Below are 72089 nucleotides of genomic sequence, written 5' to 3'. Positions count from 1 at the left end.
TTGAGATGATCATGTGATTTTGTTTTAAATTTCACTTATGTGGTGTATTTATTGACTTGCAGATGTTGAAACATCTTGGTCATGGTGGCTAATCTTTTTGATACAGGTATCTGAATTTTGTTTATAGGTATTTTATTGAGCATTTTTGAGTGCATGTTTATTAGGGATATCGGCCTGTAGTTTTCTTTTTTGTTGTCCCTTCCTGGTTTTGGTATTGAAGTGACACTGGCTTTGAAGAAAGAGTTTGGGAGTGCTCCTTCTCTCTCTCTTTTTTTTTTTTTTGAGTAGTTTAAAAAGGACTGGTTGTAGATCTTCTTTGAATGTCTGATAGAATTCTGCTGTACATCTGCCTGGTTCTGGACATCTTTTTAAAATTATTTTTTATTTAAAGTAAAAATCAGTCTTCTTTTACATACCAATCCCAGTTCTCTTTCCCTCCCTTCCTCACGTTCTCCACATCATCCCCTCACCTCACCCCTGTCTATTCCTCAGGGAGGCTGAGGCCTCCCATGGGGAATCATCAAAGTCTGTCACACCATCTGGGGCATAATCTAGGCCCTCTTCTGTGTATCTAGGCTGATATCCTTCCATTGGGAATGGGCTTCCAAAGCCCATTCTTGCACTAGGGATAAATAGTGCCAGAGCCCCATAGACTGCCCAAGCCCCTCCCCTCCCCCCACAACTGACACCATCCATGTTCAGGGGTCCTCGTTCTGTGTTATGTTGGTTTCCCAGCTGCCAGTCTGTGAGTTTTGCCAGCATGGTTTTGACTCCTTTATTCATCACTCCTCCCTCTCTACAACTGGATTCCAGGAGTTTGGATCAGTGCTCAACTGTGGGTGTCTGCTTCTGCTTCCATCAGCTACTAGGATGGCATTTAAGGTAGTCATCAATCTAATTATAGGAGAAGGGCATTTTTTTTTTTTTTTACACCTGAAAGACTTTTTTTTTACTATTCTTTCAGTCTTCTCGCTTGTTATGGGTCTGTTTAGTTTCTTCACTTATTCTTGGTTTAATTTGGTGGTTTGGCTGAGTCTGGAAATTCTTCCATTTTTTTAAGGTTTTCTGCTTGATAGATGACAGGCTTTTAAAACATCCCCTGATACTAGCCTCAATTTCTTTCCTGTTTGTTTTAATGTTTCCTGTTTATTCTGATTTTGTTAATTTGGGCCATTTTTCTTTGTTTAGTTGGGCCAAGGGTCTGTCAGTCTTGTTATCTTCTCAAGGAAATAGGTCTTAGATTCCTTGATTCTGTGTATGGTTTTCTTTGTTTCTATTTCATTTATTTATGCCCTGATTTTTCATTATTCTTTTGTTATTGGCTGGGTTTGGATTTGGTTTGTTCTTGTTTTTCCAAATTTTTGAGCTGCATCATTAAGTCATTTATTTGTGCTTTTTCTTCTTTTTTTTTTTTAAATGTGGCACTTAAGAGGTATAAATTTCCCTAGTAGGACTGCTTTCAATGTGTCCCAGAGGTTTTGTTGTGTTGTGCTGTGTTTTTATTTTCATTTAGTTTCAGGACATTTTTTAAATTTTTTTTCTTGATTTCCTATTTGACCCATTATTCATTCAGTAGTGAGTTATTTAATCTCCAAGAGTTTGTGTAACTATTAGAGATTTGTTTGCTGTCAATTTTAAGTTTTATTGCATTGTGGTCAGATAGAATACAAAGAGTGATTTAAATGTTTTTGAATTTTTAAAGATTTGTTTTATGTCCCAGGATGTGGTCTATTTTAGAAAATCTTGTGTGTACTGCTGAGTAGAATTTGTATTCTCTAGTGTTTGGGCGGGATATTTTATAGGTATGTCTGATATTAATTATTTCTGATGTTATTCTGTTTATTTCTTGTACAGATGACTTGTCTCCTGGAGAAAGTTGATTATTGAAATTACTTTCTACTATTGGATTCTTGTTTATTTGTATCTTTAAATCTAGCAGTACATTTTTAATGAAATTGGGTGCACCAGAGTTTGGTGCATATATATTTAAGATAGTAATGTCTTCTTGGTTATTTGTTTTCTTGATTAGAATGAGTAGTCTTTTTTATCCCTTCTTATTAATTTTAATTTAAAGTCTATTTTGTCAGATATTATGATAGTGAAGTCTGCTTGCTTCCTGGTCCCATTTGATTGGAGTACTTTTATCCATCCTTTTAAGTGGTGTCTATAGATAAAATGTATTTTTTGGAGTCAACAAATAGATGGATTTGTTTCTTGATCCATATGAACAGTCTGTATCTTTTGATTGGAGAATTGAGGCCATTGATGTTTTTATTGAAATGTTTGTATTAATTGCAGTCATCATGTTATTGATTCTTGGTGTCATTGTATTCTCAGAGGTACTTGATAATTACAGTTTCATATTTTCTTCCACAGTCTCTATGCTATGCTCATTCTTCTCATAGTCCAAAATATTGCTTCCTGTATTTTCTTTAGGTTTGGCTTATTGCATATAATTTTTAATGGTTATTTATATTATGAAAATTTTTCTTTCTCATTCAATAATGGCTGGTAGTTTAACTGGGAATATTAGTATAGGCTATATGGCATAGTCTTTTAGGCCTTGGAATGCCTTGTTTCAGGCTCTTTCGGCTTTTGAAGTTTTCATTGAGAAATTAACTGTTATTCTGGTGGGTTTTTAATATGTGAGTGATTTTCTCTTGAAACTTTCAACATACTTTTTATTGTTTATATTTTTTATTTTAGCTATGATGTGCCATAGGGATTTTCTTTTATGTTCTTGCCTCTTGGGTGTTCTATACACTTCTTGTATCTGTATGGGTGTGTCTTTCTTTAGTTTGGGGAAATTTTCTTCTATGATCTTGTTAAAGATCTGTGCCATTGAATTGGGAATCTTCTCCCTCATCTATGCTTACATTTCTACAGCTCTGGTAGGTTTTGGAGAGAAGATTATAGTTTGATCTTTCATACTGTTTATATTTTTGTAATGAGATCTGGGCGTGAGAACTTCTTTTGATAGTTCTACGTCTGATATGGACAGAGAAGGTTGGGACAGAAAAGAGGATGTGTGGGTGGCTTGGGCCTAGGGGTTGAAACTAGCTTGGATGGAATGGAGTCAGGTGGACTTAGGAGACTGGGCTGGTGTATAGGATGTGCCTTCTAGTCTAAGCCTTGAGTGTAGGGGTGGATCTATATGGGTGGAATGTTTGGATGTGGTGTGGGAGAGACCTTTGGATTGGGGCTTAGGTAGGGCAAGTCCTGGCAGAGTAGTAGAGACTGGTCATGGCACAGGTAAGGGTGGCCAGACTCATTCAGACTACTGTATGTGGGATTCAAGCTATGTCTGGTGGGTTGGGGAAAGTACATGGATGGGAAGTGTCAGGTAGAGTCACTAGGTTAGATTCTGGAGAAAGATGTGGGCGATCTGGCTGGGGAGAGAGGTTGGAGAGGGGTGCTGCATTTTAATGCTTTTGGCTGGGTTCCATAAAGATAGATGGGTATTATGAATAAGTACATGTTCTAAATTTGAAGAGAGCTGAGAGGGATAGCATTGCTTTACTATATTATTCCCTAGAGAGGGGCCCGTGCTGACAGCACAAGACTCCAGAGTCTATGCAGCCTCTTTTGGCATTGTATTTGAGATCAATACCTGACTTTTTGTTTTATCATCTACAAAGATTGTTTTAAACCATATTCAAACAAGGGTTACCAGCAAAGGCAGAAAACAAATCTCTTCAACAACTGTAATCTCAGAATATGTTTCCAAAGAACCTGGGTAGGCTGGGAGAATGTTGGGAAGTATTTGGGAATGGTGTGTGAATACATGCTCTGTGTGTCCAGTTAGCTCTGGTCTAACTGTCTTCACTTCAAAACACATTTATCCATATTTTGAACCTCAAGGAGCTCATTATAAATGGCATCAATGCTTCTCCACATTTTTATTAGTAAAAAGTAGCACTATTTATTAGCCAAAATAATGCTTAGTGCTTACCCCCAATGCTTTTGTCTCTTCATGTAAGATATAAATGTTTCGTGATTTACGTCTTCCACACATTTTATTTTGTGGAATTTTGAATTAGATGTGACATAAAAATTATAGAAGACGAATGGGCTCCTTTCCTGTAAAGAAATACAGAGAGAAAAGTAACACTAATTATTTTTGAAGAAGGCATTTAAAATGGAAGTCCCTGTTGGACTACCATAAAATTACTTGAGAATAGCTTTACTTTTAAAAAACATAAATCAAGTGACATTGGTTTCTATTATGTTGTTAATTATTTTCTGGAAAAAAAAAAACCAAGAGCAACCTCTCATATTATTCCTTCACCATAGCCTTTAATGAGATAGAGCAGATACTTCAAAAATGAAAAAAAAATTCTACAGATTCAATTGTAATCACCATCAAAATTCCAACACAAGGAAATTCTTCAAAGAACTTGAAAAGACAGTTTTCAACTTCATATGGCAACACAAAATACCCAGGATAGCTAAAATAATGCTGAATAATAAAAATACAGCTGGAGCTGTCACAATCCCTTATCTCAAATTGTGTTACAGAGCTATAGGAACAAGAACAGCATGCCATTGGAGCAAAAACAGACATACTGATCAATGGAATGAAATCAAAGATCCAGAAATAAGTCCACACACTGATAGACACCTGATTTTTTTTTTTGATAAAGAAACCAGAAATACACAATGGTAAAAAAGACCGAATCTTCAACAAATGGTGGCTGGTTATACTGGATGGCTGCACGTAAAAGAATGCAAATAGATCCATACTTATCACCATGCACAAAACTTAACTCCAAATGCATCAAAGACTTCAACATAAAATGAGATACACTTTTTACTAATAGAATAGTAAAAAGTGGGGAATAGTGTTGAATGCATTCACATAGACTTTCTGAACATTGATAGTACAGGCACTTAAATCAACAATTAATAAATTAGACTTAATGGGAGTAAAAGCCTCTATAAAACAAAGGACAAAAGCCACAGCCCACAAAATGGGAAAATATTTTTTTTTTACCAACTGCATATCTGATAGAAGACTAATACCCAAAATACATAAAAAAACTAAAAATCAAACAAACAAAAAACTGGATATGAAGAAAACAAATATCCCAACAAAAAGTGGGGTACAGATCTAAATAGAGAATTCTCAAAAGAGGAAACTCAAATGACTGAGAAAGATATGTTCAGTGTCTTTACTCAGCAGTGAAATGCAAATCAAAACTAAGATGGCTAAGGTCAATAAAACAAATAATAAACAGCTCATGTTGCCGAGGATGTGGAGTAAGAGGAGCACTCATACATTGCTGGTGGGAGTGCAAACTTATCTAGCCACTATGGAATATCGGTGTGGCAGTTCCTCAGAAAGATGGAAATCAATCTACCTCAGCTATACCATTTGGGTATATTTCTAAAGGAGGCTTCATTCTACTACACCTGCTTAATTCATTGATGCTCTACTCATAATAGCCAGAAATAACCTATATGCCTTTCAATGGATGACTAGATAAAGGAAATGTGATACATTTATATAATGAATATTACTCAACTGTTAAAAATGAAATAATGAAATTCATAGGTAAATGGATAGAACTAGGAAAAAACAGTCATCCTGTGTGAGGTAACCCAGACCCCAGAAAGACAAATATGTATCTATCTGTTTATATGTGGATATTTGCTCTTAAGTCTTTGTTAAACAAGCTATTGTCCATATAACCACAGAGGTTTGGCATACAGAAGGGACTGGGGGGAGATACGGGTCTTCCTAGGAAGGGGAAACAAAATAGATAATTTTGATGATTGGGGAAGACTGGAATGGAATTATCAAACAGGGAGGGAGATGGAAAAAGGTTGTGGGGGATGGAATATGGGAAGGGACAGCTAAAACTAACAGCCATTTGAGGGATGGTATATAAGTCTAACACAGTAGAGGCTTCCTAAAACACACACACACACACACACACATATATATATATGCAATTTAAATGAAATTGCCAAATAATGGGGGAGACAGATCCCAATTAGACATCTCTCATCACCAAATGAAGCTTCCAGTACTGGGAATGGGTTACATCTAAATTGAGTTGTTGGCCAAAGGGATCCTATGGGAACCACCAAATAACCAAGGCCATTGGTTGCTCTCTACATACTGACATACAATAAGACCCTATTGCTGAAGACAACACCTACACAACTATTGAAATTGCAGAAGTCAAGCTGGTACCTACCTATAGTCTTCAGCCGTACATGTTAGTTAGTGCCTTTGGTACAGTAATGTAGTGTGTACTCTACCAAAGAAGAAAGGTAAACACCAACCCAGTTACAAACTCTTCAATCCTCAATGGTGACCTTCCTGTAAGTTATGTTTGTTCAATAGTGATACAAAGCTTTTGGAGTTACCAACCAATATCTGATTTGATTCAAGGCCCACTCTATGACGATGATGAGATGAAACCCATTCAAGATTCTTCTTGAGTGGCCAAGAACCTGAGGTTAGATAGGTCAGGGGCTTATGGGAAAACCGAATACTAAAATACTACTGTTCCACAACAAAAACAGAAACAAAAACAAAACTATACAAAACAAAACAATAGCAAGAAAGTGACTCCTAAAGACATTTTGCTGTACTCATAGGTCAGTACCTCACTTAGTCATCATCAGAGAAGTTTCCTCCTGCCCCTGATGGAAACAAATACAGAGACTCACAGCCAGACAATAAGCAGAGAGTAAGAGACTCTGGAATACTCATCCCTAAATTGAAAATCCCTCCCTTCAGGGTTTAGAGAATCCTGCAGAAGAGGAGGCTGAAAGTGTGTAAGAGCCAAAGGGGAAGGAGGAATCCAGGCCTTTTAGATATAACAGGGCTGACACAAATATGAACTCATAGAGACTGTGGCAGCATGTATAGGGATTCTATGGGTCTGCAGCAGGTGGGGTCCTAGAGCTGAGAGTAGATGTGGGCACATGCACCTACATGTAGACTACAGAGCAAGTTCCAGGACATCCAGGGCTGTTACATGGAGAACAGCCTGTCTTGAAAAACAAAGCAAAACAAGAGTGGTTTGTTTCCTCACGGAGACTTCCTTGGAGAAAACAAATTCGCATTTGTAAATGGAGATTGCTTCTGGATTAAGAATAGGTGCATGTGCTTAGTCAGGGAAGCAAACCATGGAAGGCAGAAAGTTGAAGAAGCTGTAATTAAATGAGGGGCCATCAGCCACACTAAGCAACAGAACTTGGTAGCTTTGGCCACATGTTTCTGGAGTTAAGGATAAAAAGACTATGCTATGGAATTTGTTTCCATGACTAAGGAAAGCTGCTGAGGTCAGGTGTGTGCTAGGGGTGTCCTTGAATGGAGGCTTAGAGAGGCATTGTGTGAAACTGTGAAGTCGATGCCTGGTTTGCCTTGGAGACCCCCAGATATTAGAGATGCCAGAGTCATGGGATACCTGCCAACGAAAGTTGCTAACGGGAAGTGGAACAAGCCCAAGAGAAAGAAGTATGTTCCAGTCAACAAAGCTGAAATGAGCTGGAGCTCTGAAGAGCATTTTGACATCAGGTATGAAGATGCAGAGCTTGGGGTTTGCCCAACTGATATTTGGTTTTGCTTTGGTCTACTATTTCCTCACTATGCTCCCTTCCCTACATTTTGGAATGGTAACGTATATCCTGTGCCATTCTATTTTGGAAGTATGTGATCTGTTCTTTGATTTTGATTTTATAGGAGACTACAGTTAAGAGACTGCATGAATCTCAGGAGAGACTTTGAGTTTTGGACTTTTAAACATTGTTGAGACTGTGGTAGACAATAAGGGCTTTTGAAGTTGGACTAAATGCATTTTCATTATGGTATTGTTATAAACTTTTGAGGGCTAGAGAGTGGAATATGGTAGTATGAATGTAATTGGCCCCCAATAAACTCATAGGGAATGGTACTGGCTTTGTTGGAATAAGTATAGCCTTGTAGGAAGAAGTGTGTCATTGTGGAGGTGGGCTTTGAGGTCTCATATATGCTCAAGTCATTCCCAGTACTGCAGACTCTGTGTTGTCTGTGCAAGATATAGAACCTCAGCTACCCCTTCAGCACCATGTCTGCCTGCACGCTGCCATATCCTCACTTGATAATGGACTAAACCTCTGAAACTGTAAGCCACCCAATTAAATGTTTTCTTTTATAAGAGTTGTCATGATCATGGTGTCTCTTCACAACAATTGAAACCTTAACTTAGACAACATCATCTTTCAAATTGATGGACTCATTTTTCATTAAGAATTGTTCCATGCATATATGTATATGTTATTATTACTAATATATAATATATTCCATAAAATATATATATATATATATATATATATATATTCCTAAGTATGACCTGCTCAGTCTTTGTGCTACTTGCATGCATACTTTCAGGGCTGACCAGTTGGTATTAGATAACCAATTGCTGTGGTATTCCCTGGGGAAGACTATTTCTCTCACTCTCAGGATTCTTCAGTTGCCTGAGCACTTCATGTAGGGTTGAGGGCTTGTGGGCTTTTCTCTATCCATTTTGGAATGTCTACTGCTATTGCTCTTGTTCAGTTCCTGTTTAGTCAGTCATGTTCATGAGACTTTATGAGTGAGGGCACCATCTTCAAAGAAGGTATTGTGTATTTTGCCTGCTTGACACAAACCTACACATACGGGGAGAAAGAAGCTCAGTTGAGGGTTTGCCTTCATTAGATTGGCCTGTGGGCATGTCTGTGGGGGAATTTTCTTAATTTCTAACTGATGTAGGAGGGCTTAGCCTACTGTGGTGTTATCCCTGGGTAGGTAATCATGCATTATATAATGGAGGTAGTGAAACAAGCCAGGGGAGCTCTATGGCTTCTGTATCAAGTTCCTGCCCTGACTTCTTCAAAGATGAACTGGAACCTGTTAGATGAAATAAACTCCTTTGTAATCATGTAACCATCTTGATTTTCATCAGTGTTTTATCACAGCAACAAGAAACCAAACTAGTAGAAAGGAAAGGCTGCTGCCAAAATATCAAAGATTATTTGAAAAAGATAAAGAAGCCAGAAGTCAGGTCAATTAGACTCCCGGTGACTAAATTATTTTGACAATAGTAACAACAAAAATAAAAGAAAAATCATGATTGTTGAAAGTGACTTGTTATCTTTGCTACTGCAAAGAGACACTGTGATCTTGGTACCTTTATAAAAGAGTTTATTTATGGCTTACAGTTTCTGAGGTTTAGATTCCATCACCATCATGGAGGGCATAGCATCAGGCAGGCCAACATGATGCTAGATCAGAAGCTTAGAGCTCAGATCTGTGACACAAGCACAATAAAGAGAGACAACTGTGGATGGCAGGAGTCTTTTGAAACCCCAAAGCCCACCCCTAGTGTCACATTTCCAACAAGGCCAGATCTCCTAATCCTTCACAAACAATACCAACAACTGGGACCAAGTATTCAAAATATTAAACTATGAACCAATGGAGAGCATTCTCACTCAAACCACCAAGCATGTTTGTGAATGGTCATAAGTACATTATGAGCCACAAAAGAGAAACTTCCAAGCTTCACTTGAAGTGACTGCCATATCTACAAGATGTGGACATGTTAGCATGAAGCTCGTTTTTCATTGCTTTAACCTGTTTGGTGAGGAAGTAAAATATGTCTATGCATATTTTGTTCCTGTAAGTGTTCATCCATTTTTGAAACACAAATAAATATGCAAAGATATAAGTATTTATGTGTTTAAACGTGAAAGGATAGAAGTTGTAAGAACAATATATGGTCCCCTAGAAGTTATTTCAAGAATAAGAGGCATCAAAGAGCTGGCTCTCATGATAGGTTTAATATGTTTTGGTTAGAAGGGTGAAGATTGGGGTAGTATGGAATGTCAGGTGTAAATAAATTACTGATTTAAGGATAGGTCTAATACAGGGTGATAAATTACCAAAATGTCCCATAGAACAGAATTTCTCTTTAATCCCAGCACTCGGGAGGCAGAGGCAGGCAGATCTCTGTGAATTTGAGGCCAGCCTGGTCTACAGAGTGAGTTCCAGGACAGGCAGCAATACACAGAGAAACCCTGTCTCGAAAAACCTAAATAAATAGATAAATTATTATTACATAATTATTTAAAAAAGAATAGAATTGCTCATACTTGGCCCGCAATTACTTAATTGATGCAAAATCTAGATGATGATTCTATATATTATACCAACGGTTTATGAGGCTATGATGTCTATGAGGTTATGATGTTCGGGGGAAACTAAAAGCCTTCATGACTCTGAATGGACACAGGGACCCCATTTTTGTGCAATTACCGGCATGTGGGTGGTTTGCGTGTATGTGGTGGATCCCATGCGGGTGTGCAGAGGTCAGACCAGGGTGCCAGCTGTCCTGCACTATCACTCTATTTTGACGTCCTCTGAGAGAGGGTCTCTTACTTACTTGGAGGTAGACTGATGGCCAACAAGCTCCTGCAGGGCGTCTCTGTCCCTTACAGCACTGAGCTTATGGGTATATGGGGACATTTTTATTTTTTCCTTTTTTATTGATTAAATTTGTCACTGACGATTTCATACATGTATAAACTGTATTCTTTTAACTTTCCCCTCTGTCCCACCTCTGCCATGCCTCTCTTCCTTATAGCCCCCTTCTCACATTCATGACTTTTTGGGTTGTTTTGTGATCCCAATTCTTTTCTAAAAATTTATTTATTTTACATCCTGACCAGAGCCCCATCCCTCCTCTCCTCCCGCTCCCTTCCACCTCAACCCGCCCCTCCTCTGTAGTCGCTCAGAAAGGGGCAGGCCTCCCTTGAGCTTCAGCAAAGCATAGCATATCAAGCTGCCATAAAACTAAGCACCTCCCCGTGTATTCAGGCTGAGCAAGGCAATCCAGCATAAGGAATAGGTTCCCAAGAGCCAGCCAAAGCACAGGGGACAGCCCTGCTCCCATTGCCAGGAGTCCCATAAAATAGACCAAGTTACACAACTGTCACATATATGCAGAGGGCCTAGGTTGGTCCCATGCAGGCTCCCTGGTTGTTGGTTCAGACTCTGTGTATTCCCACAAGTTAGGCTAGTGGTTTCTGTGGGTTTTAAATTAATTGAGAAATTTCAAAATGAGTGTGGTAGGTGACAATTAAAATACAGTGCAAATTAAGGTTGAAATTATACTGACATCCTTGTCACTAGCCATTATGTGATGGACCTTGACATCCTCAGTAAAAATGAGGAAAATTTAAATTCTTATAAATTCATGTAAATATGCCAAGTTAATAAATAACAAGAAGTAAAAAAAGATATTGTAAGGTAAAATGACACTGGAAATAATTATTTCCATGTTCAGGAAAAGTACTTCTAAGAAGGTCACATAGAAACAAAAACTTACATAACTGATAAATCAAACTCTAGCCACTTCCGATCAGTTTCTGGTCCACCAATATGTCATATTTTTTATGTGTTTGTGTCATATTCATCCTCGACACTGCAGAATTTAAGCACATTGCATGCGACACATCCCTGGAGCTCTATGGTGCATGATACCTAAGTTTCTTTGGGCTCCTGATGTTCGTAACAACCCAGCAGGACTGGCTTTTGGTTCAGGGTATCTGAGGGGGCAGGTCTTAGCACATGGCCTCCAGCCATTCATTGGCTTAACATTAACAAAGACAGGAATTAAAGAAGTGTTTTGTTCATAGAGGGAGGGTGGAGTAGATGGAGCCACTGTGGTGTTTGCTATTGTTCCTAAGAACAAGTTGGAACTTAGTAACTTTCATCCAATTTGGATAGTATGTATGGAATGGTAATGTTTAAAATCCAGGCTATATGAATATATGTATCTGGGGGTGGGGTGGGGAGATCACTTTAGGGACCCTGGTGATGCAGACTCCTAGGTTCATAAGGACGTTCTAGGGTTGTTGAATGGGTCAGGGGTGAGGATAAACAACAGTTTCGACCTAGAACTCAAGTCTGGTGGATCACATAACCTGGACGTCTTGGTTTGTGATAGTGTGCATCGAATATGGGTAACCTTCCCATTGGTGCTCACTTACTGAGAAGATTCTCCCAGGTGAAGCTGGACAAGCCACCTAGACGTCTGAATCTCGCCCAAATACATAGATGATGAGCTTGGATGTCTCAGATATTACCAGAAAAACATTCCTAGCGATGGAATAAGTCAGATGAGAGTCCAGGGGCTAGGGCCTCGCAACCCGTGCCTTCAGTGTGAGCTGTTTGAGTCTTAATGGCAGCTGAGCCAAGGCTACCACACTCACATCATGCGCTGAGCCCAGGGCCAGTGGTGTGGTCTGGTGGGCAGCGCCCTCTGTTGGGGGGCTCGTAGCCTCGCAGCCCACGGAGCGGAGCCCGATGGGCGCTGCTACCTGGGTGGTACCCCTTCATCCCCCACTCGCGAGGGTCTAAAGCTGCGGTTGTGGTCAAGAGCGTGGTTACCAAGGGCACTGCGCGAGAGTCCCACGTGGGCACCGGGGAGAGTGGCAGTGGCAGGCAGCAGCCCCACTGATCTCACAGTTCGTCTGCAGATAAAGGGAGCAGCGGCCAAACGCACAGCTTTCCTGACAGTGTCCTTGTTCCCATGCACAGCACAGCCCCGTTGGAGTGGGGTGGGGCTTCTGTGTTAGCCTCTATGGCTGAGGGGTGGTGACCCAGTGCTGGTCTGAGAACCCCCTCTTCGAAGAAGCACACACCTTATCATTACATTGGAGAAAATTGATTTCCCCTTGCAGCAAGTACCAACTGTAAATAGCTTTTTTGTTTGTTTGTTTTTGTTTTGTTTTTTGTTTTTTGTTAGGGGTGGAACTTTGCACCCACTTCCCCTCTGGGATTTTTGTCTGGTTTGAATTTGTGCATGCTTTAGTTGATTAACACAGAATGGACTCCATGTTTTCCTGTGTACGTGTTGTTACGGCTTGGTGGTTTTAGTCTTTTTTCTTTTTCATTTTTTCTTCTTTTGAGAGTGAAAAACAATATGAGAGGTTGGGTGGGTAGGGAGGTGGGGGAAGACTTCAGGGAGGGGAAAGGATGTGATCAAAATATAGTGTATGATAAGTGAAAAAAAGGAAAAAAGAGCATCGGGACAGAAGATCTGCAAGCAATGATGAGATTGGCCTTCCCGGGGAATGAGCCCCCTGATTGGTCACCCAATGCTAAGTGGTTAGCTCTAGAAACATACGTGTAGGCAACACTGAAGGAATTCAGCAGGCTGTATTTGTAAGTTTATTCATTTATATAGGAGGGTTCTGATGTGGGGGAGTGAGAAGGACATAGAAGGAGTAGGGAAATCATGGAATTGTATTTATTTCAGAAAACTCCCAGGCACCAAGAATCTGGATATGGTGAACCCAACCTTGAGAGTGTTCTCCATTTAACTTTTCTGTCCCTTAGTCTCTTCTTTGGCAGAATGGATACTTCACAAATTTGTGCTACAGCTGTTTGAAGATCAAAATTATTTTACAAACACATTCCCACCCTACCTATGGCCCTCACAGGGAGCTTCCTATTTAGTGCTCAGCCATATATGATAGGAACAAGTGATTCTTATTTCTAATAGACAATGACTTAAATGGATGGCAGTTGGCAATAATGTTTTTGGCATATTGGAAATTGATACATTTTTGAATAGTACTTTAAATTCATTATTTGAAAATTTCCTAACATGTACAGTGTATCTTTATTATATAGGTTCTCCCTCCCCTCTCCAACTCATTTGAGGGTCTTCAACATATCTTCCTCCAAACTTCATTATCCCTCCCCTGTATAACACTGAGCCCAATAAGTGCTGTCTAAGCTCATAAGTGTAGGACTATTCACTAGGGCAAGAACAACCTACCAGGGTCACATTCCCAAAGAAAAATGACTGTCCTCAGCTCCAGCCACCACCAACTGCCTATAGCTCCTCACCTAGGGGCAAGGCCCCAGGAAGGCCTCCAAACTCATGTTGGGATTTTAATAGGCTTCATCTTATACAGGCCTTATGCAGGTAACCATAGCTGTTGTGAGTTTGTGTAACAGCCATATCATGTCCATAAGATAGTATTTTAAAGTTTTTACCTCTACTCTCTGGCTTTTACATTCTTTCTGTCCTCTCTTCTGCTATGTTTTCTGAGTTTTAGATGGGGGAGGTTGATATGGATCAGCCATATACAGATGGACACTCACAGCCCCTTATTCTCAGCACTTAAATTAGCTATGGGTCTCTGCATTAACTTTTACTTACTGCAAAAAGAAGCTTCTCCAATCAAGGTTGAGAGCAGTACAGATCTATGGGTATAAATACAAATATTTAGAATGCAGTTTGACAACATGAGTATTTAGCAAAATAACAACAGTAGACTCTCTCTTATAGCCTAACAATTCAATGCATTTTCATTGAGGACTTGTATGTGCCAGATTCTGGTCTCAAACAACAGTGAAGAAAGCAAGTGGAATACATCTTTTGGGGACTTTATTATAGTGAAATCAATAATAAACAAGACCCACAAGAAAATGTTGTATCAAATTAGTGAACACTAAGGAGAAAATAAAGAAATCTCAGTAGAGAGATACACAGGGTGCGTGGTAATGGGAGGTGTACACAAGAGCCTCACTGAAAGAAGGATTTGTGATCAAAGGCATAAAGAAATCAACAGAAAGAAGCTTGGGGAAACCTGGGGCAAGCAGAGGGCAGGTATCAGGTCTCACAAGAGGCCAGTCTCCCAAGGTATTCCAGGAAGAGGCCCATGTGTGGAGTAAGGATAGGGAACCAGGAGATGATGAGGCAAGTTTGAAGCCTTGTTAGCATTTTGGATTTATATTGAGAGTTTGTGAACACACAGAAACATGTATGATGAATCTCATTTAACCATCCCACCTAATCTCAAAATTATAATTTGAAACTTTGTTTCATCACCTCTCCTCATCCTCCATTAAGTTTCCCCTGGACCAGGGAGTACATCATTTCCAGTGATACTTGACATAGGTTCTAACAGGTAAAAGAAGGGATCACTGAGAATGAGGAGACAGACAGAATGTAAAAACCAGGGGAGATGGATGGATGACTACAAGGAAAACATTATCTTTTGGGCATGGCAGGGCAGCCACACACATGAACTCACAGCATTTGTCATGGCATGTACAAAACTTGTGCAAGCCCCAAAGAGACCAAATTATAGCATGGTGGGGAGAGATTTACAATCCTACCCCTAGCCATGGAGCTACTGGCAATTGTTAGCTGCTGGCAGAGAGAAAGAAAGTTTTCTCTAAGAGTGTAACCCTTAGTAGGTTGATCACTCTCCAGTGGAAGACCACACATCCAAGAATGCATATTTGGGCATTATAAACTGGTCTTGAAGGATTAAAAATAAAGACAACACAAAATTGAGTGGGTAGGAAAGGGGTAAGTTGGGGGAGAGGTGGAAAAGAGGGTGAATATTATTAATACATATTGTATAAAAACTCTCAAATAACTAATAATAAAATAAAGGAAAACAACAACAACCAAGAAGTGGTAGGGGTAGGAAGGGCCCGGTGTGAGCTTCCTTTAAGCTGCAGGGCTCTCTGACAGGCAACTCAAGACTGAGGACCAAGAGTGGACAGTTGATAGCTGTCAAGCTGTCAGTGTAGAAGCAGTATCTGCAAAAGACACAAATCCCTGCCACATGAAAGCTCTGCTTGACAGCCAGAGTCCCAAGTATGAACAAGCTGGAAAGAGCAGGCAGAAGCTGACTGTAACCACTGGGAATACCCACAAGTTAGAGTTTGGTAACTCTTCCCTGGCAGGTCCTAAATCTTAACTTGCTGAGTATCCACGCTCAACCAATTAGGCCCAGCTGGTTTCTTAATACATTCTGGCATGCTCATAGTTTCAAGACACACTTTAGTCATGGAACTTGATGAAGAAGACACCAGACTTCAGAGCCCAGATGCCGACTCTGGATGTGGACTGTTCCTGGATGCTCAAGATTTGAGGAAGATGGAAACATGAAATGGACTCAGTTGTTTCTCATGCCTGAGGCTTCTGCCCAGAGCAGGAAGTTCCCACAGAACTCTCTTTGGCATACTGCAAACTTGCTTGGTCTGTAAGAGATTGCTCTAGGCTGGCACCTTAAGGCCTTTGGAGAGTGCGAACATGTAACACAAGCAATTTCTCTCCCCAAGCATATTGTGGAGTTAGAGCTGGAACATTGCCTCTTGGTTAGTGTCTCTTACCACCAAGGGTCTTGGAATTTTTTTCTTTCAAAATTGCTATTCCCTTCTTGCAAATAGTCACCTTTCTTTCTCCCTACTGTCTGCCCAATCCATTCTTGAAGGGCAGACAAGAGCTCAGTTGGAGACAGTCCACCCACCCACAGCTTCAGAAAGAATTACCAAACTAGTCTAGAAGGTTATTCTTTTGATAACAAAGGTGATAGCTCACACCTGTAATCCCAGAATTTAGGAGGCTGAAGCAGGACTATTGCTGCAAGGTTCCTTCCTGCTACAAATCAAATAGATCACAACATATTAGAGGCCTCCAAACTATAGAGCAATTTCTTAGATGAGCATAGTGGCATTTTTAAAAAATAAAATCATGCAAAGTGACTTCAATGACATATCAAGGGGGTAATTTGGTAAGAGCATGGACAAATCATGAAATGCATGTATGAAATGTTATGGTAAAACCCATTATTTTATACATTACAAATGAATAAAAATGTGAAAAAGGATGACTCATGTAATGGAAGCAAATATTCACAAGGATTGGGGCTAAACCCTTACAGAGTCTCCACTGCATCTCAGAAGGGATCTCAGCTGAGGATATATAAAGACCCTTTACAACCTGTAATGAGGCTAATAATGTAACTGTATTAAGCACTGACAAAAGAGTCTGTATGTTCAGAGATGATTTACAGTAGTCAATAAACCCATGAAAAGATATTGAACTGATTAAATGCAAGTTGAAGTCACACTAATATACCACATCAAGATACTATTTCGCATTCACTAGGGTGAATACAGCAGGGAAAGACAGACAAAAACAAGTGTTGGTGAATACACTGAGAGTTTGCTGGTAAACTGTGCAGAGACTTTAGAATAAGTAGACTTGAAATGTTAGATGTGCTTCTAAGGGCTGTCTGTGTTTTTCCTGTATCATTAGAGATTATTCCACTTGGTATATATCCACATACATTTTAAAACATAACCGCATAAAAACTTGTCCATAAATATTTGTAGTCACACTATTCATAACAGCATGTTTTAGTTTCTTTTTGTTTGCTTTGAGAAAGTGCCCAGACAAAAAGTAACTTAGGGGAAGGAAGTGTTTATTTTGGCTTACAATTCCAAAAGGATAGAATCCATCATGGTAGGGAAGGTAGAGTAGCAGAAGCCTAAAGTCGGGCTGAAAGTCAGGAGGCAAATAGAGAACAAGAAATGTGGCCATAAGAGCCTATGGGGGACATTTCACACCCAAACCACAACACAGCCTCAAATGGAAACAACTGAACAATTAGCAGGTAGGTTCTGGGAATGCTCTTGTCTCTCACCCAGGCTCCTCATATGAGAGGGGGCACGACAGACGTGTGAGCTGCCATGTCTGGCTTGATGTGTATTCTGGGGATTCAAACAAAGATCCTCATGCTTGTATGGCAAGCACTTTATCTATTGAGGTATCTTCTCACCCCTCCCCAATTTTTAGATGACTTTCTATTTGTTTGAAAGGCAAATCAAAGCCTTCACATTCTTCCATCATCTCTCTCCAGAATACGTATTCATACCTCTTGTTCACTAAGAATTACGAGTTCTATTTGCCAGTGTCTGCATTCCTACGTAATTTAGTTCATTTCCTGCCATGGCTTATGAACTTTATTTTGTCTAATAGTCCTTTATTGTCGAAGTATTCAAATCTTGTTCCTCATTCTGTATTTCTTGCAACATCTGTGTATTCCACTCTCTCTCAGAATTGTGGTTTCCAGTTCACCAGGAATAGAGTAGATGACTACTGACTGCTCATGTGAACTCCAGTTCTAAGCAATGGCAAAAAGAAAAAGGGAGTTGCCACACTGGAAGGCCAGAACCAATGGTTATGGGTATCAGCATCTGGGAAACTTTAAGAGACCAGGAGGATACAGAGTACATTGTAGAAAAGGTATGCAACATCAAGTAACCTGCAACAGAGGCATGCTCGAAATGGTGGCACTTCTTGCTCTCCTTAAGCAAATGGTGTGTGTGTGTGTGTGTGTGTGTGTGTGTGTGTGTGTGTGTGTGTGTGTGTATGCATATATGTTAGACACTCTGTTGAATAGTGAGTGCATGTCCCAGAGAAATTATTCAAGGGAAGAAAGTGTAACCTACATGTCCATTCCTGGAGGAAGGAATGTATAAATATGCTGACATTGATGCCACAAATTATCAGGCAGCATTTAAAGTCAACTGATATACAAATAGCAACATGAGTGGATTTTAAAAATATACTAATAGGAGTAGAAAAGTGTAATGATAACTCTTTATGCCAGCTGCCTGAGTTCCGCCACAATGTTAGGGCCCCAAAATAACACACAGAGACTTATAAGTACAATGCTGCTAGCCAATGACTAAGATTTCTTATATGTTAGCTCAGTCTTTTTTTATTCTTTAATTACAACTCATATTTACATATCCATCCCCCATTCCCTTGCCCTCTAATCCTGCCATGTTCCCCCAGCCCCTCTAACCTCCCACCCTTCCCCAGGGATAGAGAGGCCTCCCACCAGGGACCTTCAAAGTCTGTCAAATCATTCAGAGGAGGGCCTAGACCCTCCTTGCTGTATCTGGGCTACAGTAGTATCCCTCCATAGAGAATGGGCTCCCAAAGTCTATTGTGCTCTAGGGATAAAGACTGGCTTCACCATTAGAGGTCCCATAGACTGTCTTGGCCTCCTAGCTGGCACCCACATTCAGAGGGCTTGGTTTGGTCCAATGTTAGCTTAGTCTTAATTATCAACCATAACCATTAATCTATATATTTTATAAAGACTTACCTTATCGAGGACGCCGGCCTTATGCATCCTGTCTTCCTAGGGAATCACATGGTGACTTCTGTCTATACTACATTTCCCAGAATCCTCCTCAACTCCTAGTCCCACCTATCTTGCTTTCCTATTGGCCAACAGTGCTTTATTTATCAACCAGTAAGACAAACATATACGCAGAAGTACTTTCCCTATCAGAAAGGTACATGTACATGTGTGTATAGTCTATGTGAATTATAGCTATGACTATAATAAAATGCCACAGACCTTCTCTGGGGCCACTCACATATAAAACATGTATCTTTTGCACCATGGATCAGTTGTTTATGAAGACAGGGAGGTGGCAGCAGGATGTGGGGTTCAAAAAGTAGGAAGGAGGGAAGGGGTTTTGGTTTAGGTTTCAAGTGTTCTCCAGTGGTCCACATGCTAATGACTTGATTCCAACCTGTGGTGATTGTGAGGTGGTGACACTATGGTTGTTGCTGCTCTCTCTTCCTCTTCCTTTCTTCCTCCCCTCCCTCTCTCTCTCCCTCTCCCCATCTCTCTCCCCTTCCCTCCCTTTCTTCCCTTCTCCCCTCTTTTCTCTCCTTTCCTCTCCTCTCCCTCCTTCCCTCCCTCCCTCCTCTCCCCTGTACTCTTCTTTTCTCCCTCCCTTTCCTCTCTCCTTTGTTTCTATGAAGTAACCAGCTTTGTTCTGCCACACTCTCCTCATTATGGTGCTGTTTTACCACAACCCCCAAAGAAATAGATCCAGCCAAATGTGGATGCAGTCCTGGAAAGTGGGAGCCTAAACAAGCTTTTCTTTTTTAGAACTTGTTTTCCTCAGGCATTTTGTCACAGAAAATAGAAAGATGACCAGTGAAAAAGATATTCACAGACACAGAAGAATATTGCTGGGAAGATAGTTTACCTAAAACACATAAAATTTAAGTATGATGAATCAAAAGAGAAAAGCTGTCGGAAAAAGAATGAAATATTGCAGAAAATGGACTTCCTAGTAAAAGAATTCTGTGGACATTCATTTATGTGGTCTCAGTTACATAAAGATACATATAATAGTACTTACTATAAACTCCACATTTTAGATAAATTATGCATCATTTAACAATAGCTAGTTAGACATATGTTTAGAGCTAGTCTGCTTCACTGATGATGAGGTGGCTTATCTATCTTTTCATTGCTTTGAGTCAGCGTTACTTCACCTCATCATAAGGTGTAGATTCCATGTTAGGAAATCCATGCCTATTCACGAGATTTCTTGGGATTAGCAGCTAACTCAGGCTGACCAGATTCAAACCCAGATTAACTTATAACAATAAATTCATGCTGAATTTCCCACATAAAGACAAACATATCCATTGTCATCATTTCTTTTTAATTAATGAAATGGAGGAGAGGAAATGCCGAGGCAGACAATAAAGTTCCAGTTCTGAGCAGTCCCTTGAATTAAATGAAGTCCTCCATTCATCATTGCACTTTTCTTCTTGACTCAGGCCATGATACTGCTTTTAACATGTAGGAAAAGGGTTGTTTTCTTCTAGGAACCTGAGGTAATGTGGATGGTAGGAAATTACTAATTAATTCGATTTAAGAACTATACAATTTCAGTAGCACTTTAAAAGGAAATCTAAGGGGTAAATAGTCATATCGCTGAGAGTCTTAAATAAACAAGGTCATGAGCTGTACTTTTTTCTCTTTTGTATTGGTCCTGAAACCCATAGCCTTATACATGCTAGCGAGAGCTTCACCTGAGATACTTCTCAGACAAAACCATGCTGTTTTTTTAAAGTCCTTATTATTTTTTAAATCATTTTTCTCTCCTTTCCTCCTGCTATTTATTTCCCTTCCTACTTTTTCCTCTCCTATATATTCTGCTCCTCTCTATTTAAAATTTATTAGTACGAGTAGAAAACCATTTCAACTTATGTTCTTTCTCTTGTCCCTTTGTTCAGAGAATTTGAGTGTGTTTCACTTTTAAGTAAAGTCACATATATCTTTAAAAAAAGATTTATATATGTGTATGGGTGTTTTGCTTTCATGCATACCTGTGCACGATGCATGTTTCTGGTATCCACAGCAGTCAGAGGAGAGTTGTTGGATTCCCTGGAACTGGAATTATGGATGGTTGTAAGCCAACATGTGGGTTCTGGGAATAAAACCTGGATCATCTGCAAGAGCATTAAATGCTCTTAACCACTGAGCCATTACTTCAGTCTCAGCCATATGTTTTTAAAGTTTATGAGTGCTATGCATTTAGGTGAATTTCAACCCCATATTTCACCAAGTTATCCGAGGAAAATTTATTGAAAGGCAAACAGTGATTGAGATATAAGTACTCTCAGAGGTAGCTTCTGAGGCAAGATAAAGGGGAAAATCTAAGAAGAAATGCATCTGATAATGTCTTCTCCCTTTTTAATTTTATCACATTAATTTCAGACAGAGATTCCTTAAGGAATTCCATCTACAAATTAAGATAGTGCACTGAACAAGGTGTATTCACGGAGTAAGAATCAAGTGATGAAGCTGGGACACAGTGTTTGTGGGGGTGGATGGTGGGAACTACGGTCAATCAAGTAGTGCTGAATATAAAACCCGGCACCAGTGTTTCTATCACTGTCCTCTAACCCAAGTTACCCACCCGACTTCTTTTTAGTGCTGCTTCTAGGTATCAAACAGAGACTCTCACAAATCCTACCGAGTCCTCTACTGCTGAGCTATCTCCTCAGCTACGCTTACTTCAGATAGGGTAATTTATTTAGCTTCAATTATAGAAAGAGCTGTTTAGTCCTGCAAAACGTATTCACCTACTCTACCCACAGTTTAGAGATGACACTATTGATGCTTAATTCTTTCTAAGTTATTTGGACAGGATACCTCACAGAAGTTAGTAGCTTCTGTTCACTAAAGGAGAAATGATAGACTCACTATTTTATTCTTCTGTTTGTCTTGCTTTGTAGGTCCACTCAGTTACTATGGCTGCCATTAACAACTCCAGCATAGTGAACAGGAAGAGATATTGTGTAAGCATCCTAGCACTTCGCTGTATCCCAAAAGAAAACATACAGTTTTACTTAATCTTTTTACTTTTGAGAATTTCACACACACACACACACACACACACACACACACACACACACACACACAGAGAGAGAGAGAGAGAGAGAGAGAGAGAGAGAGAAAGATATATTATCTACTCCCATTTCTTCCTCCAACTCCTCTTGTGCCAACCTGTGATTCCCCTCCCCATTTCGTGGCTTTTTTTTGATAGCCCATGTATGTATATGTGTGGAGCCATCCACTGGACTTGTGGCCATATCCTTACAGAAGTATGATTCTTCTTCCCTTTGGCAATTCAATAGCTCCTTAAAAAAGGTTGGGGCCTGGTGTTCATCTACTCTGTCTATGCCAGAATTTTAGTTGGCTTGGTCTTGTATAGATACTGTGCAGGTAATCACAGATGCTCTGAGTTCTTTATGATAACCATATCATGTTCAGAACATGACACTTGACAGAATTCCTCCCCATCTTTTAACTCTCACATTCTATTTTTGGTTGTGAGCCTAGCCTTTAACAGCTGAGCCATCTCTCCAGCCCAACTTTTACATTCTAATTCTTAGGCAATGTTTCTTGCTACTCAGTGATGGTGAGATGTCAAACAGACCTAATGTCTACAGAACATTTCATCCAAACACTAAACAATATACATTTTTTTATTAACAGCCCATAGAACTTTCTAAAAATATATAACATATTATGAAACAAAATAAATTTCAACAAATATAAGAAAGTTGAGATAAAATCCTGTGTTCTATTTGACCATAAAGGGATAAAGCTAGGTATCAACAGAAAGAAGTATATCAACTCATGGAGATTAAACTATGTATTTTTAAATAATTGTGTCACTGAAGAAATCAAGAAGGAAGTAAAAACCATTCCTAGAATTGAATGAAAGTAAAAACATAATAGATAAAAGTCAATGGAACACGATGATGACAATCCTAAAAGGAAAGCTTACATACAGCACGTGGTGCCTACATTAAAAAATATTACCTCAAGTTAACAATTCGGTAATTCACTTTAAAGCCTTGGAAAAACAAGAAGAATACAAATTCCCAAACAGTAGCTAGGAATACCCCATATCAGGACTGAAATTAAGGAAATAATAAATAAACAAACAAGTAAAAAACTAATACAAAGAATCACTAAAGCAGAGAGTTGGTTCTTTAAAATAGATTGACAAACCCTTAGTCAAATTAAGCAAAAGAAAGATGGAGAATGCTTAATAAAACAGAAATTAAAAGACACATTAAAACACTTTGCAGCAAAATTCAAAACCATAAAAACATGCCTTAAGAACCTATATTTCGAAGCAACTCTGACTCTGCTGAGATCGCTGGGCTACTCCCACTCCCGACTCAGGGCAGAGGTGAGCTGCTTTGGCCTCTACCTTGGGCCCAACTTCCACCTGCCCACTCTGGGAACTCCTGGCCTGGGGTCTGCAGGCAGGTCGACTCGGCCCCTGAGGACCAAGCAACCCCAAGATGGCTGACATCTCTGTGCTAGTCCCACTCCCACCCATCTGGAGTGTCAGTGCCTCAGACCAGCCTGCACCCACCTTGAGACCTACCAGAGTATCAGACCCTCTTGCACCCACCAGAAGAGAACCTTGGACCTGTACATACCAGGAGAGGAAGACACCTGCACCCACTGGAAGAAGAGATGGGAAGATGACAATATAAGAACACATCCAACAAGAGAAAAACCAATATGATACCACCAGAGGCTAGGGACACAAGCAAGACCTGAACATCCCAACACAGATGAAGCAGAAGACAGCAACTTAAAAACAACTCCATGCAGATGATGGGGACCCTAAGAGGAAATGAGAAAATCCTTCAGAGAAATGGAAGAAAGGACAAACCAAAAATTGCTAGAAACAATTCAAACAGTGCAAGGTTTGAAAGCTGAGATAGAGTCAAAAAATAAACAAACAAACAAACAAAAACAAAACAAAAAACAAACAAACAAAACCAAAAGACCCCACAGACTGAGGGAATTCTGGAATTAGAAAAAAATGGGTAAACAATCAGGAACTACAGATGCAAGCATAACCAACAGAATACAAGAGATGGAAGAGAGAATCTCAGGTGTTGAATATACATTAGGAGAAATAGATTCATCAACCAAAGAAAATCTTAAGTCCAAAAAGTCCCTAACACAAAATATCGAGGAAATATGGGATACTGTGAAAAAGCCAAACCTAAGAATAATAGGTATAGAAGAAGGTGAAGAAATCCAACTCAAAGGCGCTGAAAACATATTCAACAAAATCATAGAAGAAAACTTTCCCAACCTAAAGAAAGACATACCAATGAAAATACAAGAAGCCTACAGAACGCCAAATAGAGCGGACCACAAAAGAAAGTCCCCTCGCCACATAATAATTAAAACACCAACCGTACATAATAAAGAAAAAAGTACAAGGAGTAGCAAAGGAAAAAAGCCAAGTAACATATAAAGGCAAACCTATCAGAATTACACCAGACTTCTCCATGGAAACTCTGAAAGCTAGAGGGACCTGGATAGATATTTTACAAACACTAAGAGATCACGGATGACAGCCCAGACTACTATATCCAGCAAAGCTTTCAATCACTATAGATGGAGAAAATAAGATATTCCACCACAAAACCAGATTTAAACAATACATAGCCACTAATCCAGTCCTACAGAAAGTACTGAAAGGAAAACTCCAACCTAAGGAAGTTTACACTCACAAAAACATGGGCAATAGATAATCCCACTTTACCAATAGTCAAAAGAAAAAGAAGGGTAAATCCACGCACAATACCATCTCCAACAACAAATCAAAAACAAACAAGAATAAGCATTCAATGGTCCTTAATGGTCTTAACTCGCCTATACACACACACACACACACACACACACACACACACACACACACACACACACACACACACACACACACACAGAATGAGAGAGAGGATCTGAACTCTGCAGTGGGATCCAAAACACCCGGACATTGCTGAGGCCCCAGTAACAGTTCTGCCTCCATGCACTGGCCCAGGTAAGCCAGAGGTGATTTCTGGTTCCAGTTCGGTGGCCCTGCTCAGAGACATCTGACACCAGGGGTCTGTTCACCAGATCTGAGCTCCAAAGCGGGATTTGGCACACCTGGACACTTCCAAGGCCCCGGTAACAGTGCCACCTCCATCCATGAGAAGAGGACAGACATCAGAGTATTGGATCTGTTTGCATCTACCAGAAGGGAACCTTAGTCCCCTACCCACCAGGAGAGGAAGAGACTCCTGCTACACCCAGCAGAAGAAAGGATGAGAAGAGGACAATGTAAAAGCACATTCAACAACAGAAAACCCAATATGACACCACCGGAGACTAGGAACCATACACCAGCAAGACCTGAACATCACAATGCAGATGAAGCAGAAGAGAATGACCTTAAAAACATCTTCATGAAAATGACAGAGGACCTCAAAGAGGACATGAGAAAATCCCTTTGGAAATGGAAGAAAAAACAAACCAAAAAAATACAAGATATCAACAAATCTCTCGAGGAAACAGTTCAAGACCTAAAAATTGAAATAGAGACTATAAAGAAAGGACAATCTGAGGGAATGCTGGAAACAGAAAAGCTGGGTAAATGATCAGGAACTACAGACACAAGCATAACCAACAGAATATAAGAGATGGAAGAGAGAATCTCAGGCGTTGAAGATACATTAGGAGAAATAGATTCATCGACCAAAGAAAATCTTAAGTCCAAAAAATCCCTAACACAAAATATCGAGGAAATATGGGATACTGTGAAAAGGCCAAACCTAAGAATACTAGTTATTGAAGAAGGTGAAGAAATCCAACTCAAGGGTGCCGAAAACATATTCAACAAAATCATAGAAGAAAACTTTCCCAACCTAAAGAAAGACATACCAATGAAAATTCAAGAAGCCTACAGAACACCAAATAGACTGAACCAAAAAAAGGTCTCCTCGTCACATAATAATCAGAACACCAAACATACAGAACAAAGAGAAAATATTAAGAGCAGCAAAGGTCACACCTGACTTTTCCATGGAAACTCTGAAAGCCAGAAGGTCCTGGATAGATATTCTACCTACTCTAAGAGACCATGAACTACTATACTCAGCAAAGCTTTCAATCAATACAGATGGAAAAAACAAGATATTCCATGACAAAACTAGATTCAAACAATACATATTCACAAATCCAGCCCTACAGAAAGTTCTGGAAGGAAAACTACAACCCAAGGAAGTTAACTACAATCAGAAAAATATAGGCAATAGATAATACCACTTTACCAACACCCAAAAGGAAAAAGGGATAGAATCCCACACATAATTTCCCCAACATCACCAAATCAAAAACAAACAAGAATGAACAATCAATGGTCATTAATATCCCTCAGCATTAATGGTCTTAACTCGCCTATAAAAAGACACAGGATAGCATAATGGATAAGAAGACAGCATCCATCCTTCTTCTGCATACAAGAAACCTCAATTTCAAAGACAGACAGTACCTAAGAATTAAAAGTTGGGAAAAGATTTTTTTCCATCAAATGGAACCAATAAAAAAGTGGGGTTAGCAATCCTAATATCCAACAAATTGGACTTTAAACTAAAATCAATCAAAAGAGATGAAGGAGGTCACTTCCTACTCATCACAGGAGAAATCCATCAAGAGGAAGTTTCAGTTCTGAACATTTATGCCCCAAATACAAAGGTATCCACATTTGTAAAAGAAACATTGCTAAGACTCAAATCACACATAAAATCGCACACACTTATAGTGGGAGACTTCAACACCCCACTCTCACCACTGGACAGGAACACCAGACAGAATCTTAACAAAGAAACAAAGGAACTAATAGAAGTTATGCACAATTGGACTTAACAGATATCTATAGAACATTTCATCCAAATACAAAACAATTCACATTCTTCTCAGCGCCACATACTTGGCAACATAGCAAACCTCAACAGGTACAAAAAAAAAATTGAAATAACCCCCTGTATCTTATCAGACCACCATGCTTTAAAGTTCGAATTCAACAACAACACGAACTGTAGAAAACCTACAAACTCATGGAAATTAAGTAACACCCAATTGCACAATTCCTGGGTCGAGAAAGAAATTAAAGATTTCCTAGAATTCAATGAGAATGCCGACACAACATACCCAAACCTATGGAACACTTTGAATTCAGTGCTAAAAGGAAAGTTCATAGCGCTAAGTGCCCACATGAAGAAACAAAATAATCACACTAGAGAAATAGCAGCACAACTGAAAGCTTTAGAACACAAAGAAGCCAATACACCCCGGAGGAGCAGACACCAGGAAATAATCAAATTGAGGACTGAAATCAATAAAATGGAAAATAGGAGAACAATATAAAGAATCAATGAAACAAAGAATTGGTTCTTCGAGAAAATCAACAAGTTAGACAAACCTTTATCCAGTCTTACCAAACAGCAGAGAGTGAACATGCAAATCAATAAAATCATGAATGAAACAGGGCACATAACATCAGACACAGAGGAAATCCAAAGAATCATCAGGTCATACTTCAAAAACCTATATTCCTCAACATCCTTAGCCATCAGGAAAATGCAAACCAAAACAACTCTGAGATACCATCTTACTCCTGTCAGAATGGCCAAAATAAAAAAACACCAATGACAGTTTATGCTGGAGAGGATGTGGAGAAAGGGGAACACTTTTCCACTGCTGGTGGGAATGCCAACTTGTACAGCCACTTTGGAAATCATTATGGCAACTCCTCAAGAAAATGGGAATGAGTCTACCACAAGATCCAGCAATTCCACTCTTAGGGCCTATACACAAAAGAAGCACATTCATACAATAAGGACATTTGTTCAAGGATGTTCATAGCAGCACTATTTGTAATAGCCAGAAACTGGAAGCAGCCCAGATGCCCCTCAACTGAAGAATGGATAGAGAAAATGTGGTACATTTACACAATGGAGTACTACTCAGTGGAAAAAAAACAATGGAGTCTTGAAATTTTCAGGAAAATGGATGGAACTAGAAGAAACCATTCTGAGTGAGGTAACCCAATCACAAAAAGACAAACATGGTATGTACTCACTCATATGTGGATTTTAGACATAGAGTAAAGGATTACCAGCCTACAATCCAACACTGCCAGAGAAGCTAGTAAACAAGGAGGACCCTAAGTGAGACATACATGGTCCCCTGGAGAAGGGGAAAGGGACAAGATCCCCTGAGCAAATTGAGAGCTTGGGAAGTGGGAGGAGGGAGCTAGGAGAATGAGAAGGGGAGAAGAAGATGCAGAGGACATGAGGGAGCAGAAAGGTTGAGTCAGGGGAAGAATAGAAGATAACGAGAATGGAGATACCATAATAGAGGGAGACATTTTAGGTTTACAGAGAAATCGGGCACTAGGGAAATGTCTGGAGATCTACAAAGATGACACCAGCTAACAATCTAACCAACAGAGGAGAGGCTGCCTTAAATACCCCTCCTGATAATGAGATTGATGACTGACTTACATGCCACTCGATAGCCCTCATCCAGCAGGTGGTGGAAGCAGACACACACAACTAATCACCGATCTGAACTGGAATCCAGATGCAGAGAAGGACGAGTGAAGACCACAGGGTTCCAGAACAGGCTGGTGAAACCCACAGAAACAACTGACCTGAACATCGGGGAACTCTTGCTCTGCAGACTGATAGCTGAGACACCAGCATGGGACTGATACAGATGCCAGGAACATGGGTTTCAGTGAGGAAACCTCGGAAATCTACGGGACCTCCTATAGTAGTTCAGAACTTATCCCTAGCATAGGTGTGGACTTTGGGACCCCATTCCACATTGAGGAATACTCCTTGAGCCAAGACACACGAGGGTGGGCCTAGGCCCTATCCCAAAGGATACGATAGACTCTGATGACACCCTATGGAAGGCCTCACCATCCAGGGGAAGCAGAAAGGATATGTGATAGGTAGGGTTTTAGTTGGGGGGGGTGGTAGGGAAGATGGGAGGGAGAAGGGAACTGGGATTGTCATGTAAAATAATCTTGTTTCTAATTCCAATTTTAAAAAAATCTGCAAAAAAAAAAAAACCAACACACACACACACACACACACACACACACACACACACAGGCTAACAGAATGGATACAAAGGCAGAATTCATCCTTCTGCTACATACAAGAAGCACACCTCAACTTCAAAGACAGACATTACCTCAGAGTAAAGGGTTGGGAGAAGATCGTCCAATCAAATGGACCCAAGAAACAAGCTGGGGTAGCTATTCTAGTATCTAACAAATTAGACTTCAAACTAAAATCAACCAAAAGAGATGAAGAAAGTCATTTTATATTAATCACAGGAAAAACCCATCAGGAAAAGTCTCAATTCTGAACATCTATGCCCCAAATACAAAGGCACCCATGTTGGTAAAAGAAACATTATTAAAACTCAAATCACACATAAGACCTCACACAGTTATAATGGGAGTCTTCAACACCCCACTCTCAACACTGGACAGGACCACCAGACAGAAACTTAACAAAGAGACAAAGGAACTAACAGAAGTAATAACCCAATTGGGATTAACAGACATCTATAGAACAGTCCATCCAAACACAAAAGAATATACCTTCTTTTCATCACCACAAGGAACCTTCTCTGAAATCGACCACATACTTGGCAACATAGCAAACATCAACAGGTACAAAAAATTGGAATAAGCCCCGTGTCTTAGCAGACCACCATGTTTTAAAGTTAGAATTCATCAACAACACAAATTGCAGAAAACCTACCAACTCATGGAAATTGGACAACACGCAATTGCACAATTCCTGGGCCAAGGAAGAAATAAGAAAGAAATTAAAGACTTCCTAGAATTCAATGAAAATGAAGACACAACATACCCAAACTTATGGGACACTTTGAAAACAGTAATAAGTGGAAATTTCATAGCTCTAAGTGCTCACATGAAGAAACTAAAGAATAGTCACACCAGGAAATTGACATCACTACTAAAAGCTCTAGAACAAATGGAAGGAAATCCACCCGGAGGATGCATATAAGTTAGTCTTCAATCTCATTATCAGGGGAGGGCATTTAAGTTAGCCACTCCATTGTTGCTTAGATGGTTAGTTGGTGTCATCCTTGTAGATCTCTGGACATTTCCCTAGTGCCTGATTAGAACATTTTATGAACTCCTTACTTTTTAATGCTAAAAATTATATAGCTACATTGTAGGCAGCAGAAAAATGAAAAGATAAATTGTTTACTGTATCCTATACCCTCAACAGCTGAAAATTTATGGATAAATTTGATCACATGATAACTAAGAGTTATTGAGGATGGTGAGTTGATACATTTCTGCAAAAAAGCATAATGGTAATCATTGTATTTTTTCTTTGTTGTTGTGGGTAGAACCAGCATATTTTCTTAAGGATAATGAGCCTCTGGAGAAGATAAAATTGTGGTACATTTTCTTTTGAGGTTTGGTGTAATAGGACTTATTTATTATTCAGTAAATGATAGTAACGGAGAACTGCATTTCCCTTATCAATAAAACGGTCTTCTCATATGCTACTGAATTGATTTCTGTTAAGACTCTATTTACTGTGGTGAGGTGACTTGGAATTTAGCCCTGTTCAGCATAAATGCTCTTTAGGTGACTAGACCCATGACTTTGAGCGAATAGCTGAACATTTCAAAGCTTGCTTCTCTATTGAGTCAGAGATACATAGGCTTCTTTCTATATTTGTATTTATTTATTTTAAAGTTTTGTTCGATGACACACAGAAATAAGAAAAAAGTAACAATGTATTACAAACCCTTATATACTTCGGAACTAGTCTATTTACCATAACTCTTGTATGTTGAAGTAAGGAGAGCTTTCTTAATTAGGTTAGAAAGTTAGATACAAGCAACATCTAATAACATCAATTTTTAAAATGTGGTTTCTAGGTATTGGTTTAAGGCCCATCTGTTTTGGCTGCTATAAAGCCCTGTCTATGTCCTTAGACAAACCTGGACATAGACAGTAGTCCATAGACAGGAATTCAATACCATGACTTCAAATTTTTACATAATTTGCTCAGAATTTCTTCCTTCTCTGTCCTCATCCTCTTTTCTCTTCACACCAACAAACCTAAGTGACTAAGTGTGCCTATGTTCATCGTCCCACCTACATGGGACCACAGATACACAAACACAAACAGCCTTAAATAATTCTGCATAGACCCTCTAACAGACAGATGCAAAATCACAAAAATGTTCACATGGCATTGTGCACATGGACCCTAGTATATGAGCCTTCCAAACATCTATTGTAGAAATAAGCTTCACTCTGTAGACTACACCACTGTCTTATTTTTTAATTTAATTAATGTTGCAACTTGACCATGTTTTACCTCCCTCTTATTCTTCTATTCCCTCCCCCAACTCCCCTCACTCCCCAGACCACTCCTCCTCTGTTTCTGAAAGTGGCAGGCCTCCCATGGCATATCAAGCTGTAAGGCTAAGCATATCCCCTTGTATTTAGTCTGGGCAGGGCAATCCAGTATGAGGAATGTGTTCCCAAGAGCCAGCCAAATCATTAGGTACAGACTCTGCTCCCATGGTTAGGGAGTACCACAAATAGACAACTGTCACATATATGTAGAGGGCCTAGGTTAGTCACATGCAGGCCCCCTAGTTGTTGGTTCAGACTCTGTTAGTTTCTATGAGCCTGGTTAGGTGTTTTGTGGGTTTTCTTGGGATGGCTTTGAACTGTAACATGTAGCTTGTATCACGCTAATTAGCAGGCAGGTATGCCTGAGAGTAAACCGAGAAGAGGACTCTTGGTGATCTGACTAATACTTGAATATTTTGATCCTCACTGAAGGCATTAATTCTAAAATCAGGAAGAAATTCCCTCAGAAACCCAGTACTTACATATTGCCACAGAGGAGTTTTTAACTTTGAAGTCAGGATCAGTTCAAATGATATTAGGAACACACCTATTAATGTTGCAAAGATGCTTAAGATGTTCATCGTCATAGTCCAGATCAGCTGGAACAGATTAAAAAGCATTGTCCAGTCATTGGAAATTATTCCACATTCATCTCTGGCAAGTGTATTCTTGTAGAAAAACTATAGAGACTCTAATCTTTCTGGAATAGTGAGATCACCAAAAAGGTTGTCAGAACTGCATATTGGTTAGGCTCCTATCAGGACCAAACTATTTGGGGGATAATAAAACTTTAAATATGATGCATATGTATTTATTTCTCTATTTGTGATAAAGCCTTTGATAGTATATGCATGTATTTATTTCTCTACAGATAACTGATTGAATGCCTATTCGGTGCTGAATTAATAAAGAGACTGAAAAGAACTGGGCTGTACATTAGATATTTTTTAGACTGTAGAAGAAAATCAAGTACATACTAACTGTAACTAGAATATAAAAAATATACCCATGGTATTGACAAATTCACAATACCACACATCTTTATATTACCAGAGATCTAATATTCTAGGAGACTGCTATGGTCTTGGACAGCAGGAAAGTAAAATTCGGCGAATTTTCTTGGGCATACAGGGGTGCTATCTAGCTCAATATGAAGGGATTTTCTTGATGATGTAGGGAGTTACTACTGTTGGAAGTCATTCCCCAGGCTACATGTAGGTATGATTGTCAGGCTACACACTTCAGGCAATTCATGCTTTATAACGTTGTTGAATAATTGTGTGTTATCCATATACGATGCCAGGGAGGTTATATATCATTTAATATTGGTATTAAAAAGGAACATTTTATACTTATTTCCTTCTCCATATTCACAATAATTTCTCTCCAGTTAATAAAGTTAGATAGCAAGTATGACAATTTGAACCATTGGGTTCTGAAACCTATCTCAAAGAGCAAATCATCTTCATGTAAACTGTTATATGTTGTTCAATGATGTCAGTTAGTTGATTTATTTATTCTGCACTCCCTTACAGAAAGAAAACCAATAAAGGCTATGAAGAATTCTGTCTCAGACATCCCAGGAAACTGTCTCTCTACAGACTGGCTTTCATATGCTGAATGGTGTTATGCACTATGCATTATGCAGCACAGATAATAATGGTCTTATTCAGCCCTGGACACTGCATTCTGTAGTACCAATATGCCAGGCACACTATGCTCACTGGAGCAATAGTGGTATGACTAGTACAGGAGTAGCCAACTGCTTTCTGATTAGTTTTGAGGCCTGTTCCATAGCATGGATTCCATGTCTGGTATTGTAAACCTCATCAGAAGTGTATGGCTGGTGATATCATAGGCCATAGTGGGGTACCTACTGATTTTTGTTTCTTTCATTAAACGGTTAGTTTGTCAAACTGCCTTCTAAATGTTCATGTTTATACCCATAGATTAATGCTGATTTCACCCTTGTTCAAAGAAGCTTTTTGTAGTGAGTAATGGTTAATGCAGAGACTCATAACTGGTAAAGCTGTTGAGACAAATGACTGTGAGTGCTCAGCTGTAGATGGATTGCCTTTATCAAGCTCTCCCTACCAAGGGCACTTAGGGGACATATTGGAAAAGGGAGCAGAAAGAATATAAGAGCTAGAGGATAAGGAGAGAAGAGAAATGATGTCTTCTGGACATGAATGTTGCATTTACCAACTTAGAGTACCGTGGTTGCCTATATAGAAACTACACTAGAAAAAGCAGTCATAACTCTAAAATTTGGAGAAGGGCTCCTAAGGTTTCACCCATAGCAGAGAACTACTGGCAGTGGGTGATTGCTGAGGGAGTGAGAGCACTTTTCTTTAGGGTTGTGGCTTCTGGCAGATTGCCCACACCTCAGTGGATGACTTCACATCTGTCTACACATGGTTAGTACTAATTGGATAACTGGATTCGGGTAGATAGTAATAATAATAATAATAATAATAATAATAATAATAATAAATAATAATAATAGAGGACATGAAGTTGGGGGGAAATGGGTTGAGAGGGGTGTCATGGGAGGAGTCAGAGAGGGGTCATGTTTGGGGGAGATATGATTAAAATATACTGTATGCATATATGAAAATTTCAAAGTATAACAAAAATATCACTAGACAAAAGGAAATGCAACCAAACTAAAACATTCATTAGTTTATTTTTACACCCTAAAAATCCAACATTATTGTTTGGTTAGTTGTAACTTAACATATTTCACTCCTTAAAGCTGAAATACGTGCTGAAAAGTGACAATTCCGGAACCATCATTTTTTATTAGAAAAAGAGGTTTAATAAGCAACTGTATTTTAAGATCCCTTGGAGAAGTGGTTTTTACACATAGAGTTTTTCTGGACAAAGTTATCTGAATACAACAAACAAGAACAGGCTTCTAGTCTGTTGAGTGGTGATTCAGAAATGCAATAGGCATAAATACTATGGGAAACAGTTTGGTAGTTTCTTTTAAAAATGATAAATATCTGTTATAAGAGGAACAAGAAATATGTCTGAAACAAGACTTGTGGAAGTGTTCGTAGTAGCTTTATTTGAAAGTGTTCAGTACTAGGAACAATGTGATTCCCTTAACAGGTAAGTGTACCAACAAATTACACAGACATCCAATTGTTTTTTTTTCCTATAGGCAACTTGTATTCTGCAACACTGATAATTTAGTTTACTAATTAATTCTAGATTTTAAGAGATTTCGTTGTGTGTTGTAGAATGTTTTAGCATGTTTCATATGTCTGCAGATGAAGCACATATCCTGAGTTTCTAATCTTGAAGGTCTTTATGTCTTTTTTTCCTTGACTTATTACACTATACAATACATGGCGTCATACACATATACATGGTTTCTGGCTGTTTTAGTTTGCTTTCTGTTGCTGTGATAAACACCACCACCAAAAGCAATTTGGGGAAAAAAGAGTTTGTATCATCTCACTGTCCATCACAGAGAGAAGCCAAGACTGGAACTCAAAGTAGAAACATTGAAGCAGGAACCATGGAGGAACACTGCTTACTGGATTGCTCCCTCTGGCTGGCTTAGCTAGCTTTCTTATACAGCCCAGTCTAAGTTGCCTAGGTATGGCATCACCCACAGTAGGCTGGGTGCTCTTACATCAATTAACAGTCAAGAAAATGGGCCAACACGTGGCCATGGGCTAACCTGATGGAACTCTTCAACTGAGGTTTCATCTTCCCATGGAACTCCAGGCTGTGTCAACTGACAATAAAATCTAACCTCAGAGGTAAGTGTTCAGTCTCACACTGCTATGTAGGAAAATAGATTTCTTTTTGCATGTCAACTTGCCAAGTTGAGGAAGCTCCCTTCCTAGATTTTTTTTTGTGAGAGTTTTGTACAAATAACACAAAATACATCTCTAAAATTATGTTTATATGCCACATTGCACTCTTTTAAAATTGAGGCTAAATTCTATGTCATTATAAATAATCTCCCTTGTACCTGTGGGGGACATGTATATTTGGCATTGTGCAAATATGGGGGTTAGAGGAAAATTTCAGGTGTCTGTCCTCATCTACTATGAACCAGAGCCTTTTGTTGTTGTTGTTGTTGTTTGTAATTACAGCCTGGGAGCTTCTGGGGATTCTATTGTCTCTGATTCCCATCTTGTAAATCATTGAAATTACAGATGTACTTTATCATGGGCAGCATTGATGTGGATTCTGGGGATCTGAACTCAGGTCGTTTTGCTTGCACATAACCCTGGCCCTCATTTCTTATTGTTTGGAGATTAGGTTTGTTAAGTATTAGGAAATACGGCCTTTACCACCATTTAACTTGTTTGAATAGTCATGTATAGCAATCATGCTATTTCGGTACTTTCATTGTCTGAGATAACATAACCACCCCGACTTTCTTTGGATGGATGTTATATTTCTCATACTTTAAATAACACCCCCCTCCCATGGCTTCTGGGTAGATACCTACTCACTCAGAGGCCATGCTGAGTCCTCACTGACTTTTTCTTTTTGAAGTTTTTATTTAGTCTTTTAAAATTTCATACTTTCACTGACAACAAAAGCTTTTCAGAGCTGCTCTGAGACTTACCATGTTATTTGAAGGCCTCCTCTGTAATACTATTGAAAAACTTCCTGATATGCTATACTGGAAGCAAAACCACATTTGTTAATACCCAGTCATTATGCCTATATGTGAGCTTCAAGATAATTCTAGAATTCTGTAACATGAGGGATATCATTTTAGTTCCTTAGTGGGGACTACTAAGAAAACAACTCAAGAAATAGTTCAAGATTTACATTTACAGAGGTGAAATCTATGAAAATTCTAAACACTAATGCTACAATTATAATAGGAATGGGATCCAGGGGCATCTTGAAATGACTTTAGCATCTCATTTGCATAGCTGATTTGAATCAAACAGATTTTGTCTTCCGTATACGCTTCTTGTGTTTATTATTATGGTTGCAAATGTATCAAATAGCTGTTTTAGAATGTAGACTCATATTATTATGAAAGAATATTATGGGTAAGAAACTAGGTTTTTACCGACCCAGACCCCCTGAACCTGGATGTCAGTTAGGAGGCCTGGGCAGTCTATGGGGCCTCTGGTAGTAGATCAGTATTTATCCCTAGTGTACCAATGGACTTTGGGATCCCATTCCACATAGAGGGATACTCTCTCAGCCTAGACACATGGTGGTGAGGGGGCGGCTAGGCCCTTCTCCAAAAGATGTGACAGACTTTGAAGATCTCCCATGGAAGGCCTTACCCTACACCCTCAGTAAGGAGCAGAAAGGATGAGATAGAGGGCCTGTGGGAGGCAGGGAATGAGGGGAGGGAAAAGGAATTAGGATTGACATGTAAAACAAGATTGTTTCTAATTTAAATTAAAACAAAATTTAAAAAAGAAACTAGTTTTTTTTTTGGTAATGCATCAAATGTCTCTTTAGCCATGCAGATTTTTATTATGAAGTAATATTACAGCTAAGAAAATAGTTTTTTCATAATGTACCAAATATTTAACAATGTAGAATATTATTATGGAAGAATATTTTAGGTAATAAACTAAAGGTTTTAAAAACATATTGTTACTGTCTTTTTTCAGATGTGGGGATGGTTTCACAAGGAACAGGGATTGTGTATTCTCTAGGACACATTGCTTGGATCAGGATCCATGAAATGTAAGGAATACATTAGTAGTTGCTATCAGAGATGATGTTACTCACAAGCAAAGAGGACCACAGTGAGTATCCTGAAGTTCCAATGACAGGGAAATACTCACTTCCTATTCCAAACACAAGACTTTGAGAGAAATATAGGAATGTCCAGTAGTATCCCAGGCTCTGTATGATCAGGCTAGTCATCAGTTGTATAGACTGAAAGAAAAGGATACCATTCTTAGTCATGGTTCCAGCTAACTTCTAAAAAGGAACAACCTCAAGACAGATGCCAGGATGAAGAAGAAAGGTGGTGCTCTACCATGATAGTGACAGTTTACAGAACTTTAGAATGAGGACATCAACTGTGCTATGATGCTCTGTCTATTGTTCTAGGCTGTTTTGTCATGTTTTATCAACCATAATCAAGTCACAGACCTATCCTGTCACTACAGAGATATCTCAAAATTCCACCTTTTCTTGTAACTTTCCCACTGACACCCGTAACTCCTGGTGATTATGCATCTGTTTCTCATAGCTTTTTAAATATTCATCTAATTTCTCAAAAGGTTGGGAGTCTATTAAGGCTCATTGTTTCTATTTCCACTTGATCTCTATTTGTTATTCTTCTGTGAAACTACCCATTGAGTTCTTTTATGAAAAACAAAAAACAAAACAAAACAACTTATGGTTCATACCTGCAATGGTCTTTGGTGGACTGAGGAAGCAGGATTAGTAGTTTGAGTCCCCCCTGTGCCACACAGACATCTTACCCAAAACACAAATAAACAATTCCTGTTCCCCAGATCAGTTGGCTGTATCTGTAGAGTCTAGTTTTGAAGTGTGTGTTTTGCTCTTATTTAAAAAAAAAAATCTTGACTGTAGGCAGACAGTATTTTAAAAATCAACTAGTGTGATTTCTACTACCTTGCTTTAGTTGTTTTTGTTTCTTCTCCTTACCACATAATCTTTGGTAATTTATAGTTATCTACGGGTCTTGTTAGGATTTTAATAGGAATTATGCCAAACCCATATGTCAATTTAAGGAGAACTAACATTTTTTACTATGTTGAGCTTTGTAATCCATGAATGTGTCTTTTTATTCATGTAACCTAATTTGAATTTTTCATTAGTATTTAGTCATTTTTAAAATACAAGTGTTATATATGGTTTCTTCAATATATGTATTTCTAGATCCCCTGTGCCCACGTGTGTGTGTGTGTGTGTGTGTGTGTGTGTGTGTGTGTGTGTGTGTGTTTGTGTGTCTGTGTGTCTTTGTATGCATGTATTGATTGTTTAGGATTTTTTTCACCTAATTTTTAATTCTTTGTGTTTAACTTTTAACCTGGCTCTTTCATTCAGCAGTATGAATGGGCAGTGCACAATTGCACAGCCAATGTGTGTGGTGGACCGGATTGCAAACAGTGGTGTGTCTGTGAGGTAATGTGAACAGCATAGCACCTTTGTAACCAGCCACTGTTCATAATTTGTAGTTTGCAGCTTCTTCGGGCAATTCGCTCATCTTGGGATTGAAATAACTGATAGATGGTTAAAAAAAAAAAGAATATTTTTTCTCCATGTCCAGACTCAGTATATGTTTTGATGCCATGTCACCATCAGAAGCCATTGTAACTGATTCGCCTCCTTTTGAAGAATTCACAGTAGATACAGAGGTGGTTCAGGTCTCCTACCTCATGTGTTAAGGAGTGGCAACCCTCTCACAGTTGACTTACTCACTCAAGCGGCCTTTTGTTCTTACCCCCAACAACCTCAGTTCCTTTTTTACCCATAGACGATTCTGTGGCATGTTCATCAGAGGGATATGAGGATATCTCCTATGAAAAATGTGGACAAAAATCAATATAAATTAAGTCAGTTAGCGATTATTCTTTTTCTCTTGAGTAAGATTCGTAAGGGGGAATTCCTGAGGGAGAATCCAGTTCATTTTTTAAAAGATACTTGATTGTTCCCTAACAAATGCTTTTGCACCAGACTAGTAGTATCTTGATAAAACTATTTTTTTTTGTCTCCCAGTAAGTTTTGCTCATGTATCAAATTTGAGTTAAGTTTGGTAAGTACCTAATGATAGCTGCTCCAATCACATCAGTCCATCTAGTACCCACTCATATGCTCGAGTTGCAGCATCAGGAAGTTTAGACTCTTGATAGCTTTGATTTAGTCTATTACTTACCATCGGTGCCATCTAAGTTCAAGTATATGTCAGGGGTACCTGAGTGGAAGGATCTGTGTCACACTAGGTGCAGAGAAGGCCTAGAATATTATAGGTAGGCTTCTTAAGTTAGTGAACAAGACAACCGTGGGCAGGGGTGTTCACTATGCAAGACAAGGATAACTCATCATTTCCAGCATTGATAGGGAGGGCAACTGTTCCTATTTTGTAGGAGTCACAGGCCCCAGAACCAGCTTCTGTATTTAATACCCATGACAATTGTTCTTTGATCCTAGCTGGTCTGAATAAAGGTGGATATCTAAGTCACTTAGTTGGGGGGGGGTCACAGGAAAAACTCTTTCTCTGATGATCTGGCAGAGTTTGATTGAGAAGATGTAAATGCTAGAAGCCATGGTGTTATTAGGTTGTACCCATTCTAAAGGACAGAACTGGCGTGGACAAAACTTTGGGCATCCAGAGAAAATCAGAGATGGAAAAAGAACAGAATAAATCACCTTTTGACCATCTTCAACCTCTTAATTTCATTATTTTGGAAGTCTGGCTGCATATATATTATATAAATACTCGTTTTAATTTTGTTAAAGGAAATAGGAGATAATGTTTTCTTTTCAGCCAAAAGATTAGTACATTTTTTGAGTGGCTTTCTAGTTAGACATGGCTTTGACAATCCTCCTCCCCATCCCTACCCCTTAACCCCCACAGCCATCCCAGTCTCTAATGTCTGACCAATCTTTTCCCTTTTCCTGCTACCACTGTGTATAGTCATATCTAAAATTCAGCATATTGTCTTTAGATCTTTCATTTACAAACTTTTCCTTCTCCTCAAATAAGCCACAAACTCTGGTTTCAGTTGCCATACTAATGTGCCATTGACATTTTACAAGGAGAAAATACACAAAGGCACAGCAAAAAGAATTTTAGAAGATGCTTGAGTTAAAAACTTACCCGTTACGAGGTGACCTTTTAAAAATGAAATGAACTCCATCAAAGTCTCTTATCAGCGACAAGAATCCCCTGTAGGGTTGTATTGGGGAGGAAAAAAGCTAGTACACAATTAAAACTCACCAGTAAGTAGTGTCCAACGCCAGTCATTAATGTGGTCTGTTCAAAGGTCATGGTTTCCCTACGCTGTCATGATCCTAAGGGTAGAAGGAGGCAATCCTTCAGGGGTTTCCTTTAGGTCTAGATCTTCCTGCTCTGGGATTCATGCAGACAACACCTGCCTCAGTGGCGATGCTATCTCCGTGTGTCCCTCATTACCTCTTGTGGATCCAACGCTGCTGGCTGCTGCGGTTGTGTCCCAGAGCAACCGCGAAAGGCTCCACGCGAGGAGGGCCACGCAGACGGGCATTCTGCCGGCCTGTGGAGGTTCCACCCAGCCTTCAAGGCCCACAGATAAAGATGGGGTTAGGGATGGGGCCAGCGGGAGGGAGTCTAGTGTGGACACTCTTTACTTCTCCGTGGTGAGCACACTCTAGCCTTTAACCTGCAGAATGCCTGAGCCCAACTCCTGGCCGATTCTCTGCTCTGTCCTTCCCTACCGAGCAAATGCCTCCTGCTCTTTTCCAGTAGACAGATAGAAGCAAGTCTTTCTATAGTGAGTCTCCTCAAAGTCTAGATTCTAGACTCTGGAAGGACACTATATTGCACGAATCTGTCATCCACCCTGGGACAAGAAACTCTAACTAAACTCAATGGGCAACACACACACACACACACACACACACACACACACAGAGAGAGAGAGAGAGAGAGAGAGAGAGAGAGAGAGAGAGAGAGAGAGAGAGAGAGAGAGAGAGAGAGAGAGACATGGAGATGGAGGCTGGAGGGGAACTCGTTGAGAAGGGATCCGGAGGAAGCTGAGAGGAATGGGGGGGGGATACAATGACTAAAATCCATTATAGATAATATGAAACTATCAACCAAACAAAAAATAAATTAACTATGGAAAAAGCTACTGCTGTAATCTAGTCCTAAATAATGCGTATTAGAGAATCCTAACTTGATAGTCATGTTTTTGAGGCCAAGTGTTATTTATGATATGGGTCCCCACCCACTGAATGTGTAGTGAAAGGGTACTATGTCTGGCACCCAGTAGAAGTAAGTAAATGAAAGGTCATTCACTCCAACTCAGACTATAGTGAGTCTCAAAAGCAAAGCCGATTTGCTTGCCTGCTAACTAAAGGAGTGTTCCTCACAGGCAATTTGTTGAGGCTTCTAGTATCAGGTATTTTGTGGATTATATAATTCATGGGACAAAGTACTTTTGAGGATACATATGAATGGCACTATTTACTGGGAGTAAGAAGTGGAATTTACTTGCTGAGATGAGACATGATCCCTTTTTATTTTTATTTTATTTTATTTTTTTATTTTTAGAGACAGGGTTTCTCTGTGTAGCTTTGTAGACCAGGCTGGCCTCCAATTCACAGAGATCTGCCTGCCTCTGCCTTCTGAGTGCTGGCATTAAAGGTGTGTGCCATTATGGCCTGAGTGAGAGATGATCCATTTTAATGTTAGGAGGTCAGACAAATAGAACCCAACTTAGGAGGTGAGGAGCAGGTTTAGGAAGTAAGGAGAGGGCTTAGGAGGTAAGGGGCAGGCTTAGGAGATAAGGAGAGGCCTTAGGAGGTAAGGGGCAGGCTTAGGAGGTAAGGAACATACAGAAAGAGGTCCCTGCAGATGCTAGAACTCTAGGAGAAAATGTAAAATGATGCCTAAATCTTCCGAGGATTGTATATTTGTTTGCTGGATTTTGCAATATGGAGGTGACTGCTGTCATTGAAACAGATACTCAAAGGACAGGTGGAGGCCAGACTCGACATAGAGTGGAATCAAGGGAAAACAAGAGGTGACAATTTGGAGATAATACATCCCGACCTCTGGAACTTTGGTTTTAATAATCATGTACAGAGGGAGTACTGTAGCATAGTAAATAAAAGACCCAGAGACAGATATCAGGGATCTAGCTGAAGATCAGAAAATCAAAGCAGTCATCCACTAGCTTTTACCTCTACCTCAGCTCAGACCAAAGGGGCAACCCTCAAACTGCTCCCTATTTCACTGCTCCTCAGATTCACCCAGACTGCTATGTGGCTAGAGACTGACTGTCAGACTGAATGGCTCTACCTTTTATAACTCTCAAATCCTGGGATTAAAGGTATGAGCTCTGATTCACTCTAGGTTAGAGTGAATCTTGGTCTTGGACTCAGAGATCTATCTGCCTTTCTCCTGAGTCCTGGGATTAAAGGTGTGTACCACCACTGCCTGATCTCTACAGCTTGAGGCAGCTTTGCTTTCTGAATCCCCAGGCAACCTTTAATAAATCATAAATAATGTATCACTGTAGAGTAGAGCAAGGGAATCGTTTTAAGATAAAATAACGAGTATGTAACGATGGGCCGACTGTGAAGTGATGGAAACCCAAAGCCAATTGAGATAACAAAGGAGCAACAAGACCTCCAACTGTGATCTCTGGAATATCCGTTTTGTCATGCACAGACCCTTGTACAGCCTCAGCTTTCTTGGCCCATTACTGAATTTGCCTCTGGAGGAACTCCTTTGCAAAAAGCCTGCTCACTTTCTGGAACCAGGAGCTCTTGGGTATGAGAATGGAGGGTACAGGTTTTATGACTTTTATGGAAGTTTCTGGACCCCCACAACTTAACAAACAAGTAGCTATATATGGCTATGGAGCATTTGTCATGTAGTTGGCTTGGATTGACATATGTTTAAGGTACAACATGCACACACAATTCTGAAGACTCCATATGATTAAACAATTATAAAGTATGTCACTGATTATTTTTACTTGCACCATCTAGGTATTTTTGATTTATTTAGTTAGACTGTGTTAACAAAATTAAGCACATATATTTCTATTTACTCTCTTTGTGTGGCTACTGGGACAATTTAAATATATATACATGGGTTTTTAGTATAATCTAATAAATAAGGCTGTTTTCTGTCTTCCATGGTCTTGTAGACCACTCCCTTCTTTCAGGTTTTCCAACCTTTCTAATGACTTGTTTGTTTGTTTGGCCTCAATTTCTTCATTTTCTTTGTCTCTTTTATTTTTGAGATTATAATATAATTACACCATTTCCCCATTTCCTTTCTCAAAACCCTCCTGTTCTCTTTAAAATTCATGGAATCTTTTAAAATTTTATTTAAAAATTATTATTTTTAATTTTATATAACAACCCCAGTTCCCTCCCCCTTCCCTTTTCCTGCCCCCGTCTCCCCTCTTCCCCTTGCCCCAATCCACTCCTCATATGGGATACGGCCTTCCTTGAGGAGTCAACAAAGTCTGTCATAGCCTCTTTTTAAATTAATTGTTGTTACATGCATATATGTACACATACACATATGTTCCTAAGTGTGTGTGTGTGTGTGTGTGTGTGTGTGTGTGTATGTGTGTTCCTAAATATAACCTGCTCAGTGTGTGCACTCTTACTTGTATGTGTGTTTTTAGGGCTGACCATTTGGTATTGGATTCCTTAGTTGCCTGTAGTTCTCTGCGTAGGGTTGAGACCTCCTGGGCTTTCCCTTGTCCACACAGAATCAGGAGAATTGCTGCAAAACAGTGGCTTTTAGGCATAACAGCAATGTTGTACCCATGACCTTTCTATGTCTGTGGTAACCTGTGTTAAGACTCACAAGACCAAACCTGCCAACATTTCGGAATGAATGGCTGAAAGGTTCACAGGGCTCTACTCCTACTTGAGAAGATACAGGCAGCCAACATCTGTTTGGGGAGAGAGAGAGACAATTTTATCAGGGATGGGGGCACTGGTAGGTTGCTTATGCTCTAGTGGTCAGCCCCACACCTATGTATATCTGGGTAACACTAGTTGAACTCAGTAGGTTATACATTTTTAAAAACAGAGGATATGAATTTGAGAGGAGGATATAAGGAAGAGAACCATGGAGTAGTGAGCAGGGGGGTAATATGGTCAAATGTATTGTGGTCATGGATGACATTCTCAGTCTTCCTTCTCTTTTCTTCCTCCTCTTCCTTCTTCTCCCCCTCTTCCTTCACCTCTCTCCTCTTTTCTGTTTTCTTCCTTTCCTCCCTCTTCTTCACCTTCCTCCTACTCTTGCTCCTTCCTTCCTTCCTTCCTTCCTTCCTTCCTTCCTTCCTCCTCTCTCTCTCTCTCTCTCTCTCTCTCTCTCTCTCTCTCTCTCTCTTTCTTTCTTTTCTTGGTTTTTTGAGATAGGGTTTCTCTGTGGCTTTGGAGCCTATCCTGGAACTCACTCTGTAGACCAGACTGGTCTCGAACTCACAGAGATCCGCCTGCCTCTGCCTCCCGAGTGCTGAGATTAAAGGCATGCGCCACCAATGCCGGCTTGCTTCTTCTTTTCTGTCTTCTTCTTCCTCTTCCCCCTCTCCTCCCCTCTCCCCTTCCTCTTCTGTAGATGAATTGCCACTCTAGTTCTTTCATTTGAAATGTCCTCCCACCTTTCAAGACCCCCCCAAATACTAATCTCTTGATTGGAGTTTTCACAAAATATTATCATCTTTACACCAGAAAGAGCATTCTCTGTTCTGTCATACTCCCAGTTTTTATATGACTCTTAATACGAAAATTGCTCATAGTTATGATTTCTTAGCTGCTTGTTCTTCTGCTAAAATAAGAACTGCCTGAGATGCCTCATCAATCTCTTAAACCCCAGGTTTTAATCATTTCTTTGGGCACAGTAGACATCCAGAAATGAGCTAAGCACTGAAATTTGTAGAAACAAGAAACCTTAATTGACAGTCATGGAGAACCACCAGTGTAATGCCTTGAATGATGTAAAAACACTGGTGTTCCTCAGTGTTGCTTGCATTGATGAGGAAACTTCTCTGATGCCATGTTCACGTTAGAAAAAACAGGCAAACTGCATGCAGAATAGCTTCCTGGGAAATGTTCCTCAACATGGAAAAGTAGTTTGCTTTGCAATGGATTGAACATCGACTCAAATAATGGGAAGAAGGAAGCAGGGGAATGAGAGGGGGAAAAAGGCAGCAGAGACATACAGGGCAGAAAGGAACTTTAATGAGGACAGGAAAAGCCATGGGACAATAAAGGCACCGAACTGGTAACCTTTTGATCCTTGCTTTGTGGAGGTAGAAGCTAGCTTGAGAAGAATAATGCAGGATGTGGTGGAACGAACTTTTCACTTACAGATTGTAGTCCAAATTTCATAGCATGCACTCTACTGGTTACAAGTGGGTTTTATGGTCTAGTGCAGATGATCTGGGAGAGTTGACAGCTTTTCAGAGTGGTTAACTAGCAGATGTTCCTTGTGATAATCTCTTGCTTACATAGGAAAAGTTTTCCCCTCTGAAACCTAGATGATATGTGTGTAGACATTCCTTAAATATCAGGGGAATAACTTTTAACCTGTTGTGAATTTCCTCTTGCATAAAATTGCATGCATTGCGCAGCAACCTTGCTGTACGGAAGTATCATTGGCACATACATCAGGTGTCAGCAGCCAGGAAAGCTGTTCATGTCTCCAGCTTTCAGAATTTGCCGTCTATGGCATCAGAAACAGTTTCTAAACTTTCTTCTTGTCTTCTTCCCTGGAATAGAAAAAGACAGCCACTTACAGATGACACCCAGTGCTTCAAATCCTGTGAGTAACAGAGAATTAAAATAGTAATAGAGAACACAGGCCACATTGGTACTTACGGCATACAATCTAGAGTGTCATTTGTTCTCTTTCTGTCTCATTCTCAATCCAACCTACCTTCTTTTAATGCCTCTAAATCCTAACTTTTGATATATTTGCTGATATTTTTATGTGTGTGGTTGTTTTACCTGCATGTGTGTTTGTTCACCACTTGAGTGCCTGGTGCCTGAGGAGGCCAGAAGAGGGCATTAGGTCCCTGGAACAGGAGGGCCATGTGAGCTGCCATGTGGGTGCTGGGAATTGAATCTGGGACATGTGGAAAAGCAGCCAGTGCTGTTAATGAAATTACCATTCCTCGTGAATTTATTTTATCCAATAAATTCTGACATTGTGGACAGATATGAGTGTATTTATCTATATTTCTGATATAGCATGCTTACACTTAAATCCCAGGATTCAACTTCCTCTTTTATAAATTCTGTTTTTGTCTGATCATCTTATATAACGAGTCATTGTTGTCACCCATTATATACATGCCCTTCAGTTTTTGAAGTCTGTCTTTTTTTTTTTTCACCTTTGTTCTCCATTTCCACCAAGAGTACAGGTCCTGAGTGTTCTTTACAAGTTATATGTTTCCAAGTTTCTATTAAGAAGAAATACCATGACCATGACAACTCTTATAAAGGAAAACATTTAATTGGGGCTGGCTTGGTTTAGTTCATTATCATCATGGTGGAAAGCAGGCAGACATGGTGTTGGAGAAAGAGCTAAGAGTTCTATATCTGGATCAGCAGGCAACAGGAAAAGAGAGTACCACTGGGCCTGCCTTGTGCATGTGAAAATTCAAAGCCCACCCTCAGTGACACACTTCTTCCAATAAGACCACACCTACCCCAACAAGGCCATCCCTGCTTCAACAAGGCCACACCTAATAGTGCCACTGCCTATGAGCCTATGAGCCTATGAGGGCCATTTTCAGCCAAGCCACCACACATGTAATTATTTTTTGTTCCCTGTATTTCTGCTGTTTTTTTTGAGATTGGACATCTTAAAGAATTGTTAGATACTTTAGATAAATGTCAGATAATTTAAATCAGTGGTTTTCAGCCTTCCTAATGCTATGAACTTTTAATACAGTTACTCATGTTGTGGTGACTCCCAACCATAAAATAATTTTTGTTGTTACTTCATAATTGTAATTTTGCTACTGTTATGAATCATAATGTAAACATCTGTGTTTTCTGATGGTCCTGATGATCGACCCTGATGAAAGGGTCGAGATTCACAGGTTGAGAAGCACTGATTTTAATAGTTTCATCACTTCCTGGGAGTGGTGGATGCTGCTTTCTTTATAGAGACTTGTTTATGCTAATGACATGGAGTCTATTTCCTTTGGGGCTTGCCTCTGATCTATCCACACATTTTCATTGATTTCTAATTCCTAGTTCTTTTAAAGCTATTTTCTAGTCTACTCCGCAGGGCTAGCAAATTACTCAGCTGGTCATTATAGGCAGAGGAGATACTAAAAATACTTTGTTGTGGTCTGAATTACAATCCTCAAAACTTGTACATCAGAATCCCCGCCACTGGCATATTGGAATGTGAAAATATTTGGAGATAAGGTCGTTAAAGGGGCAATGGAATCATAAAAATGTTTTTTTTGGGGGGCTGGGCTGTTGTTCAACATGACTGGTATATGTAGAAGAGATCAGGACACAGACTCATCCAAAAGGAGGCCAGGTGAACACACTGAAAGCCAACGAGAGCGGGAGGGGCTTTAGAGGACACTAATCCCACAGCATTTTGGTCTTGACTTCTGGACTACAACTGTGAGAAAATAAATTTTCTTGTTTGGTAAAGTTCTTTACAATTGAGTTAAAGGACTTGAGGAATGGGGGTCCACCGGTTGATCCTAATTTGCAGTGCTGGAATTTAGAATCAACTAGGGAACACTCTGTTGGGTATTTTTGTAAGTTGGTGTTTTCAGAGAGGGTTAGCCCTGAATGTGGGTGGTACCATGCTGGGGGCTGAGGTCCTGGATCTTATAAAGGAAGCAAGCCAGCCTCCAGAGCATCACCATTCACCTCTTTCTACTTCCTACTGTGGATGCAATGTGTGTTCTGTAACTTTGTGTGTATGTACGTGTGTGCTTAATTTGAATGTGTGGACATGCTGAGAGCAATGTTAAGGGGAGAATCACCATGCATGTATGTATTGTATGTATATATATATATATATGTATACATATGTTTTTAATTTTAAATTTACAGTTTCATATGTTACTCTTGTCATTTTGCTTTATACCCATAATTTATGGCAAAAGAAAACAAAAGGTAAAGGAAATATCACATATTACTTTGCTATTAGTTCCAGACAGTTGTCTCCTTAGGTTTGCTTACTAGAAACCAAAAACCCCTGAATTGCCATAGGAAACACTTACCAAATGTGAACAACTGTAGATTGCATATGTGAGGGCCATCGCAAATTCCAGTGGGTAAGAGATCAGCAAGATACGGGACACTTCTCTCCCCAGCTTCTGTAACCAGGAAACAGAGGGAGATGATGTATCATTATCTGTAGTGTGTGTCCCCCTTCCCAAGAAGACCCCAGAGTAAGAGTCAAAGAGGAGGAGGAACATTGGAGCAGGAGACCTTCTTCCCATGTTTGATTTTCCTGGGCATTTCTAACTGTTTGCTTCCAGTTTCATTCATCATATTTTCATTCTTCCCAGCTGTTTGTCTGTGGCGTCTGTCCTTTGTCATGATCACTGAGCTTTTCTACAACTTTTTAGTCTCATGAAGGTATTCACCATCTAAACTCTTCAGTTAATCTGGTTTTATCATCACCATCATCATCATCATCATGGTGTGTGTGTGTGTGTGTGTGTGTGTGTGTGTGTGTGTGTGTGTGTGTGTGTGTATCTGGGTACATGCATGCTATGCTGCTCATCTGGAGGTCAGAGGACAACTTCCAAGTTCTCCTTCCTCTGTGGGTTCCAGGATTGAATTTAGGTCATCAGGTTGTGAGGAAAGCCCAGATTAAAAAATTATTATTATTTTTTTGCCTCATTTCATGTGTGTGTATGTGTGTGTGTTGTGTGTGTATGCATTCTGAAAACGTGCATATGTGTGGGTGTTGTGGAAGCCTTTCTGAGATTATCTTAGGAATCAATCTCAATTGTTTTTCCACCTTATTAAAGGAGACAGGACCTCTCAAACTCAAACTCTCTGATGTGGCTGGTCTTGCTAGCCAGTTTATTGTGGGGATTACCTGACTCTGCCTTCCAGGCTGGAATTACAGGTAGGCTGCTAGGCCCACCTGGCATTTATGTGGGTTCCAGGGATCTGACCTCATATATACACTTGCATGACAAGCACTTTAACCATCAAGTTATCTTCCCAGCTCCCAGCCCCAAGCCCTTGGTTGCCCCTCAGAGGTTGTAGGTAAGACTCTGTTACTAAGGTTACCACACATTTAGTACTTGTTAGGAAACACATTTGGATTCAGGTTATTAAGTAAGTTAGGCTAACCAGAAAGCCTCTGTCTTGTAGAGTGGCTTTCATAGCACCAAAAATTCCTGTGTGAGCTGCCATGGGGTGGGGGGAACACTATGAATTTTCTTGTCTAGCTGTGATAACTATGAACAATAATGGCGACCAACATGGCAAGATATCCTTAAAGGTGCAATAGTGGCATACATGTTGGCACCAACAGCTCTCTAATTGGCCTTAAAGCCTACTCAATGGAAACCATGCCTGTTACCTGAAACCTAGTCAACTTTGTAGGGAGACACTGTAACCACACCTCCTAAGGTGTGGCTACAGGTGTGTCCGACCACACCCATCAGGGTGTGGTGAAAGTGAAGTCAGGATGGCATGGGAGAGGTTTAAAGGGACAGACAAGGCACATGGGTGCTCTCTTGCCTTGCTGATTTAACACACTCTTGCTTGCTGTTGACTGGCGTTTATCTATTAAAAGTTATCTTAACCTTACGGATTTTGTATCAGTTATTTATCACAATAACTGGTGCCCAACATGGGGCCCGAACCCATGACCCTGAGATTAAGAGTCTCATGCTCTACCGACTGAGCTAGCCTCAATACAACTTGGCCAGGGCTAGTGAGATTATGGATCTTACAAGAGAACCTACTACCATCACTTTACTAGACCAGCATAATTCCTAACTACATTCTAAAGTGTATCCTTATGCCCACTTTTAAGTGTAGCTACCACTCTTCATCAAAAAATCTTCTCTTCATAGCAAATGGAGACCATCACAGAAAACCACAACTTGATACAATGCAGAGATCAATGGATCATGGGAAGTTCAGCCCCAGTGAATACATCTACAACACAAGTTCTGCACCTAAGGCTGAGGAAGATGGGGTAGAAAGATAGTAAGAGCCAGAGGACTAGAAAGTCTGGGTAATAGACTCTCCCAGAAATGACTGCCTAAACAAGATATGAACAATACCAATGCCAATAGATGTGCTAATACAGAAGAATGAAATCTCATAGGTTCCCACCCCAGACAAAGAACTACAGACAGCTAATGACTGGAGAGAGAGAGAGAGAGAGAGAGAGAGAGAGAGAGAGAGAGAGAGAGAGAGAGAGAGAGAGAGAGAGAGCAAGAGAGCGAGAGATAGATAGAGAATTAGCTTCTTTCAGAGATAAGCTCCTTAATTGGTTATACAAATACAAAGTGGCCAGCCATGAAATTATATACACACAAATAACAAGAAATAAATACAACAGCAGGTTGTATTTATGTATTTGTGCATCGTTTTTCTATATGTAACAGTAATAATAAAAGAAAAAGAGACCATTAGTTTGAAAGGGAGTTGGGGCACGGGGAGGGGGGGGAGAAAAGGGAAAGAGGGAAATGATGAAATTCTATTTTCATTAAAATATATTCTAAAAGATTTATTTTATTTATATGTATGTGTTGTGTGTATGCAAGCTCATGTTCAGATGCTATCTGAGGTAGAAAGAGGGCCTCAGATTCCTTGTAGGTGAAGGGGAGCTCATAATATCCTGGTTGTGAGTCACCCAACAAAGATGCTAGGAACCAAACTAGAGGTTCTCTTAACCACCGAGCCACCTCTCTAGCCCCCATACATGCTTTTGCCTCTTGAGACAGGGTTTCATGTAGCCCAAGCTGTCCTGGAATTTTCTGTGCACCTTGGGATGACTTAAAACTCTTGTTCTTGCTGCCTTGCTTACTAGAGTGCTTTGGGGACAGGCAGCCACCAACATGCTAGCTTAATCATGGGGAGTTTTCTTTGACAGCAGTAATATTTGTGAATCTGATTTCTTTTTCTGGTAAAGGTTGACTTTATTGACCTCAGCTCAGATCCATCAACTGGGAGGCCATTGTGTTTTGTTCTTATCAGAGAACTTTCCTAGATGTCCAGCAGCTAGCTGCATCAGCTTGGTCAGGACCTTCATTTCTCCTCTCCTCCTTTCTCATCACTACACACCCTTCAAGATCTGAGTTGCCCCGTACAGAGGCTTTCCATGATCTGGCTCTGCCCACTGCAGTCTTCAACGGTGCTGTTTCTCCCAGCTTGCCTGCACTGTTAGACACCAGTTCCCACAAAGCTTACCTCTCATTTACTCTGATACGGTTTTCAGGATCTGAGTTATGTGACTTTGTTTGGGACACCTTCTAAGTCATCTAATATTGTTGTCATCCCATCCATAGTGAGCTGACCACGCAACAGTGTAATACTTATGATGAATGTGCATTAAACACAGAGTATATATCACAGGCTTTGGCATTGTTGAGCCCTTTGGCTGTATATGAATGAATGTATGCATGAATTTGTGTTCTATATTATTTATGCTTATTATATATATGTATATGTCATCTATGTATTAATGTATGTATCTGTCATATATCTACATATTAATATGCATGTGTTATATATAGCTGCCTATTATCTACCTATCTATGTAGTAATTTATGTTTGTGTCTATGTTACTGTGACCAATTCTTCTGCCATCTGTGCTTATAACAATTAACGTCCTGTTTGGAAGATTCCAAGTCAGTGAAGGAATGATGAAGTACAACAAAATTTGTGGGTTTTTTTCTGTGAATAGTTTAAAATCAAATGGATAATTGAATGAATTTCTCCTCTTTTAGAACCATAACAACAGAACTTCCTTGTGGTTCAGAAGTATTTAAAAAGAACAATAGAAGGAACTGAAATTCTAAGTGCTTGCACAGTGAGCACCATACAGTTAAGAGCTGTTTCTATCATTGAAAGGATTCCTATAATCCAGAAAAGAAACTTCTTAATTAGATTTCATTTTTTTTTGTCAAGGTGTGCTGTTATAGAATATTTAGTGACTGTCTGACTGAGCATTGTTCTAGCTCTTGTCTTCTCACTGTGGTTTTCTGCTAAGATCTGACTCTCTCTTGTGACTTCACAGCTTCCTCCAACAACAGATTAAGTTACTCTGTGCCTGTCATATGTGGACCATGATGGATGTCCCGAGATGAGGCCAGAGTAGTTCAACAGATGGCAAGGCACCCAGGGGAGTAGTCTGCTCCATGCAGGTATGACAACATATTCTCAAAACATCATTATCATTCTGCAGTTCAAATTGAATTCAAATAATTGAATTTGCATATCCTCAACATTTGAGAATTGATTTCCTAAATGAGGAAATCTGGGGGCATAATGACCATGCACCTATGCTCCAGTACACATTATTTCAGGATCCAGGGGAATCTGCAGAGCCTGAATTGCAGTCTATTTTGCATAGATGGACCTTTTCATGTTATCTCAGGAAAGCTGTGGGTGCTGTTTTGCCTATTAATCAAATGTAATCATTCTCTGTTCTAAAAATAGGACCAGAAGTGCCTTGGAGGCTGGCGGGAGGGTAAATAATTAGCTACTTGGATGCCTAGAGAGAAACCGTAGAGGGTTTTGGAGACTCTGCACAAATGAACTGAAACATTATGCAAAATTAGTTTTGCTTAGATTTTAATTTATCTAATTTAATATGATTATGAGGAAAGCAAACTGTGGGCAGTTAGGAGCAAGAAATCAGGAGCCTGTGCAAAGGAGGTTGGCATGGTAACTCTGTGACAGATGTAATAACAATCAGGTACAGCTGAACTTGGTATTGCTTCATTTTCTTTCTACTTTGAAAATAATGATTTGGCCTATGGCCAGGCAGAATAGAGCCAGGCAGGAAATCCAAGCAGAGATACAGGATAAGAAGGGAGGAGTCTGGGCAGATGCTATCCAGTCGCTCAAGGGATAAGATGTCAGAGAATTGGTAAGACATGGACCACATGGCAATGTATAGACTAATAGAAATAGGTTAAATTAAATTGTAAGATCTAGTTAGTAATAAGCCTGAACAATAGGCCAAACAATTTGTAATTAATATTAAGCCTCTGAGTGATTATTTTAAAATAGGGACCAGGCAGGGCAGAGAAACCTTGGTTTATAAGTACCTTCCCATACCAAAGAGACTAGAACAATATAGGAGTAAAGGTTTCATGTAGGCACTGGCTCAACCTCTCTACTTTCAATGAGCAGTGTGGATGTTGTCCTTAGCAATGGGAACCCCCCCCCCTCCCGGAAGTCTTCAGAGAACAAACCTCTGTCCTAGCATCGGTTTGGGTTGTTTAGGGATCTCCACGGGACTGCCTTGGCCAACAACTCAACCAGATATAACCCAGTCTCACCACTAGAAGCCTTGCCTGGCTACAAAACGATGGCCAGTTCAGACTCCATTTCCTCCATTATTAGGGTCCTCACTAGTCACTTTCATAGATTCCAGGAAGTTTCCAGGGCCTCCCATCAATTCCAGCTGTCTGTCTCCTTCCACTTCCACCTGACCCCTCCTTCTCCCAGTCTACTCAAAAAATCTATTCTATTTCCCTTTCTTAGGGAGATCCATGCATCCCACCTAGAGCTCGCCTTTTAACCTAACCTCTGTGGGTCTGTGGATTATAGTTTGATTATTATTTACTTTATAGCTAAGTTCCACTTATAAGTGAATACATACCATATTTGTCTTTCTGGGTCTGGGTTACCTAACTCAGGATGATTTTTTTCTAGTCCCACCCATTTGCCTGCAATTTTCATGATGTTATTTATTTTTAACATCTGAGTAATACACTATTGTGTAAATATACCACATTTTCTTTATCCATTCTTCAGTTGAGGGACATCTAGTTTGTTTCCAGTTTCTGGCTATTATAAATAAAGCCATCATGAACATAGTTGAGCAAGCGTCCTTGTGGTAGGGTGGAACATCCTTTGGATATTTGCCTGTCTTATTTAGGGTTCCTATTGCTGTGAAGAGACACCATGACCATAGCAGGAAACTCTTACAAAGGAAAAACATGTAATTGCGGTGGCTTATATTTTCAAAGGTTTAGTCCATTATCATCATGGTGTGACATGGTGGCATGTAGGCAGACATAGTGTTGGAGAAGTAGCCTAGTGTCCTACATCTTGACTTGCAGGCAATAGGAAGTGGTCTGTCTCACTGGGTGTGTCTTCAATATATATAAGACCTTGAAGCCTGCCTCCACAGTGACACACTTCCTCTAACAAAGCCACACTTCTTCAGTAGTGCTACTCCCTTTGGGGGCCATTTTCGTTCAAAACAACATAATACCCAATAGTGATGTAACTAGATCTTGAGGTAGATCGATTCCCAATTTTCTGAGGAACTGCCATATTGATTTTCATAGTGGTGTTACAAGTTTGCACTTCCACCAGCAATGGAGTAGTGTTCCCCTTACTCCACATTCTCTCCGGCATGAACTGTCACTGTGTAAGATGGAATTTCAAAGTAGTTTTGATTTGCATTTCCTTGATGGCTAGGATGTTGAATATTTATTTTAGTGATTCTCAGCCATTTGAGATTCCTCTTTTGAGACTTCTCTGTTTAGATCTGTACCCCATTTTTAAACTGGATTGTTTGGTTTGTTGATGTCTAGTTTCTTGAGTTCTTATCTATTTTGGATACTAGCTCTCTATTGGATGTGGAGTTGATGAAAATCTTTTCCCATTCTGCTGTTTTGTCTATTGTCAATGTCTTTTGTGGTCCAGGAGCATTTTAGTTTCATGAGGTCATGTTTATTAATTGTTGATCTTAGTGCCTGCAGTATGGCTGTTCTGTTTAGAAAGTTGTTTTCTAGGCCAATGTGCTCGAGTCTATCCCCCCATTTTCTACTAGATTCAGTGTATCTGGTTTTATGCTGAGGTCTTTGATACTCTTAGACTTGAATTTTGTGCTGGATGATAAATATGGATCTATTTGTATTCTTCTACATGTAGATATCTAGCTACACCAGCACCATTTCTTAAAGATTCCTTAGTTTTTCCATTGTGAATTTCTGGTTTCTTTATAAAAAAAAAAGCACAGGTGTGTGGATTTACATTTGGATCTTCAATTCAATGGTGTTTGTTTTTATGCCAATACCATGTGGTTCTTATTACTATATCCCTGTTGTACAACTTGAAATCAAGGATGGTGATACCTCCAGAAGTTCTTTTATTGTCCAGGATTGTTTTAGTTATCTTAGACTTTTTGTTCTTTTCTGTATGAAGTTAAGAATTGTCCTTTCAAGGTCTGTAAAGAATTGTTTTGTGATTTTTATGGGAATTGTGTCGAATCTGTAGACTCTTGTGGATAGGATGGCTATTTTTACTATGATAATCCTACTGATCTACGAGCATGGGAGGTTTCTCTATCTTCTGATGATTCTTAATTCCAAGCCAACACGACTCAAGCAAATCTATTGTATTTTATCAACAAGGCTATTCATGTTTGCTATAGTATGATGTGCTTCACTTCTATGTAATCAAGTCTCGGGTACAAAGAAACAAGACTGACACTGACTTGCATTTAGCATCGAGGAGGTAAAGCAAAATCTACATAAGATGCAAAGGCAGGCTGTTATGAAAGTCCTTTGTGAGGTCAGAAACGATTAGGTATGCATTGTTTAAACACATTTGAGCAACATCAAAGCTCTCTTCCTGGTTGGTGAATGGCTTAGTGGTCCAGGAATGAACTCTTTTTGCATTAAGATGTCATCTGTGGAGAGACTGGGGGATAACTCACTTAGTAAAGTTCTTGCCTTGCAGGCACAAGAATTTGAGATAAATTTCCAGAACCTAGAGAGAGAGAGAGAGAGAGAGAGAGAGGTGAGGTCATGGGGGGAAAATGAGGGTGTACAGTCTGTGCTGGGAAGACAGAAACAGGTTGATGTTTGTGGTTTTAGCCAGCTAGCCTACCCTACTTAGGGACTTTGGGGTTAATGATACTGTTACAAAATCAAAAATGTACAGTGCCTGAGAAATGATACGCAAGGCTATTCTTTGGCCTTCACATATACACATGCAACACACGCAACACGCGCGTGCGCACACGCACACACACACACACACACACACACACACACACACACACACACACAGAGAGAGAGAGAGAGAGAGAGAGAGAGAGAGAGAGAGAGAGACATACAGAGAGAGAGAACGCTCAGGGGCCATCTTGGGAAGAGGAGGCAAAGAGCTTGTTAAGAGCCATAAACCACAGAGGACCATCATGAAATAGTGTCTGTGTCTTCTGGACAAGCCAGGGCTGCTGGACTCAAAAACTCACAGCACCTGTATTTTCCTGCACAAGATGCACACAAGGTCAAACCAATCAACATTCTAGCATGGAAGAGGCTAGGGAGAGGCAGCTCGGGAGTCTCCAGCCCTGACTGAGGGACCATTGACAGTTGACAGTTTCTGGGCAAGGAAAATCAGTTTTCTTTAAGGGTATAGTCCTAGGTAGATCAGTCACACACCAGTGGATGGCCTCACACCTGTGAGTGTAAGGGCAGCACAAAATAGACATCTATGATTATTGAAATAAATAGAAAACAGAAATTAAATTAGGATAGGGAAATGGGGTTAGATCTGAATGGAGTTGGCAGAAAAGTGGATGGTGAATATGATCAAACTATATTGTATGAAACTCTCAAAGAATAAAATGTCACAAACATAAAAAGAAAGCTGTTTTTATAAAAATCAGTTACTTACTGCTTGTCCATAATTCTTATATGACACAGAATGGAAGTTAGCCAATTCCACTATTGTCAGGCTGGCTGCAATGATTGTAACAATCATGCAGAGTATGTTCAGGGACAGGGCGCATTCAAGCTGAAAAGGACACATGGAGTAACTTAAAACATTCAGAAGAAGTACTTTTTTTTTTTTTTTGGATGTTTTTGTTGTTGCTTTGTTTTACTAGAAAACAATTGAGTCAAAATTTCCTTATAGTTTGCAAAGCTCCCAAAGTGTGTTTATGCTTGCCATTTCTTGGCTTGCATGAAATCTAGTTAATGTAGGGGAAACATGACTCCATTATCAGATGCCACCAAGTTTTAAATTTCACCAATCCTCAAAAGTTTTGTATTTTATAATCTTGTGAGTCAGCTGGAAGAAAGATCAAGATGTTTGACTGAAATATTTAAAACAAGTAAAGAAAATTGATGGGAAATGGTGACTGCAGAAATAAAGTCAAATGAGAGTCAATCTGTTTGAATCCTGGGTTTTTATTAGCTGGGACCATCTGTCAACATCTTTGGATAAGCATAAGGGTTTTTTATTTTATTTTATTTTATGTTTATTGGAGTCTTTTCCGGATGCATGTCAGTGTATCACATACAAGCAGTGTATCACATACATGCTATGGCGGACAGAAGAGAAGGTCAGATCCCCTTGGATTTGAGTTATGATGGCTCTGAGCCACTATGTTTGTGCTGGGGATTGAACCTGAGTCCTCTTAGGTTAAGTGCTCTTAGCACTTAGCAAGTGCTCTTAACTCCCAAACCATCCATCGATCCCCAGATTTCTTGATGTGTAAACATTTAAGATTAGATTAATTGATTTCTAAGCTGTCTTTCAGGTCTAAAATTCTGACATTTTTATTTCTAAATATTTTCCACCTACATTATGGATGATTTTTTTTTTTTTTTAGAAAATTCCCTACTTTGATACAAGGTACAACCCTATTCCCAATGTGAGTAGACCAGAAAATGAAGATTAAAGCACAGTAATGTTCACAGAGAAGGAGTTTAGATCCTGTAAACAAGTTTTAATCAAAGTAGTCATACAATGTTAAGGATAGAACATCCAAGCAAAATTATTATTTAAATTTAGAAGTTAATGATCAAATGTATCTGTTCTACATTAGGTAATCTGATCTCTGGTTTTTAATTTATTTTCCTCACTTATTTTATACGGATGGTAGATTCCTTTATTGTTTAGAGACTACTTTTCTTTATTTTAAAGAGAGAGAGAGAGGAGGGAGGGAGGAGAGAGAGAAGAGAGAGAGAGAGAGAGAGAGAGAGAGAGAGAGAGAGAGAGAAAGAGAGAGAGAAAGAGAGAGAGAGAGAGAGAGAGAGAGAGAGAGAGAGAGAGAGTCCCTGTGAGTGCAGTTGCCTTCAGATGCCTGTAGAGAGAGCCAGATCTCTTGGAGTTATTGGAAATTGTGAGTCAACATGGGTGCTGGGAACTGAACTCTAGTCTTTTGTATAAGCAACAAGTGCCCTTAATTGCTGAGCCATTTCTCCAATCCCAACGCTATCTTTTCATTCAAACCTCTTTTTTTTTTTTGTTTTGAGAAAGTTCATACTAGACACATCCCAAACATTTTAACTTACCAAATATCTACTGGGACGTTTTGCTGATTTTACTGTGAAGGCTCCTGAAATGATAAACTATACACAAAATATATATTGGTTAAAACTCATTGATAATACTCAGTAATTTAAGCAATGTTAAAACAACTATCTTTAAGGACAAGATTTTCATAAAACTAATAGTAACAAAGAGAGAAGTTTTGGTAGAAAGGGTAGGGATGAGTTTCCATTATGAGATAATCATGTTTTCAAAAGGTGACAGGTATTGAAAGTAATAGGAGTGTCACAACAGGTGTAAGTATGGGACAGTGGACAGGATTTAGGCAATGGCCTCTTAATCCTGCCTGAAGCAGGGACCAAGTTTGGTTATATGATACTCTTATTAATCCATTTAGGTGCAACTCCAATTTCTTTTGTTCCTAGTGAGATACCATGGACTGTAAGGACTGTGTACACATTCAGATGTGAAAAATGTGTCATAAATCCCTTAGACACCATGGCTGTAAAAAATAGCCTTTTCATTGAGAGGCAATAGTCACCATTAAGGCTACAGGATGCCTTTCACTTTATCTATTTATGGATGCGTGCATGTGTGGTGTATGTGTGCAGTATGCATGTGAGTGAGTGTGCTGTAGTACATACATCTAATCATACATTTTCTTTTATTGTTCCCCACCTTATTGCCTTGAAACAGGGTTTCTCAATGAACTGGAAGTTTTGTGTTTCAGCTAGACTGGCTGACCACTGAGTACTTGGAATTTGGCTGTCTCTACCCCTCACTGCTGTTGTTACTGCTATGTCCAGCCATGCCTGACTTTTTATGTTCTAGGGATTTGAACTCAGATCTTCACAATGGCATGCAGGGCAAGTATTCTTATTCACTGAGTTACCTTTCCAGCTGTCTTGCCTTCTATAAAAATTATTTTAAAAGAAATTCCATTATTTCCTTCAGGATTTCTATTTTCCAAGAAGTACAATGCTGTGCTATTTGAAAGCAGGCTACACAACTTCCCAGAAACAGCCTGACTGTTTTATTTTTAAGTTTTACTTATTTTTATTTATATGTAAGTATGTGTACCTGCAGTTCCTGCAGAGGTTAGAAGCAGTTATCAGATCTCTTGGAACTCAAGTTACAAGAAGTTGTGAATCCCCTGGTGTGGGTTCTGGGAACCAAACCTTGGTCCTCTGCAAGAGCAGCCAGGGCTCTAAACCACTGAACCATCTCTGCAGCCTTTGTCTTTTCTATTTTGGTGATTTTAGTAGAGGTTAATTATTTGGGGAGTAACAGCTATGTTTTAGAAATCATATTAAAAACTTTTCATACAACTTGACGTTCTTTTTTTCTTTCTCAAAACAAGCAGGGAAGCAATTATATAAGCAAAAATGCTACCCCAAACAAAAGGACAAACAAAATAAAACACCATACCAAAAGCAGCACAGTAAAAGCACGCAGAAAACATGGTTCTAGGAGTGGAGCTCAGATTTCCACACTTGTGCAGCAAACTCTTCTAACTGAGCTGCCTCTCTAGTCCCCCTGAAGTTATTTTTATAGTATGAAATGAAACACAAATCATTTCTCTGAGTTTTGTCTGAAAATTCTGTTTTGTTACCTTGTCTTTTTATTTTCTTCTTTCTTCCACGTGCTTTTCATTAATGAGCCAAATGCACCTTTATGTGTTGACGAGGCAGTGGATTGCTTATCAACCTGGCTTAGTGAGAATTTTGTCTTTGGACACCGAGTCAGCATGTGGGTAAAGGCAGATGTCTTCAAGGTCACTGTTTCTTTTAGTGACTACTCAGCCTCTTCTGTGATAGCCAGGGGACCGTCTTTGTTCCAGTACAAGACGGTGGGTTTTTTGTTGTTCCATTGTCTATTTCCACCATGATTTTCTTCCTCTAAGATTTGAGACTCGTGTTTCAGATGATGTCATCCACCACCCCTGTGCTTGAGATCACCCACTGACTGCTTTGTCATTCATCCCTTTCTAGATGATTTTCATTATTTGAACTCCTGAAGTCTCTCCTAAATCATTTAATTCTTAGTGATTTATGTGTGCACATCCTTCTGATTCTTTGAATTTCCCCCTTCAAATCCTTTATAAAAATCACTTGATTTCCATACCCATCCTCTTGTCTTTGTTGGTTGGCCCTTTGAAATCTCAGTGTTATGTAGTCATTCTTTTTTTTTTTTTTGCTTTTCATTTTTGTATTATTTTTAATTACTCATATTTACATATCCATGCCCCCATTCCCTCACCCTCCCATCCTTCCATGTTCCCCACCCAACCCACCCCAACCCACCCCCGACTCCTCCCCAGGGATAGTGAGGTCCTCTACCAAGGACCTTAAAAGTCTGTCATATTGTTTGGGGGAGGGTCTAGGCCCTCCTTGCTGTATCTGGGCTACAATAGTATCCCTCCATCGGGAATGGGCTTCCAAAGTCCATTTGTGCTCTAGGGATAAAGACTGGCTCCACTGTTAGAGGACCCATAGCCTGTCTTGGACTCCTAGCTGGTACCCACATTCAGAGGGTATGGTCCAATGTTGTTTCCCCAGCTTTGTGACTAGGGTCTCCATTCTATCAGTAGGTCAGGTCCACTGTTTCTGCAGGCTTTAACCAAATACCCCCCCCAAAAAAAGTGGGGAAATCCACACACAATATGTAGTCATTCTTACCACTACTTGCTGTAGTGGGTGCCCTCTGGGGTTAAGCTCTAGTAATGTTTTCCCCACTCTATCTCTTCTCTCACACTTCTCCCTATTGGATTCTTTTCATCACCAGCATCAATTCTATGGTCAGCCACTAAAAACACGGCCTATATCCATTCTCAACTCCAGTGCACTTTAAAAAAAATCAAAATTGAGCCTTTTAGCCCAAATCCTGATGAAATATAGTTTTAATACTGCTGTATTCCTGCATCCATTCAGATGACCATGTCTTGAATAAAGATTCATCTCCCTATGCAGTCATGTTCCTAAACCTTGAGTCCTTAATGCTGTATAAAGATCAGTTTACTTTTCCATAAACGACATGCTCTCACTTTTCTCAGATGGCCACTTCACACGCTTGCCTCTCTCCTAATGGCCGGTCCACATGCCTGCCCTCACTTTCAGCTCCTATCTTTCCTTCTGTTACATTGAGCTACTTGAAGCTTTTGTAGGAAATCGTCTACAAGCTTCCGAAATCGGATCAAAATCTGACCTCTGTTCTCTGTTTTTTCTCAATTACAAAGGGTTTATTTTAGCTCACAGTTTGAGATGGAGTACAGCTCATTAGAGTGTGAAGGCATGGTAGCACATCATTCATCGAGGTGGGAAGGGATGGTAGCAAGATACATCTGATCTGTCATTCGTTCATTCCCTCCTGTTGCCTTGCCTTTGCACTGTTTATGAGACTGGCTATAATTCTTTGAAAATGATGTGCATTATAGGATGCTTGGCAGCATCGTTAGCTTTTGCCAAGGATGTAAAAATCCAGAACTGCTTCAGATACTATGACATGTTTTCTAAGGGGTTAAAATTAAGACTAATTGAGAACCATCATTGGGGAACATGACCATAGCTCTTTGTTCACTAAAATTTGTTATCTCTTGCTAACACAGGCACACAATTGCCACATTCTCATAACATTTATTGCTTTTTATTCCAGGTCTACCCCCCACACCAGTAAAAGACAATAGAAAAAAGGACATGAAGTTGAAAGGGAAATGTGGTGGGGCTACAAGAGGAGCTGGAGGGAGAGAGTCAGGTAGAAATGAACTAAATGCATTGTACACAAGTTTAGGATTATCAAAAAGTAAATTAAAATATAAAAATTCTCCCCAGCTCTTATTCTATTCCCCTAAACCAAGTCCAATCAGGATTCCATGTCATTTTATTGAAACTACTTGTCATGTTTATGACTGGATAACATATTTAAAAGCCCAAGAGACAGTTTTCAAACCTTATACTGACAAACCAACAAAAGACAATAGAGCTGGGTTTTTTATTTTTTTGGGGGGGTTTCAAAACAGGGTTTCTCTGTATTGTTTTGGAGTCTGTCCTGGAACTCACTCCGTAGACCAGGCTGGCCTCAAACTCACAGAGATTCACCTGCTTCTGCCTCCCAAGTGCTGGGATTGAAGGCGTGCACCACCAATGCCCAACACTGATCTTTTTTTTTTTATGTCTTGTGATATATTCTTCCCTTGACTTCTATGGATCCCCCATACTCTGAGTTTTCCTTCTGCCCAACAACTGTCTAGAAACCACACCAGAATGCAGGTAATGGCAAATCTAAAAACTAACCATGATAATGGACATGGTGGTTAAGAGTCTTTGTCTTTGACATAGCTAGGGATATAGTTCACATTGTGGTTGTCATTTACTCTTATATTAAAGGTGCTCAATGCAGATTTGTTGAAAGAAGGAACTGGATTTTGAATAATTCAGTAAATGGCATTGAGTTATATGATTCTCCTTGAAAACCTTGTTTAGAAACTGGTTCCTCCCACCTACAAATCAATATTATTTACTGAATTAATAAAGTCAACACAAATGTGTTCTACTCACAGCAAATCCCCATAAAGCAGTTCCCATTTTGTAAGTTAAAGGTTCATAAGTCCCAAATACTCCTTTAATTTGTCCCATATACAATAGCAATAGGAAATACCACATGAGTACATGATAGATGCCAATGATAATCTGGATAACCTGTAAGAAGAGAGAGCTGTTAGAACTGGAATGTATGGAAAACACAGTTTCAATAAACATTTAACTTCTTTGTAAAATATGGAAGCAAGCTAGTCATGCATTAACTATGGAGTTCTTACTGGTTGTACCAGACATAACATCTGTCCAGGAAGGACAAGCCAAGGCTTCTGAAGAGCTCTGGTGGTACATGAGGGACAAGCTAAAGTTTTCTTACTGAAAAAAATGATTATTAATTCATAGCTTATCACTGGGTTCTAGGAAGTCTCACTTATACCACCCCACTCACCAACCAACCATCCCATTAACCAACCAACCAACCAACCAACCAACCAACCAACCAACCAACCAACCAGACTGAAAATGATGGCAGCATGTACATGAATCAGATGAATTAAGGAGAGCAGATTAAGTATTTCACTCTATTCTGAGTGGTCTGTCATCACAGAGCTAAGAACTTCCATGCAACAGCTTGGGCAGCTAGTCTGCATGGTCTGAAAACTCAGAGGAAAGCCTGTGGAACAGTTTTCTCCCACTGGTTATGAAAGTGTGATTTTCCTAACTTCTTGGTGTTTGTTAATAGAACTAGGTAAATTTTAATCTCTCAGGGTTTATAACTGAACAGAAGCGTGTGTTCACCTTACTGTACAAACGTGAGTGCGGTGAAGAAAAGAAATCAGCGATAGATCTCTTTTAAACTAACAAACACAAACCCACTTTAAAATTTGATAATTATTCATACAGCTGGATTCCCTTGGGGGTGGGGATTCAGTTGAAGTGCTTGTGTCTCAGCACACACTTGTTCATGAAGGACTGGGAGACCAGGCAAAAGCTACAATAGACAATCAGCATGGTTTTCAAAAAAGCTTTGGCCTCTTAGTTATTCAAAATACCTCCCTTTCTAGATACAAGGTCACCCTTTTAAAAACTGGCAATATTTAAAACACTGAATTTAGTCAATCAGAGTGAACTCTTACTGCTGTGGTTTGAGTGTGTAGTGCCTTCCATAGGATCACATGTTGAATGCTTGGCCCCTGGCTGAAGGTATGCTTGGGAAGAGGTTGTTAGGTCTTTAAGAGGTAGAGTCTCACTGGAGAAAGTTGTTAGAAGTGGGCATTGGGGATTTGTAGCTTATCCCCACTTGCTGTTCACTCTCCAATTCTTGAATGCATATGCAATGTGGACCACCAAGTCCAAAGCTTCCTCTTCCTATCACCATGCCTCCCCTGCCTTCTGCCATTTCCTCCCCACCGTGATGGACTGTATCCCTCACGAATGATCTGCCAAAACAAACCCCTTTGCATTCAGTTACTTTGGGGATACTTGATCTCAGTAATGAGAAAGTATGACACTCACCCCTAAGACAATAACATTTTCTGAAGATATTTTTGAGTTTCCACATCCCATTCTTTCAGGATTTCCGCTGTTTGAATTTGTTTCTAACCTTCGGTGATATCTTTATTACCAGACTTCTACAAAAGAATACAAAACACATACACACACTTTTTCTCAGAGAAAACTCAGGCATCTGATTCTTAGTGCTTGACAGCAATCTTCCTAAACTCAGAGGCCACAAGTTTTTTTTCTTTCTGTCTTTTATCTCTCACAGCCCTTAGTGCACATCTACCTGTTTTGAATAACAACCTCCAGAATGAAGGAAATACTGATATTTTCCTCTATGATGAGGAAATACTGATATTTTGCACGTGTTATCCTTTACTACTTAACAACATTTCTAGATGATAAAGAATAAAGGTCAACTGGAGAATAGTATTAGAAAAATTTCAGTAAAACTTCAATGATTTATTTATATTCACAATCAACTTATGCTAGTCATATTTTGTATTTTCTTCTTTCAAAATTTACTTGAGAATTTCATACGTGAATATACTATATTTCATAATTTGTATTTCTCCTTTTCCCTTCAATTCCTCTTGTGCCCTGTGACACACTCTTGAATTCATGACCTCTTCTTTTATATTTAGTGGTCATATAAATATTTGCATATATGCATACACACATGCAAAAGTCAGTAACAAAGGTCATGACACATGACTGATCATGTAAATGTTTTTCCTTGATCTTTTCTGAAAGAAGACCGTTTTGACAAAATGATGCTGTGAGTTCAAATCTAATGACTTGATTATTTTAATGAATCTTTAGTTTCTAAAATTTATTTTCTCAATGTCTATTAATGCAACAGTAGAGAAACAATGTGACTGAAATAAGCTGTGTGATTTCAGATACTGTCTCCAAGAAGCAATCAAGAGTTGGGACTTAAAGGCAGCCAAACTTAATTTCTCTTCTGTGACTAGATATCCACAGAACTACAGAACTTGTTTAGGGGAATAATGGAATGTCAAGAATGCTGTTAATTGCCACTTTCAGAAAAAGTCATTTTGTGTGCATGGATAAGTTTATTCACTTTTGTAGCATTCCAGGGGAAGCAGAATGTGGTAAGCTGGGGAGTAAAATATTCAGTGTCTCTGTAATCTTGATGAGGCACACAGTAAAGTCATCCAAGTGGAGAACTCATAAAAATGCTAATTAGAAAAGTATGTGTGCATGTTCTTTAAAGATGCTCAGTTTAGTTCTGGCAAGAAAAAAATATATGAATAACTAGTCAGAATTCTTTCTTTTAAAGAAAAACTAGATTTGGCTGCTCTACAAGCCAACTAAGGATTCTAATTCTGTAAAAAATAATAAATAATCACTTATTTATTTTTATTTTCTAATAATCCCATCATTAACCTAGAAGCAGGTAAAGGACAAGTTCCTTAGTCGTTATTCCTAGCCTGACTCTCACATGCTAAAACTAGCACTGATATTCTGGAACAATTAGAGAGAGATCATGTCTATGACTTATCCTTATCATTTTCAGCCAAGATAAAACCCATTATTATTTTCACATAAAGCTAAAGTAATTGAATAATGGCTTTAATAAGTAATTAATTTTTAATTTTAGGCAGTTCCATTCATGTGTATAATGAATTTCAGTCCTTCTCACCCCCTATGATCCTGTCTTATCTCCCTACCATCTTCTGCCAAAACTCTTTATTGAAAGCAACAAGTCCCTTTATAGTTTTTCTGTCTTTTTATGTGTCTGACCTGCTGCATTAAATAGGGTTGCCTTGATGAGCATGCCTGGAAGGTTATTTCTTGGATTCTGGGTTACACCACTGAAGAAAGTGATACCCTTTCCCTCAGATGTCATTAACTGTCAGTAGTCCCTCAGGGTGGGTTGAAGCCTCTTGAGCCCTTTCCTCTCTCATGATGAAAAAGTTGATGGCTCCAATCTTGTGTAGGTGAGGTAGTGAGTTCTTCAGTGTATCAACCATGTTATGTCCGGAAGACGATGTTTCACAGCCTCACCTTCAGCTTCTGAATTTTAATCTTCCTACTTCCTCAACCATAATGTTCCTTAACATTGGAGTGCGTGCGTGCGTGCGTGCGTGCGTGCGTGTGTGTGTGTGTGTGTGTGTGTGTAAACATTTAAAAATTTTTACTTAAAAAATTGTGTGTTAACATGTATGTTTGGATGGCCATGGAAGAGGGCATTGGATCCCCTGGAGCTGGAGTTAAAGATAGCTGTGAATTTCCTGATATGGGTGCCTGGAATTGAACTCTGGTCCTCTGCAAAAGCAGCAAGACTCATAACCACTGACCTATCTCACCAGCCTCAAAAATGATTTTTTTAAATAAAAAGAGGAGAATTAAGTCTAGAATCTTCAGGGGACACATCAATTCTTTCATGAACAGTTTCCTGCCCACCTTCCCCACCTCACATGGCCATTCCAATCTCACAAGCCTAACTTTTCCGGAAAGCCTGCTGGTGTACAAATTAGCTAACACCCAGTTTGTTGTCTTAACATTTTGCCCACAATTTCTGTCTTGGTGTGCTATAACTTTTGATCTTCAAGACCAGTTCAAATCCCCTTTGAGTCCCCAGAAACCCAGAAATTTATTTCCATATGTTCATGACCAGTCCTGCTTAATTCCTTGGCCATATGCATCCAGCTGCCCCCTTTCCATCCCTGCTTTTCTGACTGATATTTTTAATGAATATTTTACTTAAGGTGATCGGTGGGTAATCTTGATGTTATAGTGATATTAAATATTTTACTTTCCACCTCACTTCATGGTACATTCATATATGGGGACTCAGCGCTAGATGAAATCTAGAATGTATGGGTGAGAATGAATAGCTACTGGGAGTTAATTGTGAGACTGAGGCAGGAGAATTGCTCAACCCAGGAATTCAAGAGCAATCGGGGCAACATAGTGAGATCCCACATCTCAAAACCTAAATAGAAACAAAGTGTTTTTTAAAGGTCGAAATGAGAGGGTATAAAAGACGGAGAATGGAGATGTGCTCACCCTCTTCTTTCCCTCCTCACCCTCTTTTCTCCAGACTCCATGTCCATTTTGACGCGTAGCAAAAGTAAAGCGGTACGCCATTACCTCACATTTCACTTGTCTCAAGTCCTAAGGATCCGGTTCACCCTATCAGTTCCAGGCACAGACTGAGACAGATCACGGTGGATGGTGCTCTCAGCGCTAGACCTGGCTGCATAGCCATCAGAGGCAGCGGCACAGAGTCTAGCGCTCAGCTGGTTTTCAAGCTCCTCAGGCCGCCTGGGTTGTCAAGGGCAACAGCCCTCCGTCAGGTGGAGGGATGAGCACCAGTGCGCAGACTCACTGGAGCTTGCAGCCAGGCCATGGGCCAACCCCTCAACCACCTTCCGGAGTCTCTAGTAATGGCTTTCCTGGACATGGAACCAAGACTGCCTTTCAGGGGGTACATCTCCCAATATAGAACAGTTGCAGAGACCTGTCCTTCACCACACACTTCAGAAGGTTTCAACTTGTAAAAAGGCAAGTATCGGAGTTAATAGTTCACTCCCTCTCCACCTTCCTCCAAATATAAATGTCTCAAGAAATTAATGAAGAGACTGTTTAGGAAACTCCCAAAAGGGCTTTTTTGACCTACCCGCTGGAGAGGTCTTACTTTGCGTGCGGTAGTTCAATGTTTGTGAAGAGAAATGTAAAGAAGTGTAGATAGCTGTGAAAAGATAAAGAGTCAGATCTGGGAGGGCAGGTGAGAAGACTTGGGAGGGAGAGCAGTGTTCTCTGATAAGCAAGGCCACCCTGCTGAGCACCGAGGACTTCCTGAGGGGTTAAAGATTGGGCAGTAGAAGCTCCTTCAATCCCAGCATGCCTGAGCTTTCATTTTTCCCCAGAGGATTTAACATATTGGAAAACTTAAAATTCTGGCTTACATCGCAAATATTTAGTGGATGATAATTAAATCCCTTTATCTCATAAAGAATTTTTTTCTAAATCTTTCTAATACTGCAAAAGCTTAACTACTCAAGAGTCAACAGGCAGAATTTAAAGTTACTGAGGTCCTCCCATGGTTTCTATAGCATGAAAAAAATGGATCAGAAATTGAGTGACTTTGTTTTTAACCTTATAGCTAACTTTCTTGCATTGAGACTCTGAAGAGTCTTCAAATAAGAGAAAATAAAACGCCAAGGCTCTCTTACTCTTTGAATTGTGTATTGGTTAGTATATCATTAAGGATTATTAGTTTTATTGTTTTTATTCTCTCTCTCTCTCTCTCTCTCTCTCTCTCTCTCTCTCTCTCTCTCTCTGTGTGTGTGTGTGTGTGTGTGTGTGTGTGTGTGTGTGTGTATGTATGTGCATGCCATGGGTGTTTGTTGAGTTCAGAGGGCAACTCACTAGTTGGTTTTTCTCCTTTCATGATGGGAGAGCCAACTTAGGTGTGGCAGCAAGTGCCTTTACCTGTTGAGCCTGGTTTGGTTTTATCTTTAAGTAGTATAGTACATTAGTGTTCTCACAGGGACATTAGTGTTCCCTTATGTTTTCTGTATGAGAATGAACATTATTATGCCCACTTTGTGCTCTAGAAAGGGCAACAAAGTAGAGTGCACCTTCAATTTTAAAGTTAGGGATTTAGTAGAATTCTCAAGTGGAGTCAGTTCTGAATAGACGGACCCTTCTTGTCATTGCCCTGTCAAGATTGGTAACTCTTTTTCTTTCACCAAAACTGTCTGGAAATGAACTTAGATTTGACCAGTTTGTTACATGGGCCCAAATGTGTATTCAATATGAGTGTAGGCAAGAACACACAGATACAGTTAAGTATTCCTCAGTGGTCCTAGCACAGATCAGTAACTAACACTGGTTTGTCCCCATCTATCACCTAGATTTGGGAATTTATAGCTCATGTCTTTTACATTTTTATCATTTGGTTTTGTGAAGTTTTATATCCTTTAATGCTGAAGATGTAAACAGCCATAGTCTGACCCTCAGGAGGACTCACTTTCAACCTTTGTCACCTCAAATATTTCTTCCCGTGGGTCATATTTTCAACTTCTCTTGAATTGGTTCCCAGGATACAAAAGACATTAAGAGGGAATGTACTGGAGCCACCATGCCTCTGTAGTGTCCTTCATGTCATTTTGTAGGGGGTCACTATTAGGAACCTGTTGGGCGTCAGCCCTGATAAAACAAAACCTTGTCCAAGTTGTTAGGAGGAATTTCATTTTACAGACACACAAGAGAAAACAGAAGTTTTGTCTGTGTAAAAACTGGGGGGTGCCCTTTCCCAATGGAGTCCTGCTGGGTATAAAAAGCACATTAAAGGCAGGCTTAATGTCCACCAGTAGATGGTCAACACAAAATGAACTCAATGCTATTTTTCGAGTTTTTTTTTTTTTTTTTTGTCTCTGGGCATTTTTTAAGTCTTTCAGATCTTTTGCTTATATATTATGGTTTCTCATTTTGTTTTGGTGGGTTTTCTGTGTGTGTGAATGTATATGTCTCAGCATGGGCATGTGTTTCTTGTGCCTTTTTTGGGCTCCTTTTTTCCTGTTTGTTTTGTCCTATCCTGGTCTGTTTGTTTTTATGTTCTTTTATTAGTAATATTATTATTATTATTATTGTAGGTGCCTGTTTGTATTCTAATGAGAAAGAAAAGGAAAAGGTGTGAATTTGGGTGGATATGGATATGGGGAGAATCTGAGAGGAGTTAGGGGAGAGGAAACCATAATCAGAATATATTGTATAGAAAAAGAATCAATATTTTCAATTAAAAATATTAATTTCCACCTATGTGTCTTATAGAGAAGCAGTTCTGTTGTTAGAAGGCAAATTCCATTCTTTCCTGGAGACAATTTGGTAAAATATGAGTCATTGTAATATTCATTGACTCTGACCCAGCTGAACATGTCTGAGTATTCCCAGGCTCCCAGGGTTATAGAATTCTGAACAATGATGCTTGGCACTTGAGCTTAGAATAGGGAAAAGCATTGTGTAGCTATTGTAGCTCAAGATGGTAAGTGTCTACTGGAAATAAAATAAGCTGAAAATGATTTTAAAAGGAAAGAGTGGGCTGGGGAGGCAGTTTGTGGTACAACACTCCGTTGCAGTGCAGGCATGAGGACAGAGTTTGAATGCCCAGTACCCATGCAAGAGCCAGGCCAAGCAGCATCCATCTGCAATCCTAGCATTGGGGGGTCCAGGAATTACTCCAGGCCCCAGCAGCATCTGGAGTGGGAAATTCTAGACTATATGGGAAGGTAAAAAGTGGGACTCCATAATGCAGTTTCCATGAGGTCACCAGCCATGTTAGGTTGGTGTTAGGTCCAAAGTAGTACCCTAAATGGCAGTGCTGGTGACATTTGAACTTTGGACAGGCAAACAAAAAGACTGATACCAGGTAAACCAACGTAAAAACTGGTGTCAGGTAAATAGCAGGTTTCTGTTTGTCAGAAAAGCAGATCTCCTAAGGCAGGCTCCTGTTTGGAAGAAAACTCCCTTAATCTTCCTGCAAAGGTCAACAACCTTGGGTAAGGGCACCTAGTTCCCAGGCAGTTTGGACAGCCTATAACAGCTCAAAGACACCACCCTGATGACATAGAAAATCTGCTTGCTTTTCTGCCATTTTGCTCTTCTCTCTATCCCTGAGAGATAAACTTTTTAGTTTGATCCCCAACAAACCTTTCTTTCTACCCATGAAACAAACAAGCAAACACCTGGGGGTTTTGTTTATTAAGAAAGCAGAAATGAACCTATCTAGATTGGAGATTGTGTCATATGCGTGCTGTGCTCACAGACACCAGAAGTGCCACTGGAAGCAGTTATAGATGGTTGTGAGTTACCATGTAGGTGCTGGGAATCCAGGTCCTTCTAAGAGCAGCCAGTGTTCTTAACCTCGAAGCTGTCTCTCCAGCGCCACCTGGCTTTCATTCTTAAAAACAAATAATTTATTGAATTCCACCAGCTCAGCCACGTTCCAGGCAAACTCTTTGCTACAACACCTGTTCCCAGGTAATCACCACACCTACAGTTTCACTTTGTATTTCACCACTTCTGCTCCCCCAGTTACTCATCAGCACTTCAGAATATGATATGGACTTTTAATTGGATGTCACCCCATATGTTCATTCAGTACTCACTCCTAGTTTACAATCCTAATTTTACAGATGAGAGAGCCAAGTTGGAGAGTAATACAGCGGAGTATATACAGCCAGAGCTGGTGTGGAGACCATCCCTGGACCTTGTGATTTCTCAACAGTATTCTTTACACAATCCCATGCCTGTCACAAGCCAGACCCTCTCCTAAGGATGGCTTGGAGGAAATAAGGGGTGAGGTTGTGAACTCTAGAGGTCCATTTAGATTGCTGGAACAAGACTCTTAACTCTAGTGTCTATAAACTAGATTGTGAAGTCCCTTAACATCTCAAATC

At 39.7% G+C, this 72089-nt stretch overlaps 2 protein-coding genes across 2 annotated transcripts; both read right to left on the bottom strand.

The window, feature by feature from the left end:
* Positions 1–21892: 21892 nt before the first annotated feature.
* Positions 21893–38960, bottom strand: LOC100772802 (membrane-spanning 4-domains subfamily A member 13-like). Its single transcript, XM_035441582.1, has 5 exons — positions 38907–38960; positions 37217–37366; positions 36078–36134; positions 31966–32082; positions 21893–22003 (listed from the first exon to the last, which is right to left on the bottom strand). The coding sequence occupies exons 1-5, from the start codon at positions 38958–38960 to the stop codon at positions 21893–21895; spliced, it is 489 nt and encodes a 162-aa protein (XP_035297473.1).
* Positions 38961–45849: 6889 nt separating this feature from the next.
* Ms4a13 (membrane spanning 4-domains A13) lies at positions 45850–66790 on the bottom strand. Its single transcript, XM_035441581.1, has 6 exons — positions 64672–66790; positions 63178–63318; positions 58648–58704; positions 57023–57142; positions 48400–48495; positions 45850–45909 (listed from the first exon to the last, which is right to left on the bottom strand). Exons 1-6 carry the CDS (start codon positions 64720–64722, stop codon positions 45850–45852), a joined length of 525 nt encoding a protein of 174 aa, XP_035297472.1. The 5' UTR covers positions 64723–66790.
* Between the last annotated feature and the right edge of the window lie 5299 nt (positions 66791–72089).

This window comes from Cricetulus griseus, chromosome 3 (assembly GCF_003668045.3).
Source record: "Cricetulus griseus strain 17A/GY chromosome 3, alternate assembly CriGri-PICRH-1.0, whole genome shotgun sequence".
NCBI classification, from domain to species: domain Eukaryota; kingdom Metazoa; phylum Chordata; class Mammalia; order Rodentia; family Cricetidae; genus Cricetulus; species Cricetulus griseus.
This window is presented reverse-complemented; position numbering and strand designations above follow the sequence as displayed.

Bases quoted from the DNA above. Each gene is read 5' to 3' on its own strand.
- LOC100772802 (XM_035441582.1), bottom strand. From the start codon at position 38,960: ATGAACATGCCACAGAATCGTCTATGGGTAAAAAAGGAACTGAGGTTG. The intron at 37,367-38,906 runs GTAAGAACAAAA...CTTTTCTTTCAG, and splicing joins AGGAACTGAGGTTGTTGGGG to TCTATACAACTGATGACTAG. The intron at 32,083-36,077 runs GTAAGTCTCAGA...AATCTGTTCCAG, and splicing joins GGAGGCCTTCAAATAACATG to CTGATCTGGACTATGACGAT.
- Ms4a13 (XM_035441581.1), bottom strand. From the start codon at position 64,722: ATGGGATGTGGAAACTCAAAAATATCTTCAGAAAATGTTATTGTCTTA. The intron at 58,705-63,177 runs GTGAGTAGAACA...TTTTGTGTATAG, and splicing joins CTGCTTTATGGGGATTTGCT to TTTATCATTTCAGGAGCCTT. The intron at 48,496-57,022 runs GTAAGTAACTGA...TCCTGGTTACAG, and splicing joins ATAAGAATTATGGACAAGCA to AAGCTGGGGAGAGAAGTGTC.